We start from the raw sequence: 72,089 nt of genomic DNA on the forward strand, positions 1-72,089 counted from the left end.
AAATTTGCTTGTATTTTAGCATTTAGTAACCCTGTATTTAGGTGGGTTTGTTGTAAGGGTAGTGAGTGAGATAGAGTGAAGTTTGCTCAAGAGTGTGCAAGAAAACAGAGACTCGCGGTTTGGCCTCACGGGTGACTTGCGGCTGCAAGCCGCTAGACGCAGCACACGTGCCAAGCATGCCGGAAGGTGAACAGTCATGCTAGTTAGAGCACTACAAGACAAAACAGGACAACTGGCCATACGGTTATCTCGCGACTGGATCTCGCGGCTTAGTCAAGTCGCGAGGTCAAGCCACGAGCCACCCCTGTTTTGTAAATCCTAACGTTTCACATTCCTCTCCCACTCCAGTATAAATATCCCTTTTACCCACAAATGTAAGAGAGCTTCCAGAGAGAATTTTGAGAGAGAAACCCTAACGAAAAACAAGATTGATTCACCAACAATCTATACATTAGAGTCTCTTCAAATTCCTCAACTCTCTTCCTCTCCATTGTCAAATCCTTGAGAGGCTTTTTACCAAACCTTGTTCTCACCATATTCATCACTGTGAAAGGGCTGTTTGGATTTTTGGGAAGCAATTAGGAAGGAACTAATCTTCATTGGTTGATGCTACAGTCTAGTAGCAGAATCCGGGAAGCTAGAAAAGAAAAAGGTTCGGCGCAACCTCGTTGGAGCAAGAAGCTTGGAGGGCTTAGGTGCACTAGGTAGATTAGGCTTGGAGGGTCTATTGCTGTCCATGTATCCCAACTATATTTTCTAGTGAATTGTTTACTGCTTGGAGGGCGGCGGAGAGGTTTTACGCCGAGGGTTTCGGTTTCCTCTTCGATAACACATCGCGTGTTGTCTTTGTGTTTGCATCTTCCTTCCCTTTTATCTTTGCCTTTTATTATCTGCTGTGGGTTGTGATTCTAATTTGGCTGAGATAGTTTATCCAATTCTATATTGTAGCTTATGTTCATTTTCCGCACACTAGTTGTTTGACATAATGCTTGAATTGATTAGGTTGTAATTTGGGGGTCTAAACGTTCAAGGGTGTTTATATACATATTTGAACTTTCATATAGTTTCAAAATGGTTTAAATTATTTTCATTTCAAATATTTTTTCTTTTTTCATAATATTTTTTCTTAGTGAATTATTTCTACCTTTATTTGTGTTGCCGTTTTGACATATGTCCAATTTTTCTTATATAATTGTATTTTTTTTTTATCATTTCCTTTTTGTTTAGAAACTTTGAATTATTTCCTCAATAACTTAAACTCAATATTCTTTTTAGGAAGAATTACACCCCCCCCCCCCTCCCCTCCCTTGAGATTTGAAAAAATTAACACTACCTTATTTTCTTTATATTAGTAATAAAATATTCTAAACTTCTATAAGAATCTCTTTACAAAAGTTTTATTATAGTTAATAAAAAAATAACTAATAAATTTAAAATAAAAATGTAAAATTTATCAAGCACTAGAACACTTGCAATAGTAAATCTCCCCATAACCCGTTGAAAAAAGAAAAATAATGGTAACCAAAATTCATACTTAATATTTTTAAATACACTTTAGTTAAAATTTTAGAACAATGAAGAATTTCAATTCTAAAATGGAGGTTTAAAACAAACAGCAATTTAGCACACAACATTTTTAATAGTATTACCTTAACAAAATTTCATCAATTGGACGTCAAGGGAAAAAGTGTTTTTTCCCTTCAAGTTTGGGGTGGAGTATCATTTTTCTAAATTTCAAAAGAGAGGAGTGTAATTACCCTTTTTTTATCATCATGTACACTTTGAAAATTGACTCAAGGATTTGATCATTGAAAATTTTTGTAAAAAAATATTGTTGAACTCTCTTTGTTTACCTTACACAAAGAGTAGTCAAAAACTAATATTGTGTTAAGTTAATCATTATAATATTGTGAATATTTTACATTTTTTAATTTTTAAAAAATTATCAATTTTTAATATTTTTTATAGATTTTTTTTTTTTTTTTTTTTATAAATCATCAATAATTGTTATTTAAATCTTAATAGACCATACTCTTTTTTTTTTTTTTTTATGAACTCTTAATAGACTATACTATTCAACCTATGACCCATTGATTAAGACAATTAGCCAAACGAGCCAAACCCTGATCAAGTTGATAATTGTATCTTTTAATTTGTTTGGGTTTATTTTCATAATGAAGACAATATTTGGGTCCGTTTGGATTGAACTTATTGTTGCTAGAATTGAAAACTGAAAATGCTATAACAAAATAATTTTTAAATGTGTAAATAGTATCATGGGACCTATTTTTAATATTTTTAAATGCATGAACAGTGTATGCACAGTGCATAAACCGTGCATGCACTATTCAAAAATAGTGAATTTTATCTCTGAAAGTCAATAACTACGGCTTAAAAAAAAAGAGAAAACGCACATTTGTAAACACAAACGCCCAATCCAAACCCCACCAATGCATGCAACGATCATCTGGAAAATAATTGTCCCGTGCAATTATGATGGGTAAGTTTCTTTGCAAGTTGCAACTATAGTTAATCCTTTGTAAGGAATTAGACTTTTGCTTTGATCACTTCAAAGCAGGGAACTTATCATCACTATCACTAAACTAGAACTCCACAGTCCAGCTCCATTTTTTTTATTTTTCATATCTCATACTCTCTTGCCTTCTTCTTTTTTCGTCTATAAGTTGTATGTGGAGGTTGCCTTGGACCTGGCCAATGCACCAGTCAAGAATTATGACAACCTGATTGAGAAAGGAGGAAAATAAAAACTTTTTCTATTTTTATGGACCATAGAATAAGAGTAACTTTGTCTCTTTAAGATTTTTTGCATTATTTATTTTTAATACCTTTCAAAATTAGGAAGGATTAGGATTTTTATGGACTGATCTCAAAATCCCAAATTTTTATTAGGTAATTCAATTATTGACTAGAGGTTTATGTGTAGATTACCGTGTAGAAGTTTATAAAGTGACAGTTGGATATAGGGAGAACAGAGAGAGATTGCAGAGAAATGGTGAATTAGTTGTGCTTTTGATTTGATTGATTGTATTGAACTTTGCCTGTTTATGTATTTGATTCAATCCGTGGACCTAAATTTCAGTTTGGATTGCATATTTGTAATATATATACGTGTATGTGATTATAGTTGTCAATGAGAGCATGAGCTCACACTTCTCTGAATCAAAATAACAGAACAAGCCCAAAGAGCACAGCATTAAGGACTTTCTTCTACACCCTAAGACGACGATGACTGCAGCTATAGGAAATTGAGCTGAACTTTAGGAAACGAAAATAACAATCTTGAATCAAATGGTCAGTAGCTGCTTTGATATCTAGAGTGTATATTCATAGCATTACACCTGTTATATTCATAGCATTATTACACCAACTTTCTATACTTTTGTACCCTTGCTTTTGAGAACTAATAATAACATTCTATCTTTTATAAATAATAATAAATTAATGTAATGGTTCAATCGATAATTTATAAAAACTGTTCAATTTTTTATTTAAAATATTAATTTTCTTAATCTCTATAATTAGTATATTATTGGCATCATTTTTATCTTATTCTAATCATATTAAGCTGATGAATTTTGTAAAATTTTAATCCAATTCTTTTTTTATATATAGAAGGTTTAATCAAGTTAATCTAACTAAACATCTTTATAGAAAAATCTGCCTAACATTAATAGTCAAATTAAGTTCAAACAGAATAAGAATTGAAACTCTTATGAAGTCCCACCTAAACTCATAGTCCAAACAGAATAAGGATTGAAACTCTTATCTTTCCGAGAAAAAGGATTGAAAACTAGTGGAAATATCAGCAGCTGTATCTCGACCGCACCTCACGTCCTTTATCTTCTATTTTCCAATAAATTCAAATTGGAGACCTAGACGACTTAGAAGAGCAATGCCAAATAACAACTACAGAAATATCGTAAACACTATAAAAGCAGGCCTACGTCTATGCCGAACAAATTTGCATTAAATTATCTTCTGAAAGTCGATTAAAGGTTTGAGCCTTCTCCTCCTGTTTGTCTTTCCTCGTGTGTGTATATATATATATATATATATATTACTGCTTGCAAATACTGACTTCTATTTACTAATCTAGATTAATCTCAGCCTTTTCTAAATCATATTGTCTATATGTTTCTGTTATTTTACATGATATGATCATATGAGGAAGTCTGCCATCTGTTGTTTTCAATAAAGCTGGGTAATATTTTTTTAACCGAAAATATGCTTTCTGGCTTACAGCAGCTTGCGCGCTTTGACTCTTTGATGAGTAATTTATATGAAAATCATATTCTAAGAGAAAAAGTATTTAAGATTCAAAGGTTATATTCAATGCCGGCTAAACAGTGCAGTGGAGAAACAGAGGCGGTCGCCTAAGGCTCAAGTAAAAAAAATGCCCCCAAATTTTAATCAATAAGGTTATTTATAATTAATAAATAAAATAATATTTTTTTACCAGATGAAAAATAAATAAAAAATAGAGAAAAATGTAATATCCACAATATTTTTTACAACACTTTTACAATTATGCTAAGTAGCAGGTTGTTACAACCTGTTATTGATAGCAAAAAAAATAATTATAGTGATATTTTCAAAGAGAGAGAGAGAGGAAAAAAAAAAACAACTTAAAACCTAGGATTTGTTGTAAAAAAAATATTGTGAATGTTGTACTTCTAAAAAAAATAAGAATAATAATAAGAGTTTAATTAGCAAACTTTTACTAGTTTTCGTCTAAATCCACTACTAACACCACTCTTTTACTTACTATTATCAATCTATCATATCAATAAGTATGAAAAAATTTGTCAAATTTTTTCTGTTTATAAAATTTCTAAAAATAAAATTAAAAAAAATTCTACATAGTTTATGTTAATTAATAGTAATTTTGCATCTAAAATAAGATAATCAATTTTCGCCTTAGGTCCCCAAATATATCAAGCCGGCCCTAGTTATATTTAGAAGTTTAACTTTTTGGAAAGACTTATGAGTATGTTGAACCTAGCTACAATTTTGATTTTCTACAAAGAAAAATACAAAATAATTCAAATACAGTCATTTTGTGTCTTTTCTTTTGTTTGTTTATGCATATGGAGGACCTGGTTTCACTTAAGGCTCGATCTGAGTCTGTTTGACATGTTCAATGATTTCTGCAATTTTACTATTTTGTACCATCCTTTTTTTTTTTTTTTCCTATTTATATATATTTATATATTTTTCCAGAGTCGGAGAGAAAGAAAGGACCTGCTGTAATTGCCATGGACCCCAAGTTGATTGATGAAAGTCATGAAACAGCTGCCTCCAAAATTCCAGAGGAGGCCTTCGAAACTATTAGCTCCTTAAATGGAGTGACAATTCAAGGTACTAGCTACCATTGTTGATAAGAACTTGTAGTTAATCCCCTCCTTCGTTTTTGCCTTCTTTTTTTTTTTGTTTTTTTTGGCACAAAGGGAGCTAAAACAGTTTCAACATGCCGAGAGGACAAGGGTTAGGCAGGTAAAGGAGTCATTTGGTAACGTTATTCTAGTAATGTTGTTTGTATTTTTTTGAGATATGTGTGAGTGTAAAAGTGTGTGAAAATATGTATAATGTTGTTTAAAAACTGAAAACATGTTGTTAAACCACTCTACCAAACGGGGCCAAAACAATTTCAACAGGCCCAGAAGACAAGGGTTAGGCAATTGCGGAAACAACAGCTATGTACTGAGGTAACATGCCCAAACCCATTGCATCCCTTTTAGTCCCGTCAATTATGCATATACAAATACTCTTTCTTTTTTTTCTTTTAAACCTCGAGAACAAGGCAACACCTGTTGCTGGAGTTGTAGACCCTACCTCATTAGAAGTAGGTCTAGGTTTTAAAGGATTGACTACAGCTAATTTTAAAGCTTTTATGGAGTGCCATGACTTCATGGAGAACTTTGCATCTGGATTGTGTATGGGTAACTTTGCATTGAGCGTGCTATGCAAGGTATTAAGGGATATGATTTATTCTAAACTTGATTTCATTAGTGAGATTAAGAGTCCGTTTGGATACAGCTGAAAACTGAAACTAAAAACTGAAAAACACTGTAGCAAAATAATTTTTAAATGTGTGAATAGTACCGTGGGATCTATTTTTAATAAAAAGTTGCTGAAAAGTGAGGTTTGTGGGTCCCGTGAACAGTGCACGGAACCCATTGATGTGGCTGAAAATTGTTTGACAAGTCAAATATTGCAGCTACTAAAATTTGTCCCTAAAACGCGTGAAAAAAAAAAAAAAAAAAAAAAATTCAACGCCAGACGCAGACGCTTTTAGCCAAATCCAAACGTACACTAAGCTTCTGGAGTGGGAAACTGTGAAAGATTTGATGAAATCAGGCTTAGGCCTAGGCTTCCTTCTCGATCGTTTACGGAAGTTGGTAAACCATTGAGAAGGAAGCCTAAGTCTAAGCTCAATTTTATCAAATCTTTCACCACATTTCCCCACCCCAGATTCATAGTCTCACTAATGAAATCAAGTTCAAAATATTTCATATCCATTAATACCTTGCACAACACGCTCAACACAAAGTTACCCATACACAATCCAAATGTGAAGTTCTCCATGAAATCATGGCATTCTATTTCCTTCTCTAAAAAAGAAACACCGGCATTGAGAACACTAAACCCGCAGAAATCAACTAGGGGTCATCTGGCACCCAAAACTTAGGAAAAGGTTCAGCATCATACTTCCATGCTCGAACATTTCTGTAAAAGCTTCAAAATCAGCTGTGGTCAGTTCTTTAAAGCCTAGACCTCCTTTTGATGAGGTACGTTCTAAGGCAATCTCCTTGATTATGACACTACCAGTAGGTGTTGTTTTGTTTTCGAGTTTTAAAATGAAAAAAAAAAAAATCAGTATATGCAAATTATCAAGGGGGGGTTAAAAGGGATGCAATAGGTCCGAATGACTACACATGTTATTGTAGTCTTTGGCCGAATGAAATGCCAGATTTTCTTACAAGGTCTTCAAATTTTATCATTAATTCCTTTAAAAAAATTATAAATAAATTAAAATTAAAATTTAAAAAAAAAATAAAAAAAAAATAAAAAAAATAAAATAAAATAAAAAACCTTTTATGGCTCTTCTTGTCACCGGAGACCTTCGTCCTCAGGACTCAGGAGCGGAATCACATTGAAGCTTGGAGTGGGGGGTATGGCCCACATAAGCTTCTCAAATATTAATTTTTTACCTCCAAATTTACTTAAAATTTTCAAATAATATATGGCTGGCCCCCTAACTTCTTAATAATATTAGATTTTTACTCCTAAATTTACTTAAAGTTTTCAAAAAAAGATATGAAGTTAGCCAAATCTTCTTATTTCTTGTATGACACTTCTAAATTAGTTCAATTTTTATATTTACTACTATTTTGTCCCTCAATCTCAAAATTCTAGTTCCACTCCTAATGCCACTATGTTAGTTTAGAGGTTAGGACTTGGGAGGAAAAGGAGGAATAGATGAACTCCTATGTTTTTGGACAAAAGGAACAAGAAAAGAAGATGAGGAGGGCCAGGCAAAAACTCCACCAAATTGAATATGTCAAAAGGTGAGCCAATTAATTTAGAATCATCTACTTCTGTATCTTATGAGATAATCTTATGGAACTTGCCTATCATAACATGTGAGTGACATCCCATACATATGGGTTCCACATGTTGTGTAGATTAATAATAGAGAGTTGGGATTTATTATTTATAATAAAATAAAATAAAATAAAAGCTCTCTCCATTTTTCTACTCTATAAAATGAGAAAATATCAATTTATTATCTAATGCTCTCCACATTTTTCTATCCTCGCTCAATACGCACACCAAAATCATGATTTGGGTCTCTTATAATAATCTTATATTTACGAATTTTGAAAGTCAATTAGTCAAATAGATTTAGATCCCACTTCTAATTGTAAAATTAATAGATTCTTAAATTCTTTTTTTTTATGATTTTACTGATCTCAAAATTCTTAGATTTGAAGTGTTTTTCATTTGAGTCTATATTTATAGAGGATTTGCAATTCTCAAAAATTATTATTTTTGAATTTTTTTTCATATGAATATAATATTTTATTTTATTTTATAGAGAATTTGAAGTTACAAAGACTATTAAATGTTCTAGAATTTTCTCAACAAAAAAAAAAAAAAAATGTTCCCGACTTTAATGTGCACCCAAAATTAGTGGGAAGAGACTTGGTGGCTATATTCGCTGATATTGGTGGTAATTAAGTGTAGTTTAGACAACTCTAACTTAAGCTGCATTTCCAGAATTCATAACTAAATAATATAAAACTAACCAGTCTTAGCATTTCATAGACTTCTGACATTAAAATTTTAATCTTTCTCTATCTGTTAGATAATATACTAGCTGTGGTTATTAAAATCTTATGATCCACAACTTTATCCTACGATTTGACTTCGGAACTCAGTACATAGCCCTGAAAGCATAATTTAAGTTTCTACATGCCACAACATAGGTTATCAAGAATAAAACTAACAAACATATAAAAGATCCGATCTAACATAGTCCGTCTGGCAAATCAAGTCAAAGTCAAGCTTCATAATTTCTCTTTGGAATATTTTCCAAGCAAGCTGGATTGGTCAGCTTGAATTGTTTTCTCCCATTGCTTTATTTTGATTTGATACCCTTTTTTTTTTCCAACTTTTTGAAAATGGACCTTTACAATATTGTCTAAAAGAAAAAGTATGGGTACTTTTAAAAAGTGTGGTTTTAAAATATTTTCTTAAATAGGCACTCTGAAGGTCGTTAGAGCACTCAAAGTTAGTGCTCTAAAACCAATTGAATGCTAAAACAGAGAATGCTTTAAAACCCATTAAAAGCTAAAATCATAATTATTAAACCTGAACTGACCCGTTGGAAACCCGGTGACCCAGTTCTTAAACTGGCCCGAATGATTAGTTTACAAAATGATGCAAAGTTTTCTCATACTGGGACCCCAACGTAAATTTCCCTGATTCACGCCCTATAAAATTAAGCAAATTCTTAGTGATTGCTCGCCAATTGCTCATCTTTGAGTTGAGAAACCGAAATAACGAACTTAACGTCCAAAATTCCAAATGACCATAACAACTATCTTCCTCTCCTTCCTTCTCCTCCTTTTTGCGAACTCTGAATCTCAACTAAATGACAAAGAGCAAGCAGTCCTCCTGAAACTAAAGCAACATTGGCAAAACCCACTACCTCTAAGCCACTGGCAAAATCCACCATCTCTAAGCCACTTAAACTCCTCCCACCATTGTAACTGGCCAGAGATCACCTGCACCAACGGCTCAGTCACCCAACTACTTCTTCAAAACATGAACATCACCCAAACAGTCCCACCCTTCATCTGTGACCTCAAGAACCTCACAGTCATTGACCTTTCATGGAACTTCATTTCTCAAGAGTTTCCTAAAGCGCTCTACAACTGTTCCAAGCTTGAAGAGCTCGACCTCTCGCAGAATTACTTCAACGGCACAATCCCAGATGACATTCAACGCTTGTCTGGCCTGCACCACCTCAACCTTGGAGCCAACAACTTCTATGGTAACATTCCAGCATCTGTTGGACAGTTAACGGAGCTAAGGACGCTTCAGCTTTTCCAGTGTGCGTTTAACGGTTCTTTCCCGCCAGATATAGGCAACTTGTTTAAACTTGAGTCACTGCAGTTGGACTATAATGTAAACATGACAGCAGCAGAGTTGCCTTCGCGTTTCACGGAGTTGAAGAAGCTTAAGGTTTTATGGATTACTGCGTCTAATTTGAATGGGAAAATCCCAAACACGATTGGAGAAATGGAGGCTTTGGTGCATTTGGATTTGTCAATAAACAATCTGACGGGGAAAATTCCGAGCAGTTTGTTTATGCCAAAGAATTTAAGTATTGTGTATCTTTACAGAAACCAATTGTCTGGGGAGATTCCTCGGGTGGTTGAAGCATTAAACATTGATGTTATTGACCTCTCGGATAATAAATTGACAGGAAGCATACCTGATGATTTTGGCAGACTCAAAAACATGACAGGTCTGAGTTTGTTTTTGAATCAGTTATCTGGAAAAATCCCGGACAGTATTGGCCGTCTTCCAAGTCTGATGTTCCTTAAAGTGTTTAGCAACAATATATCAGGGACTCTGCCTCCGGACTTTGGGCGGTATTCTATGCTTGTAGAGTTAAAGGTTGCAAACAATAAGCTTGAAGGCAAGTTACCAGAACACTTGTGTGATAATGAAAGGTTGGTGGGTGTGGTAGCTTATAACAACAACCTTACTGGAGAATTGCCTAAGTCGCTTGGCAATTGCAACGGTTTGAAAATTGTGACTGTTTACAATAATAGGCTTTCTGGGGATATTCCTAGTGGCCTATGGACATTGTTGAATTTGAGCGTCTTGATTTTAAGCCACAATTTGTTTACAGGCAAGCTTCCTCAAAGAGTGGCAAGGAATCTCTCAAGATTGGAAATAAATAACAACATTTTTTCTGGTACGATTCCAGCTGGAGTGTCTTCCTGGAGGAATTTGGTGGTATTTGTGGCTAGTAATAACCTCTTTACTGGCATAATTCCTCAAGAATTAACATCTCTTCCTTATTTAACAACTCTTTTTCTTGATCAAAATCGACTCTCGGGTCCCCTTCCACAAGATATTATATCATGGAAAATGTTAAATGCTCTAAACCTTCGTCGAAATAAAATCTATGGACTTATTCCTCAGGAATTAGGCAATTTGGCCGGTCTTACTGAGTTGGACTTGTCAGAAAACCAATTTTCTGGCCCAATCCCACCACAACTTGGCCTCCTGAGACTCACTTTGCTCAATCTCTCTTCCAATTTTTTGTCTGGGAGGATCCCGATACAATTCGAAAATGATGCATATGCCAGCAGCTTCTTCAACAATTTAGCACTTTGTGCGAGTAAGCCAACTCTGAATATTAGAAAATGTGACTCAGAGGTAGAGCCCCAAAAATCGAGCAAACATCCATCCCAGTGTCTTGTTTTAATAATATGTATGGTGGCAGCTGCTCTATTGGGTTTGTTAGTTTCATTATTCGTGGTCAGATTTCATTGTAAGAGAAAGCATGGATTAGATTCCACATCCACATAGAAGCTTACCTCATTCCAAGGCTTTATTTCACACAAAAATGAGACATCTTCTTAGGATTGATAGAAAATAACATAATTGCTAGTTGTGGATCAGGGAAGGCACATGGTGTTGTTGTTAATCATTCACATGATGTTACTGTGACGAGGATTTAGAATAACCAAAAGCTGGAGGAGTAGCTTCAAAAATAATTTCTTGCATAAGTTAAAATACCGAGTTCAATTCAACATTCCAACATATCTAGTGAAGTTACTCTGTTTTATTTCCTTTAATAATTCAAAACTTCTTGTGTATGAGTACTCAAAAACCATAGACTGGATTGGCGGTTGCATAGGAACAATAGAGCGTCAAACGTCTCAGTGCTCACCTCCTGTTAAAACTATAGATGGCAGTGCAGAGCATCATAGCAGAGTTGGTGAGCAAAGGTGCGCAAGCCAAGCAACAAGGATAGCATCAGAACCTACCTGGGCTAGCACAGATCTTCTAGAAGTAATTGATGAAGTTCCTTATCATGAGCTATTCATCCATAACTTTGAGGAGTTAGTTCCACGAAGTTAGGCAGTTAGAGAGTTCGTTATTTCTGGATGCCACATGTAAAGTTTAGATGGTTCTAGTAACAATTTTTAGCGCCAGATTAGGAAGTTAGTTATTTTGCTTGGTTCAAACTGTATATAAGTAGGATTAGACTATGTATTTCAATTCAATTGATTGTAAAACTCTTTTCTTCATCAATGAAATTCTCTGAGTGTTATCTAGATGATTTCTCTAAGAATTTTACTCCTTCAATCATTCATGGAGTCATGCAGATGTGAAACCAAGCAACATCCTTTTAGATAATAAGTTTTTTTTTGTATAGATTAGAGATATCCTGGGAGTTATCATTTGGCATTTGCTACGTGAATATTTATTAATTTGTCCAATGAACTCTTCAAACTATGTGATGCCAATTATGGTCCAACTAGAAAATGGATCAGACTTATCAGAAAATTAATGATTAAAATAAATATGGATCATTTTACTTCGATTTTTTCTTTTTTTTTTTTTTTCGATGAAGATGAGAAACAGAAAATTAATATGTCCCAAAGTCTTCCTTGAGATCTTAAAAATGGCCGACGTGTCGCCACAGAATCTCCACGTGGGAACTGTCTACGTGCTTCTTCATTATTGGATGCTTCCGTCATATTCTTCGTGCGCTAGAGATTCACACCCACCTAATTATACTACCTACTATTAGCTATTAAGAATCATACATACCCACATATTTCATCTCTCTTTTTAAATGAAACAAATAGGGGGGATTGTCTCTCAAAAAAAAAAAAAAAAAATAGGGAGCATTGCAAGTGAGAAATAATATCAAGATGGTTTTTCTCCTCTGTGTTTTTGAGGTCAAATCTTCTGTCCTACTTTTCCTACTCTATTCTATGCTCCACCAATAAAAACTTGTCACATATTCACCTAACTAATTAAATACTACAATTATTGACTTATTAATACTTATTGTCACCTAACTAATTAGTTATTCACCTAACTAATTAAATACTACCATCAGCAAAACCGAGAATGAGTAGCCTTTGACAGACCTGAAGTAGCCCTTTGTCGACCACTTTCTTCTTCTTTTGTTTTCACTCGGCTTTTTCCTCTTGTAATTTTATTTTCCAAATGGATTTTCATAGACTGAATAATCTTCACTTCATGATTTTTGCTTCACTTTATGACTTTTGCTAGAGTCTTCAATAGTCATCATATTATAATGTTGAGAAAGATTGTCACCATGTTCACACCTAAACGTGGACAATTATCCCCTATATTCTTTTTCGTACGAGACTTTTGAAATAATTGTGATTGGGTCATGGCTTTTTTGATGAAGGTTTGGTATTGAATTATTGATCACTTGGACTAAACAATTGATTTTGAATCTGCATTATTAGATCAGCGAATCTGAGGCAATGTTTGGTATCTCCAACAAAAATAACTTTTGTAGCTCTCACCTATTTCATCTCTCTTTTTAAATGAAATTTAGAAATAATATCTCTACATAGTTTTCACATCAAATCTTAAACGGTAAGTTGTTATTGGTTCTAATTTAAATACACAATTAATTTATTTTTTTACACACCTGTAATAACCAATAACAACCTTCTACTTTAGACATTTTTGTGAAAGTGTTGTAGACATAATATTTCCTATATTTATTGTTCGAGCAAATTATACTTTTGTACTCTAATCTTTGACCATGATTACACTTAATCTTCAAATTATCATAATATCAAATTGGCCTCCAAAATTGTAAGGTGGTTTCAAATGTTGTTTATTTTGGTTTCTGTTAAGTATGACAAAATTTAACATTGAAAGATCTTATGGCAAGATGGGTAAATTAGTATTTTTAATGTTAAATTCTATTAGATTTAACACTAACACAAACAGTAAGAGTACATTATATAAATATTTTAAAATTGAGGATCAATTATGCGTTTCAATAGTTTAAGGATTAAGTGTAGTTAAGGTGAATGGTTACTATGGAAAATTTATTTTGTATTGTTTTTCTTCACCTAAATTAAAGAGTTTGGGTTTTCCTCCCATAAAAAAAGAAAAAATAATGCTACATCTATAACATTTTATCTATACTATTTATAAGAGGATTTCCCTCTTTAGATTGGACTTTTATATAGTTCAAAAATACCTCTCAATCTTACCTTAACAGGAAAAAAATTTGAGGACAAACCAGTAAAAATATATATTTAACTCCACTTAAAATGTCTTCAAAACAAACTTATCCAAAATTTTATTTTTGACAAAAAAATTATGCCAATAAACCCAAAAAAATAATGATTATTTCCGATAACAATTCCTCGTGTAAAATTTATTGCGCAAGTAGATCATTATTCTAGAAAGGCAATGGTGTTCCATCCAAAAAATAGAAATGGGCGAGCAAAGGCAACATCCACGTCAGCATACACGTGTCGAATAAATGAGGAGCTGTATAGTATACGTATTAGGTAGAGTGTATATACGGAATGGTGGTTGTTAAGGTGGGGCGTGGAGAATCGCGCTGGCCATTTATTATATTCCAATGCCACCTTGTTCGTGCGCGTGTTCATTATATTTAAACTTCTGGCATAGATACAATCCAATACTCACTCATCTCATGAAGTAGGATCCATACCAATTGAAGGACTATCAGCAAAATACTCTTGGTGCTTCACATTAACGCCATGCTGCTTATTAACAACAACTAAGGGATTACTTACACACAAAAAAGGGTAACTAATGGATCAGATTCTGATTATGATGATGACTAAGATGCTGATAATAATAGCAAAATCAGTATGTACTTCAAAATCAAGGGAAAGAATTATAGAACATCTAAATCAGCGACAATGACATCTAGAACACTTCTAAACTACAAGTCCAACAAAGCGACATAACTGGCATTCATTTATTTCTAGTATCACCTTTAAATAAATGGATCCAAAGCTATTGAACAATTATATTCCATATGCTCTAAAAAAAATTGGAAATAAAAAATGCTTCTATTCATATAAGAGTGTATAACATCATGATCTTACATCTGTGTATCTAATGTGGGTTATGCTTCCATGCATGGGTGTTTACCCACAACACTGCCCCAATAAAATGTGTCCATTGTCATATAAAATCTGTTAGCTGTCAGTATTATAGGTTCTAATTAAGAAAAATAAAACATTTTACTGAATGCATTGGATTACTGAGAAATGACAACTGGTCACAGAACAGTTCCATGGGATATAGTTTACAAAAGAATAGATGGACCATGTCAGACTTTGCTGTGATGGCAAATATTCTCTTACCCACCAAACGAAGAGTCACAAGTTTGAGTTCAAAAATCAACCTCTCCAAAGTTGAGAGTCAATCCACTTACCAATCACCTTTCTCAAAACCCAAAATCAGGAACCTTGTATAAGATGGCCTATTAGGACTCATTTGGTATATGTGTTTAAATATATATTTTCAGTTTTTAAAAAATATTGCATGTATTTTCACAAACTTTTTCACCCACACGTATTTACAAAAAATACAAAAAACCTTATTAGAACAACATTACCAAATGGGCCCTTAATTTCCAAAAGTTTGGAATAACTATGCTTTCTAACACGTCATATATATATATTGCCTTTTTTATTTATTTATTATTTATTTCTCACTATAAGTTTTTGTTCCATCGTAAAACTATCCTTTCGATGGTGGATTAGGTCCCCCACAACAATCAAATAGTAATTTTTAAGTATGTTTTTGCTGCAATCTTTGTTCATTCATTGTAATGAAAGCATTTTAAAAGAATGATTTGGGTTTGGTTTTTGGTCTTTTATATATATATATATATATATATATATATAAGTTTTATTGATAAGTACAAATTTTTCTGTTGATAAAATTTATAGATAGATTTAAGTTTGGAAATGATTATATATAAGATATTATTTCAAATTCATAATGCAAGTGTTTGTTGAGAATGTGTACCTGTGTTTGTTTCTCTAAAATAAAGGGTAATTGTCTTACATTATTTTAAAAAGTGTATTATGTATAGTATAACTTAGCATACGTTTCCTTAAAAATTACTATAACTTTTTAATAAAGTTTGTAATGTTCCTTTATTTTAAAAAATGTTTGTTGAGAAAAAAAAAAATCTTCAAATTTCAATTCTTTTATTATTAAAATTCATATAATACAGTTTGTGCTGCTAATAACTAATAAGTCTTCTTCAAATTCCTTTATTACTATTTTGGTTCATCACAAAGTGAGATTTCTTTGTGACAAAATGGGCCGGTCCAAATTGCCAAGATTTTCTAGGCAATGGCACTACTTTGACATAAGTGCTTCCACAAAATGTATATATATTATGTCCCATCGTTTGAAGGAAGAAAAGAAAAGTAATCAATCAACAAAGAAAATTAGCCCTTGGTGCAACTTTTTTATATTTTTCCCAGATTTTTTTTTTTTTAATTGTTGAGATTTTGATTAGAATAGGGGGAAAAAATCTTTACAAGAAAGGAAAATTGCATGAGAAGATTGGACAATGATAGGCTATTACATAAAACATTACTAAGTTTAAGTCCATTCCACTCCAAACATTCAAAATGATTTGAAAATATAGGAGCCATGTGTCTCGACTAAGAAAAAACATTTTAATCAATTAAAAAAATTTTGCTTGCGTGATCTTTAGTCCTTGCTGCTACTTCCAGCATTTTATGTCACGACTTTATTTTCTTCCAAAATTTTCAATTATAAGAAAAGAGAAAGCCTATATCTTTTCGGTGAAAGGAGAAGTCGCATGAAAAAAAAATAGGATAATGATATCAATATGACCACATCATTTTACTCACTCTTTATCACAAGTCTTTTATGTGACTAACTATGAGTAGTAAAGAAAAAATAGTAAGCCCAGGACCAGCTCCACATTGAAGCTAGAGTGGTCACAGCCCACAAGACCATCCTGACTATTTAGCCTTAATTTTTTAATTGTGTAGTCAAACAGACCCATTTTCAAAATATGTAGCAAAATACCACTTAGCAATGTCAAGTTTTATGTGTATTTTACCACTTATTTTTTTTTTTTTTTGTAAATTTTGGTGAAGAACTAGACATTAGGAATGCGTATTTTACCTCAAGCATAACTTAACATTAGCAATATCAAATATCAAAACAATGACATTATGCTACATAGTTTAAAAATGAGCTGTTTGACTACATAGTTCAAAAATTAAGGCAAAAATAACCAATTTAACCTTTTAACTTTTAAGCAATTATATTTTTTTCCTTTGATAAGAAAATCTATAAAATTTTAGTTTGCAAATTTTGCGGTATTTTTTTTTTTTTATAAAGATATTTTTTTTGAAAAAAAAAAAAATTCCAATACCAACGCTCAATCTAATTTCTTTATTAGTAATTTATTTTGATAGAGTTACAGAGAAGTATGAGTTCTTGCTTTTTCTTTAACACAACAACCAGCGAAATGACGAAAATGTTTACGGTGGCGATCATCATCGGCGGGGACGAGCCCGTAGTTCACCGTCTGAACCCACTTTTTGGGTAAAACTTAATTATATTTACATGGGTGCCCAGCCTCTGGAAAGGTCCAATTCGCGAAGGTCGAATTAAGATCACGATGTTGGATTGGATTGGTGGTCTACGCTCACAAGGCTAAACTCGATGTGAGTTTGTTTCTGTTGAATGAATCTGTAGCGGCTACTTCGTCTCAAACTGGGACATATTTCTTTTCTTCTTTTTTTGGTTTTTTATTTTTGGTTCTTTTCTTCGTCTCAAACTATGAGGTTCCTAAGTTCTTAGGATTGAATTGGAATTAAGAGGAGTAAGCATCAAAGACATTAGGACATGTAGGACAACCAATAAGAAAAAAACTCTGGTGCTTTACTTATGTGGATATGGTTCTGTCTTCTTGACGAGTGGTCTGTACACTGTAGGGCAAGTTGTTGACATTTAATATCAAGCTGGATGCAGAATTAGTTTATGGAAGCCAAAATAATTTCTATAGGTATATGTGACTGAAAGCTAGTGAGTGTATAAATAACTTGCTAAGTTGAAAGAGCCTTTTAGCTTGATTCCATGATCTTTGCATGGGGACAACATAAGAAGGTTACTTGCTGAAAGGGATAATTATCTTGGTCTTGGCTCCCCTACCTTTTGGTTATGTTCTCTAGCCACGAGCAAGCAGAAACCTTATGTGATACAGTGAAAGTTGTACCATAGCAACCTATGGGGAAAGAAGAAGCAGATACAGCAATTTGCATAATTCTTGTACATTGTATTGAAGAAGAAATATCATCACTTGCACCATATGCCTAGTGATTACATGTTCCCCACACCACTCATAGGTGAATTTTTAGATATGATTCATGAATGCTGCATTCTTCCCTATATTTGTTCTGCTACGTTGTAAATGTCACGTTCAGGATGTATTGTAACTATTCCCAAATTCTAAAATTCAAGGTGTAAGGTATATCAAAAGAATATATCGGTTGGTTAAGGTCCTACTTGCCTTGAGAAGCTAAATTAGCATACACTAACCATCCTTGTTTAATCAAACCAAGCAAGGCATATATTGATATGGGCTTTAAAGTGATTTTCTGCAACCTTTGAGTGGTAAGCTAGGAAGTCGAGCATATGTAATGGTCCTATCTCTTGCTATGTTTGGGACAATAAACATATTACTTTGTGGTAATTGCCATCATAGGTGAATCCCTTATTAAATACTTGGTTTCATTTTGCTTTGATTGCAACCTAGCATGTAACTAGGATATCAAAACAAAAAGAAGAGTCCTTTTACACATCTCCCTTGAGGAATTTGAGAAGTTCAACGATCATAACAGATGTTTGATTTACTTCTCCCTATGATTCTCCCAACAATAATCATATGGTTTCTGATTCACTATCTAAGAAGCTTGTTCTTTAACTAATGAAGGTTGACCAAGTGTTGCTACTTACATCCATTAAGATATGTTCAAGTGATATAGGATCTTTAGTAGTTCAATGCTAAATTAGACTTTTTTATCAGATCTTGAAAGGTTCTTGAATAAGTGTTGATGCTTAAGGGTTTAGGTAGGTTCAGGTAATAAAAAGATTGGATTTTAAATATGTTTGATGGCTGTTTGGTGTTAAGAAATAAAGAAAGATAAACACAAGGCAATCACACCTTGGTTTTCCCAAGCAATACACTTGGGTAGGAGAAGACAATCACATGCAAGGCCTTTTCCCTTAATTATTACAGGGGGCATGTTTAGCCCTATATAAAGGGCTTTTGCCTTTTCTAATCCCCTCTCCCCCCCAACCTCCTCCTCCCAAATAAGGTAAAACAGAACCTCTAAGGTAACACAACAGGTTTGAGTTAAATTCAAGAATTCTATGTGCATTTAATACCCTTTGTATTTTATTAAGTAAGTTGATGAATTTTATTAAAATCAATCTCACTATAAATGTTATTGAGTTCAATTAAGCCTTTATATAGGTTATTGCCAAATACTTACAAAAGAATATATATATATATATATATATATAGAGGTTATTGCCAAATTCTTTCCTAGAAGGACTAGGACTCTAAATAAGTTATTTCTAAAAAAATTAAGACTACTAATAACAAAGAAAAAAGTACTTGAGAACTACTTAATCAAATAGAAAAATGATCCAAAACAAAATCTCATGGGCCTTTTGTACATCCAAGGACAAAAGATTTTGAATTTACAGGATTGCCTTAATTCAGTAAAACTTAATTAAAACTGAACTAAGAACTTTCTAACCTAAAGGAATTTAATACTAATAAGAGTCAATAATAACTAAAGTAGCCTATGAAAGGTTCCAAGAAGGCCTCATATTGAAATTAAACCACAATTCTTCAATCTTCTGGTATTTGATTTTGTTTTTCCTTGAACTCTTTACTGCATGTGCCATCAGGGCTTCATGTTTGCTGGAGCAGGTCTAGATCAGGAGGGGATAGGACTGGGAGATAGAATTGAATATAAGGAAGAAAATTGAACAAAAAATAAAGGATAGACCCTTATGATTCAGCACGAAGCAAAAAACTTAGAAACAGCACTTAAGTTGCTAAGAATCAGTACCCAGCAACTGGAAAAATTCCAATATGAAATTTCAATACTCAATATTCTGTCTTCTATGTTTACTAGATCCTTTTTAAATGGGCTTTCAAGGAGTACATCAATAAGGAAAATAATTAATAAAAAAATTCCCTCATGATTCTCAACAATGGTAAAGTCAAATTTAAAAAGAAGTTTGGTTCAAAATTCAAAAATAAAACCCGGAAGAAAATAGATGATTTTACTTGGGCTCCTTGCATTAATATGCCAGAAGGAAATGACAAAGCAAAGCAGATTGTCTTCATTATCTTGTTTGCTATAGGAAAAAAGGAAATAAAATAAAAGCACAAATGCCTTTTAATGTAACCATAGTTCAGAAGATTCCTTTATCTGTAGCAGAATATTATAAGGAGTTTATTTATTTATTATTTTATTTTATATAAGTTTATAATTCTATCAAACAAGGGGAAAGAGATTGTCCTCTTATTAGAACGCTTCTATTATGTGTTCCTCTTTTCTCTTCTTTTTCTTTTTTAAGTTTATCATCCTTTGGTCTACTTTTGCTGGTGCCTTGGATGTTTAAACTCATAAATTGCATGCAAATTTTGTTCATGAGGTTCTCCCCCCCTTCTTTATTTTTATTTGTGGTCTTAATTCCTATGTGAACTTTAGGAGGTTAGATTTTTGTTTCTTCCAATATTAGTTTCTCATTCTTTTATTTTCTTTTTGGCTAAGTTTTTTAATTTTTTCATTCAGAAACATTTCTAATCATTTTTCAATTCTCTACAGATCCGTGTGACCCAGATGTGGAACTTAATGTGATTTTACTAAAGTTTATAGATCCCACAACCTAATCACCCCCCCCCCCCCAAACAGTGTGAAATAAAATGGTTGAGTCTTGAATCTTGGATTTTGAGAATGGATCGAAATAGGATTCTTATGCAGTTCCTTCACTTAGCTCAATAGAATGAAGGGGAATTCATATAATTTCAAATCATGTTCTTAGTGAAGAGAATGAACCAAAAAAAAAAAAAAAAAACTGCCCTGAATCTTGGCTCAGGTGGGACTTTAGTTTGATGTGAATGTGCAGACTGTCATATTCATAATTTATTCAAGACTTGACGTAGGAAATGCATCTGGAGTTTGATATGCCTGTATCTGCTTCACAATCTGTAACCATTTAATGCCATCCTTAATTTTTTTTTCCCTCCTCTCTTGGCATGGTGAGGGTGGAGAAGGAAATGCAGTCTGCCATCTTGTGGCTGTGAGAAACACAACCCATCCTCATTGATAGTGGGGTATGAAGATATGAGACTATACTAATAGTTGTTCTGTGAATTTGTGTACTAGATGCAAGTTGGCGCTGGACGCATCACACTTGCAGAGATGGATGCATGTTTGGTGCATTTGCCAACTGGATATAAGCCAATCCCTCTAATGTTCAACTAAAGGAGATTTTTGCTGGGTTTTTTCATCTCACCTGAAGCATAATTTAAGGTACTACCTGGCATGAGATGGGTTATTGAGGATGAAGGTAACAAAAAGATGCAATCGAACTTTACACAAGATCTAGTCAAGTTAGTGACACAAGGTCAGGTCAAGTCAAAGTCATCATAATTTCATGTCTAACATCATTATCAAATGTCTGCCTCCATTTTCAGGTATGCACATTTCTCTGAATTTTTTTAATGCTGTTTTTGTGTATTGCTTCTGTTTGGTTAAGAACAACCTGATACTATTTAGATTAGGTGCTTATAACTTAGATTAAGTTGATTCTTTGGTCTTCTAATGATCTGAGACATATTATCACAATTTCCTTGGGCAGTTCTTTCACTGAGTCCAATAGAATGAAAGTGAATTTGTATGATTTCATATCCCACTTTCTTATTGAAAGTAGGAACAAAAATACAATGGTCTGGGTAGGGATTTCAGTTTGAAGTGAATGTAACTCCTGTAATCAGCTTCTTGTCATATTCATAATCAATTCAGGACTTGATACAATAACCACGAAACCTTAATCCTAAAAATGTTGGGTTAGCTATGGATCCTCAATAGACTTATCAGAGCTAGTATTCTTTTATGTCATTATTCTATCCTATTTGAAGTCATACTCCTTGTTACTTGCTAAATTGACATGTCATTTTATTTTTACAACTTTTACTAATGTTGTTTTAGGTGTTTCTCTATATTTTTTCATTCCTTTGACTTGAATCAACTAACTCTTCCTCACTAGTGCATTAATCACTCTCATCCAAAAGAGATAGCCTTTGTATGAGGATTCTCAAAGCAAAATATAAGGTAAAAGATGATTGGCTTAGGACAGAAGCAGCTAGATACGCATCCCCCATTAGGAAAGCTATAGAGAAAGCAAGGGAAGTGGTTCGGAAGGGAGCATGTTTCATTATTGGAGATGGTGAATCGGTTGATGTATGGTTGGACCCTTGGGTACCATGGATTAAAGCTTTCATCCCCTCCTCAAAAGATGAGTCAGATACTCAATCGGATATGTAGGTATCTCAACTTATTGACCATGAGCTACACACTTGGAGAACATCCATGGTCCTGGATATTTTCAACCCTATGTCGACTCAAGCTATCCTCTCCATTCCCATCCTAGCTAGGCCGAGCCCAGACAAGCTTTTGTGGATTCCAGACTCAAAAGGTTTATTCTCAGTAAAATCGGCTTATAAAGAGCTTCTGCCGAACACCCCTTCCCAGGCTGCCACTGAAGTAAATTAGTCAAAACTCTGGAAGATCAGAGGTCCCGAAAGAGTCAAAATGTTCCTCTGGAGAATTGCCGCCAATGCACTCCCCACAAGAGAAAATTTGATGAGCCGAATGGACATTCCTGAGCCATGGTGTGTTCTCTGTAACCAGGAGGTGGAATCTGCCTCTCATCTTTTCCTTAAATGCCTTGTTGCCAAGGCACTATGGTTCGCAGCATGCTAGGGATTCAAGTCAGATGAAGATCACTTAGCCCATCCCTGTGAAATCATTAAGTTAATCTTGGAACCACCATCAACCTTCTGTCAAGTGCAGGATCTTTGGCTTGTATCACTTAAAATGGCACTCACTATGGAGGAAATATGGTGTATTTCGTAATGTTGTTATCCACCTAAAAGGTTCTGTTGACCTTTAGGCATCCATTGGTAGAATCATGGCAAAGTTTAAAGAATGTGCTATAGTGTTTTCTAAACCTCAAAGTAGGAATGGCAACGAGTCGGGTTCGGACCGAGTTTCTTCATGCCCGAACCTGACCAACGGGTCTGTCCCGAAAACCTGAACCCGCCCCGTTTAATAAACGGGTTTTTTCTACGCCCCAAACCCGCCCCGTCGAGCCCCATGGGCCCCGCCCAACCTATGCCACTTCAAGGCCCAATCAAAAAAAAAAAAATTTGTTTGAAGCCCTAAACCTCCACAAACCTAGATCAAAAATCCCAAAAAAAAAAACCCCAAGTTCATCAATCTAGATCAGAAACCCAAAAAAAAACCCCAAGACACCAAGATCATGGTCATTAACCTAGATCAGACTCAAGTTTGAAGTTGCTATGGCCATGTCTAGTGCGACTCCTGCTGTTACGGCTTCTGCTTCCTTTGAAAAGAGCAATAATGCGTCGGTGTCTTCGGTTGTGGTATCTCCATCACAGAATAACCAGCAACCTGTGTCTTCTGAGGATTCTGAGGGTGTGTTGTCGCATACATCTCCAGCTTCTGTCCTCAAATTGGAGACCTCTGCGTCCAACACCAAAGGGAATGCAATTGACTTGATCGCTGATGAGTGTGTTGAGGCCACTAATGCTGAGATTAGCTTGGCGGAGCTTCAGATACCTGACAATTTAGGTCTAATGGCAGAGCTTCGATGGTTATAGCGACTTGAGGAGTTGAGGGCTGGAGATTTGGGAAAGGGAGGGTGGCAGCTTAGAGATATAGAGATGAGAGAGGCGGGCTGTATGGGCTGAAATGAAATGAGGATAAGGAATAGAAATTTTATGGTTTACAACAATATATATATGAGGGTATTTCAGGAATTATAAATTATATATAACCGGGTCGGGTTCGGGTTCGGGTTCAGGCCGGGTTTTTGACCTGGACCCAGTTTGGGTTTTTTTTAAAAAAATCCAAACACGACCCTATTCCTTATCGGACCGGATAAAGCCCGGTCCATTAGGGTTGGGCCGGGTTGGGTAGAAATTGTCATCCCTACCTCAAAGCCCCTATTATGGTACAACCAGTGATCCGATGGTCCCCACCTCCTTTGGCATTTATCAAGCTCAATGTGGATGCGGCTATCACTCAAAATAACTCAGCTTTAGCTATTGTTGCCAGAAATTAACATGGAACTATACTGAAGGCATAGTCCAAGATTCTGCCAAAGAGATCACCAATTGCAACTAAAACTGAAGCTATTTTATGGCTCTGCACCTAGCCAGAGGTGAAAACTGGAGGGTTATCATTGTGGAAAGTGACTCAAAAATCAGTATTGATGCTATCTTGGACTGCACAGGTTGCCCCCAATGGGCTATCTCCTCTCTGGTGTCTGACCATTTGTTTTTGGCAAAATCTTTTGATTCATGTTTGTTTTTTTGGGTAAAAAGAAGTGGAAATGTTGCTGCTCATGAAGCAGCAAAGTACGCACTAGAGTCCTTTATTTCCTTTTGTTTGTGTTCAGACAATCTTCCCGCCAGAATGGCTTCATCTTGTAAGGAAGTTGCCCAAGCTTTGTTACTTTCAGTTTGACTTTGAAATATATTGAAGTTTATCCAAAAAAAAAAAAACATTTTGCACTTGAGAAAACCATCTTGAGTGACTCCTTCATTTTTTCATCAATATGGACCATCCTTTTTTTAAGTGAACATTCTCTTTTTGAAGGCTATCTTTCCTTGTTTTTCCACTTAACCATATTAATATTCTCAATACAATTACACTCATTTCATAAACATGGTGCCTCTTAACAGCTTAACATTTAGTACCATAATGTATAATTGTCACATAGCAGGCTTATAAATTTTTTTGTTTAACTTAATATGTAGTCTACTGTGCACTTCTCCATTTCATCAACCCCACTCGTATCCTATAATTCACATCTTCTTCAATCTCTCAATCTTTGTGAATTATTGATCCAAGATATTAAAAGCTCTAACTTTTTGGTACATCTTAAACCATAAAATCTTACAAATCCTTCATCTTTGTTTTAGTCCTTAGACTCTAAAGTATATTTAATATTTTTTTAGGTCCTACTTAACCTAGAGTGTTTAGACTCTAAAGCATCTTTTCAAATTTCTAACTTGATATTAACTACTTGTCTAGTTTCATTCACTAAAACTATATCATTTGCAAAAGGCATACACAAAGGACTTGATCTTGAATAGTTCTAGTCAACTTTTCCATCACTAGTACAAAGATATATTGTCTTAGTACTAATACTTGATGTAAATCTATAGTGATATTTGATAAGAAACTCACATTTGATGCCTCTATTTGTTTTCACACTAGTTACAACTTAAATTTGGTTGTTGTTGAAATGTATGGATGAAATGATTGAATTTGTAATGATGTTTGATAAACGGCGGGTGGATTAATGGTTATTCTTTCGTATTATTCACTGCATAAATTTTGATACCAAATATATGATAAAACAAGTTCATACTCGATTTTTGAATCTGGAATAGGTTGTGAGCATCCACAATGGTGGATGTTATCCTAGTTTATTTTACCATCTCAAAAAGCTATCTTATCAATTATATCATACCATTTTACAATATTCACAACATCTTAACTTTTATTTTACAATACAATACATTAAAATAATATATTTACGCAAAAAAATAATATATTTCAAAACATAAATAAAAGCCAGCACGAAGAGAGAGACAAAGATTGAGACGTGAGAGAAAGTGGGAGGAGAGAGAGGATTGAATAAAAAAAATATTACTTCTTTTTACAATTGTGCTACAGTACCATCACAAATTTGTGATGGTACTGTAGCACAATTCTACTTTTTTTTTTAGGATACAAGACATATACAAAACTTGATGTTGGCTTGTTTTTTGCTTTGAATTGTAAATTCCTCAACATATACCATTTTTAGTAGTAGGCAGTTCTATTCTTAATTCTGGAGATGTTGGAAAGCAGATGTCATCACACCAAGTTCTAACCTTTATACGGAAGATATAGTATTACTATAGAATGATCTAAACTAAACTCAAAACACATGCGAATGTCATAATCGACTTGACATTGTTTTCAAATACGTTATCCTGCATCACACGGGTGACTACATCCCTGTGGATCACACAGATTAGTGTCACATTATATGTGGGGTGTAGAGACTGGAGATATTGACAAAGACGAAGATGAAGACAAGGAGTTGGTCTCCTTAGTCTTTTGATCCAACCAATTTCACTAAACTTGAGCTGGTTGAATTATAAGTAGAGAAGTGCACGAAATTCACTTCTGACAGAAGTACAAAATTAGACCCCCAAATACAAAATTACCAACACAAGCTTATATTCAAGCAATATATGTGCAAAATGATAAATATAAGTTATACCCAAATAAACAAACTACTCTAAGCCATAATTTAATCACAACACAACAGTAATTAAATGCAAAGAGTAAGGGATAGAGAGAAGCAAACGCAAGATAACACCGACACATGTTATTGAAGAGGAAACCGAAGAACTTGGCAAAAAACCTCTCCGCCGCCCTCCAATCGGTAAAATGGTCCACTAGAAAATCAGTTGGGATACATGAATAGCAATAGACCTTCTAAGCCTAATCTACCCAATGCACCTAAGCCTTCCAAGCTTCTTGCTCCAACAAGGTTACGCCTAACCTTGTCTACTCTATCTTGCCAGATCCCACAATAAGCCCATTGAATTAACCAAAATGAATTGGTTCTCTCTTGAACTGCTTCCTGAACACCAAGAACCTTCTCACTGCTATGAATATGGTGAGGTAAGGATTTGGCTTAAGATCCTCTCAAGGGTATAACAATGGAAATGATGAGAGTAGAGGAATTTGGAAAATCAAATGTATAAGATTGTGGATGAATCAATCTTGTTGTTCTCTAGGGTTTATCTCTCAAAATTCTCTCTGAAAGCTCTCTACATTTCGTGGGTATAAGGGTATTTATAGTAGTGTATGAGAAGGAATGTAAAAAGTCATTTTCCTGCGAAACAGGGTGCACTGGCGAGTAACTCATGACTGGGATAAATTGTGAGTTTCAGTCACCAGATAACAAAATGGTCAGACTGTATTCTTTGTCCTGTAGTGATCCAGCTGTCCTAACCCTTCAACTTCCTCTATGCTTCACACGTGTACTGGATTCTGGCGTGTCACCACTCGCGAGTCAGTCACAAGGTCTAGTTGCAAGAAGCCTTTTGATGCACACACTTGATCAATTCTTCACACTCTCTAACGCACAACCCTTATATTATTCCCACCTAAATACAGGGTTTTTAAATGCTGAATTACAAGCAAATTTGACACGAAATAAAGCCAACACATAGTTGAATAAATTTAACTTTACAAAGTTCATACTCGATTTTTGAATCTGGAATAGTAGGTAGTTCTTTCTTAATTCTGGAAGGTTGGAAACCAGATGTCATCCCCCCAAGTTCTAACCTTTATACAGAAGATATGGTATTACTATAGAATGATCTAAACTAAGCTCAAAACACATGTTATAATCGACTTTACATTGTTTTCAAATACGTTATCGTGCATCACACGGGTGAGTACATCCCCAATTCCCCACGGATCACACGGATTAGTGTCACATTATATGTGGGGTGTAGAGAAGTGGCAACGCCACGTTCAAGCTAGGGTGTTCCCAAGAACACCCTGACCTGAAAAAAAAATTATATATAATAATTAAAAAAAATTATTTGTTCCTTTAAAAAAAATTAGGAACACCCTCAACCAATGTTATTGATTCCGTGCCATTCTGGCTGAGATGTGGATTTCGGCCGGTACTGGTTTTGTATTTGACACAGAAGAGAAAAGAAAAAAAAGAAAGAAAAGTGAAGAAGTGGTTGTGACGAGAACGTAGAGGGTAAGATAAAGAAAAAGTAGAAAGAAGATGAGAATATAAGAGACTCACAGTAAAGATCTGGGACATTCAAACGAAGAAGACGAAGACCATAAGAAGAGAAGACAAACCAATAGAATAGACTCCTTAGAAGAGATGAATCTTAAAAAAATAAAATAAAAAAATCATAAGATCAGCAAACGTGTTACTAAGCCTAAATAGTTTCAAGTTTCAATGTATTGGTTTCTAGTTGTATCTAGAGTAGAATGCTAAAGGCTGTTTTTTTATTATTTTTTTAAAAAAATAGTGAGTGGTTGATAAGGTGTTGGTAACTTAACAATACTTATCCAAGAGTAATATTTCTACTTATTCAAGTTTCAATGTATTGGTTTCTAGCTGTATCTAGAGTAGAATGCTAAAGGCTGTTTTTTTATTATTTTAAAAAAAAATAGTGAGTGGTTGATAAGGTGTTGGTAAATTAACAATACTTATCCAAGAGTAATATTTCTACTGTTTCTAGAATTATATATATATATATATATATATATATATATATATATATATATATATATATTTATATTTATTTATATATGTGGGGGGTTTTTTCCCGCGCATATTCAGCTCATTGTCCGCTTTAGGGAGCCAAGTCCGCATGAATTTGTCCTCGTCCCCGAGTGTGGGAACCTTGGGTGGACGGATCTTTGGGCCAAGGGCTTGCCTTGTAGCCTTTTACACCGCACCCTTGGAGTCCCACATCGGTTAGAGAAGCGCCCCACGCATGCCTTATAAGCCCTTGGAGCAAGGCATGGTGTACCACTCACAAATGTGTGAGTGCCTTATAAGCCCTTGGAGCAAGGCATGGTGTACCACTCACACATGTGTGAATGGTACACCATGCCTTGCTCTAAGGGCTTATAAGGCATGTGTGGGGCGCTTCTCTAACCGATTTGGGACTCCAAGGGTGCGGTGTAAAAGGCTACAAGGCAAGCCCTTGGTCCGAAGATCCGTCCACCCAAGGTTCCCACACTCGGGGACGAGGACAAATCCGTGCGGACTTGACTTCCCAAAGCGGACAATGAGCTGAGTGTGCACTGGAAAAAACCCCCACAATATATATATATATATATATATATATATATATATATATATATATATGAAGTAAAGGATCCTTTTTGTACATACAAGAGGTGCTTTAACTTTCATATTTATTGTACATTTGTACTGTTTACAACTATCCAAAATGTGAATTTTATTTATAAAAAAATTATAAATAAATATTTTAATCCAATTTTATTTAAATATTAAATTTAATTTATTATTTTATATAATAGTAATAATATATATATATATATATATATTATTTTAAGGAACTTCAAAATACTCTGAAACGGTACATCGAAATAGGCTGGTACCAAAATGACCCACTCAACTTTTAATTACATTATACATATTAATTATACACATAACAAATTATACAAGACAATTAATAAACAAATTAAACAACTAAATTATGTTAGGCTAAATAATAATGAAACAATACATTATAAAAGACAAACAAATTAAATTATGTTAGACTAAAAAATAATTAATAATTTTATAATTAATGAAACAAAAATATAACAAATTATAGTTTATAAAAGACAAACAAATTAATGAAACAACTAAACAACAATAATTAATATTTGATAGTTTATTGTTTATTGTTTTGCTAGAATTATGGACAAATATTCGATAAGAAAACCACGTAGAAAGCAATTATAAACTTTATGTATTTGTGTGTTTTTTTTTTTGTTGTTGTTGTCAATATATAAATTTTTTTTTATTATATTAAATAATTTATACTTATTAAAAAACACCTTGAAAAAAATTCCAGAAATCACCACTGATACAGTGACCAGAGATACTGACAAGGACGAAGACGAAGACTTGGAGTTGCTCTCCTTAGACTTTTGATCCAGTCAATTTCACTAAACCTGAGCTGGTTGAATAATAAGTGCAGTGATAGAGAAATGCGCGTAATTCACGTCTGACAGAAGTACATAGCCCTGCATTATTCATTTGATTGGCTCATCTCTCCTGACTCCTGAAAGCATAATTTAAGTTTCTACATGCCACGACATAAGTTATAGAGAATAAAACTAACATTGTCCGTCTGGCAAATCAAGTTAAATCAAAGTCAAGCATCATAATTTCTCTTTGGAATATTTTCCAAGGAAAGTTGGAATGTTCAGTTTGAACTGTTTTCTCCCATTGCTTTATTTTAATTTGATACCTTTTTTTTTTTTTTTCCAACTTTTTGAAAATGGACCTTCACAAATATTGTCTAAAGGAAAAAGTATAAAGGTTTAAAAGTATGACTACTTTTAAAAAGTGAGGTTTTAAAATATTTTCTTAAATAGACACTCTGAAGGTCGTTAGAGCACTCAAATTCAGTGCTCTAAAACCAATTGAATGCTAAAATAGAGAATGCTTTAAAACCCATTAAAAGCTAAAATCATAATTATTAAAACTGGACGGATTTGGTTGGAAATCCAGTGACCCAGTTCTTGAACAGTTTCTGCATAAGACCTGGTCAAATTTAGTTAACCCCATCAAATTTGTGACGACCTGAGTAACTTGAATGAGTTTATATAACTCAGTTCGGTTTTTGGAATTTGTAAAATTACATCTATAGATCCACTTTATTGACTTATTTATTATTTAATATGTTATAATATAGTAACTTAAAGAGGAGAAAACCTAAAGAACTAAAACAAAAAATGCACTTATATGTTATCTACCTACTTCCAAGACTTCTATCCTATCAAAAGACTACTTTATTATTGTGAAATATTGATTTTGAATTATAATTGCCTGTTTAATTTTGGCATATGCCGATTTTTTTAATTTACATATTTATGTTATGATTTCTCAAACTTATTTTTATATATTTTTATTTTTTAAAATTTTTTATTTGACTTGTAACCCACTAGTTGAACCAGTGACCTAATGACCCGATGGTGGATTCCACAAACACCTAGTGACCCACCCTACTTATTGTTAATTTGCCCACAACTATTACAAAAATTGAATAATATTATCCAAGTATTTAACAAGACAATTTCACAACAAAAACAAAATTCTCATAATACAAAATCAATAATTCAATAATATATAAATTTTATGATAAAGACAAAAGAAAACATTAAAATTAGTATCTTATTTCCAAACTTGCTAAAGAGAAGAAAGAGACAGAGAGTTACGTTAGGTAGAATAAAATAAACTGATGATATGTTTGTTTAAATAGTAGGGTTTTAGGGTAAGAAAATTTTACAATTTAACCCTTATCAACGTGGGGCGGGACGAGATAGGTTTAAAAAATTTAAACCCATCCCCGCCCCACCCTATCCAGTGGTGCTGGGCTAAAATCTTACCCCGTTCCCGCCCCACCAAAGTGATGGGGCGGGGAAAACCTGCACAAGGCAAAGTGGGGAGGAGCAGGTCAAGTGGGGTGAGCCAAAATTGCCATCCCGACTGACACCCGTAACAACATAAAATTCCACAAAAACTTTCAAAATGACAAGTGATTAATGGTAAGTTAAAATGTAATTTTAATTGTGAGACTAGATAGGAATCAATAAAAGCTTGACAACTCAATTGTTGTGAAAATTATTGTGTGTGTAACATTACTTCTCTCTCACGATGGTGGATTCAACAAACATAAAAACTGTGAATTCCACAAATGTAAGACTCATCCTTATTCAAGAAAGGAGTTATATATGCCCATTACATCATAGCTTCTCTCGTAATAGAAAAATTATTTTCTGAGAGAGTTTCATAAAACATTTTAATTTTATAATGTGTGGTTTTATATATTGTGAGAAAGAGATTTCATAAAACTGTATCATTATGTGGCACCCATGAGTAAGACGACCAACTGTGTGAGATGGGGGGAGGACAACTAAGAAGACTTAATAATTGAGTCTAGTGGGGACTGCATGTTGCATAAGTGAGATTTGACTTGATATTCCAGCCACACACTGCACATTGACTAGAAATACGTTAAACGATAAAGCATACCAACCGTTTCTAGTGCCTCAATGTGTTCCACTACGTTTCGATTCATTCCGTGTTGGAAGGGCCATTTTGTTGTCTTTCGTTGGTAGTGGTAGTGGAGGAAGAAAAAGTGGGAGATAGACATGCAGAAGAATTGCAAAATGAAGATTCATTGATAGGGATTAGGGAACATTGGAAAAAAAAAAGTAGTAAGAGTAGAAAAGCGAGCCAAAAGAGGATATGCTTTTTGTTTTTTTAGTTGTAGGCATTCGGTAGAAATTCTAGAGAATATGAAAGTTGGAAAATACTAAACAAAAATAGGGTTAATAAAAAAATAAAAAATAAAAACTCTAAACTATGAGGAACTTTTGCTTCGCACCTCAAAGTTCAAACTATGAAAACTCGCAATCACTATCTCGGTTGTAACAAGCTTTGCAAATTTCACTTCATTGCCGGATTGACTGTTAAAATTAACTGTCACATGACTATACAAATTTGAATTCTTCGTTTGGCCTTTACTTTTAGTTATTTTACTAAAATTTTATAATCATGTGACAAGTATATGCTTGTTAATATTGACGGTCAATCAGGCTATATGGGGTGAAATTTGTAAAGTTTGCTACAATTAGGACGATGAATGTAAGACTTATTGTTTTGGATGCACAGTACAAGTTCCCGTATACTTTAGGTTGATTTTCTACATTTATGTCATGAAAATATCTTTCTCGAAAAAAAAATCATAAAAATATATATTTTCAATTTTTTTTGAGAGTTTATTTTCATTTTTGGTAAAGAAGAAGGATGGAGGAGAAAGTCGTTTAATAGAATAAATATATTTTTTGCTATCCTCAATACAGTTACACTAATTTCATGAACATGGTGCCTCTTAACTGCTTAACATTCAGTACCATAATGTATAATTGTCTCAAAGCAGGCTTATAAATTTTTTTGTTTAACTTAATATGTAGTCTACTGTGCACTTATCCATTTCATCAGCCCCACTCTTATCCTGTAATTCACATTTTCTTCAATCTCTCAATCTTTGTGAATTATTGATCCAAGATATTAAAAGCTCTCACTTTTTGGTACATCTTAACAATAAAATCTTACAAACCCTTCATCTTTGTTTTAGTCCTTTGATTCTAGAGTATATTTGTTTAGGTCCTATTTAACCTAGAGCCTTTAGATTCTAAAGTATCTTTTCAAATTTCTAACTTGATATTAACTGCTGGTCTAGTTTCATTCACTAAAACTATATCATTTGCAAAAGGCATACACAAAGGACTTGATCTTGAATAGTTCTAGTCAACTTTTCCATCACTAGTACAAAGATATATTGTCTTAGTACTAATACTTGATGTAAATCTATAGTGATATTTGACAAGAAACTCACCTTTGATGCCTCTATTTGTTTTCACACTAGTTACAACTTAAATTTGGTTGTTGTTGAAATGTATGGATGAAATGATTGAATTTGTAATGATGTTTGATAAATGGCGGGTGGATTAATGGTTATTCTTTCGTATTATTCACAGCATAAATTTTGATATCAAATATATGATAAAACAAGTTCATACTCGATTTTTGAATCTAGAATAGGTTGTTAGTAGTAGGCAGTTCTATTCTTAATTCTAGAAAGGTTGGAAAGCAGATGTCATCACACCAAGTTCTAACCTTTATACGGAAGATATGGCATTACTATAGAATGATCTAAACTAAACTCAAAACACATGCGAATGTTATAATCGACTTTACATTTGTGATGTCCCAATTTGATTGATTGTGTGATGTGTATGGGTGTGTGAAGAGTTCCACATTGGGTATTTACTGGAACGATCTAGACTTTATTAACAACTACAAGGAACCTCAATTGTGACTAATCCTTTTGACATATAGTGCAGATGTGGCTAGCGCTTTTTCTTGAGTCGTTACATATGATATCAGAGTCAGCCCGAAAATCCCGTGTGGGATCAGAGACACTACCCCACAAAGTGAGCCCTAATAAGGACGTAAGGGATTTAAGTGAGGGAGATTATGATGTCTCAATTTGATTGATTGTATGATGTGTGTGGATATGTGAAGAATCCCACTTTTCCTTGAGTCGTTACAACATTATTCTCAAATACTCTCAAATACGTTATCGTGCATCACACGGGTGAGTACATCCCCGTGGATCACACGAATTAGAGGCACAATATATGTGGGGTGTAGGGACTGGAGATATTGACAAAGACGAGGAGTTGCACTCCTTAGTCTTTTTTATCCAACCAATTTCACTAAACCTGAGCTGGTTGAATTTTGATCCAGCCAATTTCACTAAACCTGAGCTGGTTGAATAATAAGTGCAATGATAGAGAAGTGCGCGTAATTCACGTTTGACAGAAGTAGGCCTGTCCACGAGTCGGTTCGGGTCGGGTTTGTACCCAACCCGGAACCGACCCGATCACTTCGAGTCTCCTAAACCTGGACCCGCTGCCGACCCACCGAAGGTAGCGGATCGGGTGGTCGGATGTCATCGGTTTCTGGTCAGGTATCGGTCGGTTTCGAACTGTTGAATCATCGCCGGATTTTGTAGAAATTGTCGCCGGATTTTGCCAAAATCTCTGGTTTTTGCTGGATCTGACCGGATCTCAAAGAGATCTTGGCGGATCTCAACGAGATTAGGCCAGATCTCAACGAGATCAGGCCAAATCTCGAAGAGATCCTGCGAGATCTCAACGAGATCAGGCCGATTCTCAGTGTAAGTCGAAGAGATCGGGTGAGATCTCGGCGGATCTCGACTAGATCAGGCCAGATCTCGACAAGATCTCACCGAATCTCGACAGATCGAACAAAATAAGGCCGGCTACCCACTCCAATCGGCAGAGAACTGAAATTCCGATGTGTTTTCCGGTCAGGTCGGTTGAAAATCGGTTTTTCATGTTCAAACCCGTCAACCGACCCGCCAGTCTCGGGTTTTCTGGGCGGAGACCCGCTGCCGACCGTTGCCGGCGTCGGGTCGGACGGTTTTCAGGCCGGGTCGGGCGGGTTAGTCGGGTTCCGGGTCTGGCTGGACACCCCTAGACAGAAGCACATAGCCCTGCATTATTCATTTGATTGGCTCATCTCTTCTGACTCCCGAAAGCATAATTTAAGTTTCTACATACCACGACATAGGTGTTGGGTGCACTACGCCATGGTCCAACCCACTTGTAATAGACATGCTCATTTAATGAGTTTGTCTCCAAAGTTTTCATGCCAACCATGTCTCTTAATGAGACTTGACATTAAGAATGTGGGACACACAGGAGGAAGAAGAAAAATTGGCTAAAGAAAACACAAGGACATTCAGCCAAATGAAGAGTGGATTTGAATTAATCCTTTTTGTCTAATATCATGTACAAAAGTCAAGGTTTGTGTGCTTGCATTTATTGTGACTTGATGTGAAGCATGTAAAAGGAAGAAAAGAAGGAAAAGATAAAGAAATAAAAAGAGGCTATTCGATTAATTATGACATCGTAATGATTCGACTTCAGTTAAACCTTTAAAACTTTGAACATTTTCTTTTATCGGTTCTTTGAACAGTTTAGGTCTAAAAATCATAATGTTGTTATAAATTTTAACATTTAACAACTCAAAAAACTATTTTATCTATTTTAACACCTCACTTTACAATACACCTAACATCAATGGCTATATTTTTTTTGCAACTTCATTTAAATATTTTTTCTTTATTATTTTTTATTTTAATCTTTAGCCTTCCTCAACGTGTCTTCCTCTTTCTTCCTCTCTATTCCTCAACATCAATGGTTTTTTTATGTTTTTATTATGTTTTTTATGTGTTTTAATGGTGAAAGTACAGAGGTTGGTTACGGCAACCTAATGGAGCTAAACTCAAATTACTAAAGTTTTAAATTTTAAATCACAAGAAAACAACTTAAATTTTGGCCAAACACATGTGCGTAATCCCAAAACAATGCATCAATGCATACTAGTACCAAAATATTTCGGTAGCCAATTCTAAATGGTCTACAAAATGGAATTCAAAACCTTGATTGAAATCCACCAATTACATTTATTATTATATTAATCTATAAAACTTGGGGTACTTTTAGCATTTTTCTTTTAAATTTGTAAGTTCAAATCTTTTCTATTATATGTTACCAACTTACCATGTGTATTTTAATGCTTTTACGTTGTTTACTCCCCAGGCCCCGAAGACTGACCCCAAAAGGTCAAGGTCAAGCGCTCCCTTGCTCGGAAATGCAGTGGCAGTGTCAAAATCAGCTCTTGGAATTTTCCTGCCAAGGACTTAGAAAACTGATCTTTATTTCTAGCCGCCATATTCCGTTCACACTGGGGGGACTGGAATTAAGAAATATTTTGGAAAATTCGGTTAAGCCCCCTTAAAGACCCCCAAAAAAAAAAAAAAAAAAAAAATCATATTAGACTAAAAAACAAAACCAAAAAAATCCCTTTATTAAAAAAAAATCTCTGCCTAGAGAAAAATTTTAAATGAATTATATATTATGACTATATGTTTTGTTTGACATTTTGGTGGTTGGATTATTCAAAATTAAAATTTTAATATTTCAGTGCTATCATATTGTTCAACTCTACCAACAGAGAAATTTTTTAAAAATTTTATTTTTTATATTTTTCGTCATTAACAAGATGACTTTATAATTTAGTATCATTATTGATTAGAATTTTTTTTTTTTTTTTTATGTTGCTATAAATGTCAATTACAATAAATCATTGCTACTTATTCTTAGCTTAGCTCAAGATTTGATTTCCTCTCAAAAAAAAAAAAGAGCACAAGGTTTGATTGAGAGACTATAAACCTTTTTAGATCTGAAGATATTTGTTTATTAGTAAGTAAGTTAGGTTTTATTTTAAAGAATTTACAAATTAAAAAAAAAAAAAAAAACTACTGATAATGAAATTTCACTATTATTGTTGTTGTTGTTGTTGTTGTTGTTGTTTGATAGTTACTGTGGTGGGTAAAGTCTGTCAGTTGATGTTGGGCCGTAACTCATGTATCAAGCCCAGCCGCGATAAAGAAGAAAAGGCATGGGCGTAGGATATCCCGTCCCAATCATGATGGGCCGGGCCTGCTAAGGGGCGTCCGAGGAGGAACACCTCCTCGGACTCACCAAGTAAGCATCCAATTTGCACCCCATACTTAGCGAAAGGTCGCCCAATACGAAGAAACAATGCGTGACACTCAGGAAGGAGGAGGGGACAATCACAACTGCCGCATTAAATGCCAAGGAACTACTTTTCCAGCCGCATTAATGTGGAAGGGACAGGAACGCAGAATGACCTTGGCCAGTGCAACTCACAGAAAGGAGGGAGGATGACCTATGGGACAGGCACTCGAGTGGAGGATCGGATGACTGACAAGTGTAGGGACATGATCTCAGGAAGGGTGCTATATAAGGGAAGGAGATCCCCATGGAAAAGGGATCGCAAGCAGAAAGAAGAAAGGATAAAGAAGGAGAAAAGAGAGAAGTAGCAGGAACAGCCTCAGGGACCGTTACTCCAAAAGCTCGAAGGAATATCCTTACATCCAACTGGTTGCATGGCTTGGTCGTAACTTCGTTTCTCCTGTCAAAGACCTAGTTCTATAACCTGCACTCTACAAATTCATTGTTGAGAGACTTTTGGGCCAGCATCTCCCACCTGTTGGGCCTGAGCCCCAAATTCGTCACCCTACAGTTACAATTCACAATAATGAGGGGAGTGAGGATTTAAACTCTAAAAATACAATGGTGTGTCAGTTAGATACAAGACTCGTGACAAATTTCACCATTACTGGCATAATATGGTTTTGATATCTCAATTTTTTTTTATAAAAAATATATTAAATATTTTTGAATTGTGTCAATGACTAATAAGAACTAGAAAATCAATTGATTTGTTTATAGAGTAGTTATACTTGTACTTCTTCTAATAATTTCTATTGCAACAATGACACTAGAATGTTTAATCATGAATATTATTAAAACAAGGTTCACAACAAAATATAAGATGATATCATAACTAATTCTTTGATTTTTTATATCAAAATGAAAATTATTACGAATTATCTTAGAATTAATCACCAATTATTTTTAGAATGGGTAATGATTAGTTTACAAAATGGTCCAAAGTTTTCTCATACTTGGACCCCACCGTAAATTTCCCTAGTTCACGCCTTATAAAATTAAGCAAATTCTTAGTGATTGCTCACCAATTGGTCATCTTTGAGTTGAGAAACCGAAATAACGAACTAAGCGTCTAAAATTCCAAATGACCATAACAACTTTCTTCCTCTCCTTCCTTCTCCTCCTTTTCGAACATGCGAACTCTGAGTCTCAGCTAAATGACAAAGAACAAACAGTCCTCCTGAAACTAAAGCAACATTGGCAAAACCCACCATCTCTAAGCCACTGGAAAAATCCACTATCTCTAAGCCACTTAAACTCCTCCCACCATTGTAACTGGCCAGAGATCACCTGCACCAACGGCTCAGTCACCCAACTACTTCTTCAAAACAAGAACATCAACCAAACAGTCCCACCTTTCATCTGTGACCTCAAGAACCTCACAGTCATTGACCTTTCATACAACTTCATTTCTCAAGAGTTTCCTAAAGCGCTCTATAATTGTTCCAAGCTTGAAGACCTTGACCTCTCACAGAATTACTTCAACAGCACAATCCCAGTTGACATTCACCGCTTGTCTGGCCTGCACCACCTCAACCTTGGAGCCAACAACTTCTATGGTAACATTCCAGCATCTGTTGGACAGTTAACGGAGCTAAGGACGCTTCAGCTTTTCCAGTGTGCGTTTAACGGTTCTTTCCCGCCAGATATAGGCAACTTGTTTAAACTTGAGTCACTGCAGTTGGACTATAATGTAAACATGACAGCAGCAGAGTTGCCTTCGCGTTTCACGGAGTTGAAGAAGCTTAAGGTTTTATGGATTACTGCGTCTAATTTGAATGGGGAAATCCCAGACACGATTGGAGAAATGGAGGCTTTGGTGCATTTGGATTTGTCAATAAACAATCTGACTGGGAAAATTCCGAGCAGTTTGTTTATGCCAAAGAATTTAAGTATTGTGTATCTTTATAGAAACCAATTGTCTGGGGAGATTCCTCGGGTGGTTGAAGCATTAAACATTGATGTTATTGACCTCTCGGATAATAAATTGACAGGAAGCATACCTGATGATTTTGGCAAACTCAGAAACATGACAGGTTTGAGTTTGTTTTTGAATCAGTTATCTGGAAAAATCCCAGACAGTATTGGCCGTCTTCCAAGTCTGATGTTCCTTAAAGTGTTTAGCAACAATATATCAGGGACTCTGCCTCCGGACTTTGGGCGGTATTCTATGCTTGTAGAGTTAAAGGTTGCAGACAATAAGCTTGAAGGCAAGTTACCAAAACACTTGTGTGATAATGAAAGGTTGGTGGGTGTGGTAGCTTATAACAACAACCTTACTGGAGAATTGCCTAAGTCACTTGGCAATTGCAACAGTTTGAAAATTGTGACTGTTTACAATAATAGGCTTTCTGGGGATATTCCTAGTGGCCTATGGACATTGTTGAATTTGAGCGTCTTGATTTTAAGCCACAATTTGTTTACAGGCGAGCTTCCTCAAAGAGTGGCAAGGAATCTCTCAAGATTGGAAATAAATAACAACATCTTTTCTGGTACGATTCCAGCTGGAGTGTCTTCTTGGAGGAATTTGGTGGTTTTTGTGGCGAGTAATAATCTCTTTACTGGCATAATTCCTCAAGAATTAACATCTCTTCCTTATTTAACAACTCTTTTTCTTGATCAAAATCGACTCTCGGGTCCCCTTCCACAAGATATTATATCATGGAAAATGTTAAATGCTCTAAACCTTCGTCGAAATAAAATCTATGGACTTATTCCTCGGGAATTAGGCAATTTGGCCGGTCTTACTGAGTTGGACTTGTCAGAAAACCAAATTTCTGGCCCAATCCCACCACAACTTGGCTTCCTGAAGCTCACTTTGCTCAATCTCTCTTCCAATCTTTTGATTGGGAGGATCCCGATACAATTCGAAAATGATGCATATGCCAGCAGCTTCTTCAACAATTTCGCACTTTGTGCGAGTAAGCCAACTCTAAACATTAGAAAATGTGACTCACAGGTAGTGCCCCTAAAATCGAGCAAACATCCATCCCAGTGTCCTGTTTTAATAATATGTATGGTGGCAGCAGCTCTATTGGGTCTGTTAGCTTCACTATTCGTGGTCAGATTTCATCGTAAGAGAAAGCATGTATTAGATTCCACATCCACATAGAAGCTTACCTCATTCCAAGGCTTTATTTCACAAAATGAGACATCTTATTACGATTGATAGAAAATATTCATGGAGTCATGCAGATGTGAAACCAAGCAACATCCTTTTAGATAATAAGTTTTTTTTGTATAGATTAGAGATATCCTGGGAGTTATCATTTGGCATTTGCTACGTGAATATTTATTAATTTGTCCAATGAACTCTTCAAACTATGTGATGCCAATTACGGTCCAACTAGAAAATGGATCAGACTTATCAGAAAATTAATGATTAAAATAAATATGGATCATTTTACTTCGATTTTTTTTTTTTTTTTTTTTGGATGAAGATGAGAAACAGAAAATTAATATGTCCCAAAGTCTTCCTTGAGATCTTAAAAATGGCCCACGTGTCGCCACAGAATCTCCACGTGGGAACTGTCTACGTGCTTCTTCATTATTGGATGCTTCCGTCATATTCTTCGTGCGCTAGAGATTCACACCCACCTAATTATACTACCTACTATTAGCTATTAAGAATCATACATACCCACATATTTCATCTCTCTTTTTAAATGAAACAAATAGGGAGGATTGCAAATGAGAAATAATATCAAGATTGTTTTTTTCCACTGTGTTTTTGAATTCAAATCTTTTGTCCCACTTTTCCTACTCCACTTTATGCTCTACCAATAAAAACTTGCTACATATTTACCTAACTAATTAAATACTACCATTATTGACTTATTAATACTTATTGTCACCTAACTAATTAAATACTACCATCAGCAAAATAGAGAATGAGTAGCCTTTGACAGACCTGAAGTAGCCCCTTTTGTCGACCACTTTCTTCTTCTTTTGTTTTCACTTGGCTTTTTCCTCTTGTAATTTTATTTCTCAAATGGATTTTCATGGACTGAAGAATCTTCCCTTCATGATTTTTGCTTCACTTTATGACTTTTGCTAGAGTCTTCAATAGTCATCATATTATAATGTTGAGAAAGATTGTCACCATGTTCACACTTAAACGTGGACAATTATCCCCTATATTCTTTTTCGTACGAGACTTTTGAAATAATTGGGATTGGGTCTTGGCTTTTTCGATGAAGGTTTGGTATAGAATTATTGATCACTTGGACTGAACAATTGATTTTGAATCTGCATTATTAGATCAGCGAATCTGAGGCAATGTTTGGTATCTCCAACAAAAATAACTTTTGTAGCTTTCACCTATTTTATCTCTCTTTTTAAATGAAATTTAGAAATAATATCTCTGCATAGTTTTCACGTCAAATCTTAAGCGGTAATCAAATCTTAAACGGTAAGTTGTTATTGGTTCTAATTTAAATACACAATTAATTTATTTTTTTACACACCTGTAATAACCAATAACAACCTTCTACTTAGACATTTTTGTGAAAGTGTCGTGGACATAATATTTCCTAGATTTATTGTTCGAGCAAATTATACTTTTGTACTATAATCTTTGACCATGATTACACTTAATCTTCAAATTATCAAAATATCAAATTGACCTCCAAAATTGTAAGGTGGTTTCAAATGTTGTTTATTTTGGTTTCTGTTAAGTATGACAAAATTTAACATTAAAAGATCTTATGGCAAGATGGATAAATTAGTATTTTTAATGTTAAATTCTATTAGATTTAACACTAACACAAACAGTAAGTGTACATTATATAAATATTTTTAAATTGAGGATCAATTATGCGTTTCAATAGTTTAAGGATTAAGTGTAGTGAAGGTGAATGGTTACTATGGAAAATTTATTTTGTATTGTTTTTCTTCAACTAAATTAAAGAGCTTGGGTTTTCCTCCCATATAAAAAGAAAAAATAATGCTACATCTATAACATTTTATCTATACTATTTATAAGAGGATTTCCCTCTTTGGATTGAACTTTTATATAGTTCAAAAATACCTCTCAATCTTACCTTAACAAGAAAAAAATTTGAGAACAAACCAATAAAAATATATATTTAACTCCACTTAAAATGTCTTCAAAACAAACTTATTCAAAATTTTATTTTTGAAAAAAATTATGCTAGTAAACCCAAAAAAAATAACGATTATTTCCAATAACAATTTCTCGCATAAAATTTATTGCGCAAGTAGATCATTATTCTAGAAAGGCAATGGTGTTCCATCCAAAAAATAGAAATGGGCGAGCAAAGGCAACATCCACGTCAGCATACACGTGTCGAATAAATGAGGAGCTGTATCGTATACGTATTAGGTAGAGTGTACATACGGAATGGAAGTTGTTGAGGTGGGGTGTGGAGAATCGCGCTGGCCATTTATTGTAAAAACTTGCAAGGATTTGTTGTAAAAATGTTGTAAACATATCATTTCTTTTTATTATACTCCAATGCCACTTCGTCTGTGCGCGTGTTCATTATATTTAAACTTCTGGCATAGATCCAATCCAATACTCACTCATCTCTTGAAGTAGGATCCATACCAATTGAAGGGCTATCAGCAAACTCTTGGTGCTTCACATTCACGCCATGCTGCTTATTAACAACAACTAAGGGATTACTTTCACACAAAAAAGGGTAACTAATGGATCAAATTCTGATTATGATGATGATTAAGATGCTGATAATAATAGCAAAATCAGAATGTACTTCAAAATCAAGGGAAAGAATTATAGAACATCTAAATCAGTGACAATGACATCTAGAACCCTTCTAAACTACAAGTCCAACAAAGTGACATAACTGGCATTCATTTATTTCTAGTATCACCTTTAAATAAATGGATCCAAAGCTATTGAACAATTATATTCCATATGCTCTAAAAAAAATTGGAAATAAAAAATGCTTCGATTCATATCAGAGTATATAACATCATGATCTTACATCTGTGTATCTAATGTGGGTTATGCTTCCATGGGTGTTTACCGACAACACTGCCCAATAAAATGTGTCCATTGTCATATAAAATCTGTTAGCTGTCAGTAGTATAGGTTCTAATTAAGAAAAATAAAACGTTTTACTAAATGCATTGGATTACTGAGAAATGACAACTGGTCACAGAACAGTTCCATGGGATATATTTTACAAAAGAATAGATGGACCCATGTCAGACCTTGCTGTGATGGCAAATATTCTCTTACCCAAACGAAGAGTCACAGGTTTGAGTCCAAAAATCAACCTCTCCAAAGTTGAGAGTCAGTTCACTTACCAATCACCTTTCTCAAAAACCCAAAATCAGGAACCTTGTATAAGATGGCCTATTAGGGCCCATTTGATACATGTGTTTAAACATATGTTTTCAGTTTTTAAACAATATTAAATGTATTTTCACAAACTTTTTCATCCACACGTATTACAAAAAATACAAACAATGTTATTAGAACAATATTACCAAACGGACCCTTAATTTTCAAAAGTTTGGAATAGCTATGCTTTCCAACACGTCATATATATTGCCTTTTTTATCTATTTATTATTTATTTCTTACTATAAGTTTTTGTTCCATCGTAAAACTATCCTTTCAATGGTGGATCAAGTCCCCCACAACAGTCAAATAGTAATTTTTAAGTATGTTTTTGCTGCAATCTTTGTTCATTCATTGTAATGAAAGCATTTTAAAAGAAAGATTTGGGTTTGGTTTTTGGTCTTTTTTTTTTTTTCTTTTTTATATGAGTTTTATTGATAAGTACAAATTTTTTTTGTTGATAAAATTTATAGATAGATTTAAGTTTGGAAATGATTATATATAAGATATTATTTCAAATTCATAATGCAAGTGTTTGTTGAGAATGTGTGCGTGTGTTTGTTTCTCTAAAATAAAGGGTAATTGTCTCGCATTATTTAAGCAAGTGTATTATGTATATTATAACTTAGCATACGGTTCCTTAAAAATTACTATAACCTTTTAATAAAGTTTGTAATGTACCTTTATTTTAAAAAATGTTTGTTGAGAAGAAAAAAAATCTTCAAATTTCAATTCTTTTATTATTAAAATTCATATAATACAGTTTGTGCTGCTAATAACTAATAAGTCTTCTTCAAATTCCTTTATTACTATTTTGGTTCATCACAAAGTGAGATTTCTTTGTGACAAAATGGGCTGGTCCAAATTGCCAAGATTTTCTAGGCAATGACACTACTTTGACATAAGTGCTTCCACAAAATGTATATATATTATGTCCCATCGTTTGAAGGAAGAAAAGAAAAGTAATCAATCAACAAAGAAAATTAGCCCTTGGTGCTACTTTTTTATATTTTTCCCAGATTTTTTTTTTTAATTGTAGAGATTTTGATTAGAATAGGGGAAAAAAAATCTTTACAAGAAAGGAAAATTGCATGAGATCGAAGATTGGACAATGATAGGCTATTACATAAAACATTACTAAGTTTAAGTCCATTCCACTCCAAACATTCAAAATGATTTGAAAATATTGGAGCCATGTGTCTCGACTAAGAAAAAACATTTTAATCAATTAAAAAAAAAATTGCTTGCGTGATCTTCACTTCTTTAGTCCTTGCTGCTACTTCCAGCATTTTATGTCACGACTTTATTTTCTTCCAAAAATTTCAATTAGAAGAAAAGAGAAAGCCTATATCTTTTCGGTGAAAGGAGAAGTCGCATGAAAAAAAGATAGGATAATGATATCAATATGACCACATCATTTTACTCACTCTTTACCACAAGTCTCTTAAGTGACTAACTATGAGTAGTAGATAAAAAATAGTGAGCCTAGGGCCAGCTCCACATTAAAGTTAGGGTGGCCATAGGATCACCCTGACCTAAAAAAAGTATTTATTATATATCAAATATAAAATTTTTATGATCTTTTTACCCTTAAAAAAATTTGTTATCATCCTAAATTTTTTAAGGCCCAATATAATTAAATTTTGAACAAAATTTGATAACAAACTTAGTTGTAGTAGTCTAAGACTACAACTCTACTTAATATTTTTTTATTAGTTATGAATTTTGACAAATTCACCATTAGATTACATTTTCTTCTTATATCTTCTATACTTGCAAACTTTCAATAAGATCAAAAATCAATAGTTATGTCATTAATCAAATGTTTAAATTTCGAATTTTTATTGTCTAAAATTATACATGAAAAATAAGTTTATGAATCGAATAATAAAGAGCACTCAATTGGCATAAAATTTGACATGTTTTTAAAAGCATAAAAGACATGCAATTAATGGTTAGATTTTCAAAAATATATTCATGTTAATAATTTGTTTAGTGAGAGTTGTAACCTAAGACTACTAACTTTATAGTCAAATTTTGTCCTTAAACTTTGGTCCTCTTAACAATATATTAGGCCCTTACAAATAAAAAGGAAAAACCCAAGAAAAAAGTTTATTGAACTGAAATTTTGAAAGAGATGTAGACTATTATGTGATGATTTCAAAATAAGAAAACTTACATAAGGAAATTGTAACATTTTATGTATTTGCGTGTTTTTTTTTTTTTTTTGTCAATATATGAAGTTTTTTTTTTTAATTAGATTTTGTATAATTTAAGTTTTCATAATGATCATAGTAAACAAAATTCCTGGAGCCAACACTGAATGAGTTCATATAAAAGTAATAAGTAAATAGTCACAATCTACTACATAGAATAGCTAGGGGAAAGAGTGTAATAAATGTTGTAGTCCTAGAATAGCTTAATATGATATCTAAGGGTTGCAACATAAAACTCTCATAAGTTTGCAGTCTATTATATAAAATAGTTGTCGAAAAAAGTGTGATAAAAGTTATGATCTTAGAATAACTAGATATGATATATAAGGATTGCAACATAAAACTCTCATAAGTTCATCCTACTCAATACATTCATGACAAAAATAATGTTTCATTCTTTAAATATAGTTTATACTCTAGTTATTTCCTTAAAAATCAAAACATTCTATTTTCATTTTAAAAAAATTAGATGTCCCTCATTTCATTCTTCCATGTGCTTTCGTTAAACTTTTCTTTATTGGCTTGTCTAATATTTTAGGGGTGAAAATAGAACCTAAACTATATTTAAGGGATAAAAAAAAAATATAGTTTAAGTTTTATTTTCGCCTTTAAAATATCATTTATCTTCTATTTTATCAATTCATCAACTACATCCTAATAAAAACATATGATAGGAGTGGACAAAAGGGGAAAATGTACAACACTTTAAATCTTCAGAATATTAAAATATTAATTAATTTTAGGAACAAAAATAGAACCTAAATTATATTTAATGGTAAAAAGAATATTTTAGTGAAACGTTCAATATGATTTGAAAGGAAAAGAATTAAAAAAGAAAATGAATAAAAGGATGATGTTTGTGCTTGCATAACCATTTCTTTATTAATATTAAACCATTTTTCAAGGTAGAATATAACACTGAAATAGTGAAATTGTTGATTCCCCTCATTTTCACATGCAACTTTTACTTTCACGTAAAAAGTTTGGTTTCATTATCAGATCAACCTAGTCCTTACAAAACAGGAAGAGACAAAGTGGAGGAATCTAGTATCTAAGAGATGTATTGCCTTCTCCTTTCTTAGAAATTTGGTTTTTCACAATTAACCTTAAGTCCTTACAAAGAAACGAAGAGTCGAGTTGTAGGAAACTAGTTACTAAGAGCCGGATTCCTCTCTATCTCTATCTATTCTCAACGTTAATTTGAACATAAAAATCTACCCCCAATGATAGCCTTGAGGCGCTATATATATACACTCACATTGTCAATTCTGATGATATATACTACTGCCTAGTACCTATTATCCAGTTGTATTCAATTTGTCCCACTCAAACAAATACATATGTTACCTACTTTTCCAGTTTTGATAGACTTTAACTGAAACTAAACATTTAAATTATATAATTAATGTCCAAGTAATAATTTTTTTCCTTCCAAATAATGATATAATCCCCAAGTCTCCCATAGTCCAACCTACAATATTTCAAATACCAGTGATGGTAATTGCCTTCCACCAAAAGCTTTAGGTTAGGAACTTGAGTTCGGAAATCAGGCTCTTCCAAAAAAATTAGAGTTAAGGTTATTTATCATGACTACTCCTAGACCTCATTAAAGTGGGAGATTTGTATAACGAGTACGACCTTCTTTTTTTATGGGTAGTGTTTAATTTTTTTAAATTGAAATCATGACTTCAAATTAAAAAGATTTTACACACAACTATATGTGTTAACAGAGTATGCATAAGCGTACTTATCCCTTTTTTTTATTAATATTTCAAACACCAAACCAAGAGGCAAAATAATAAGAAAATCTATGAACCAAAGGACCAATATCTTGCACAACATTGAAGATATGATACATCTGAACTCAACTAACATAAATATCCAAAAAAAAAAGAGGGAAAGGAAAGACAGTCTATCTTGTCATGTAGTGGTTGTTGATCCATTATATTTATACGGTCTCATACCCATGTGTTGTACGAAAATTTTGTGCTTATTCAGTCGGCCTAAACACAAAGTATCGCTGCTGAATTGTGAGCAGTAAGGGTCGTCTTGTTACAGCTAGCTCTCACCATGGATTGAATTAGTTTTAAGTTGAATTGAATGCTGAAGTTGTTGTAGATTTCATTAACAATATCAACACTCGACTAATGGAATTTTTGAGACCAACTGCTGGTGGTTGAAGAATCAATTCAGCCAATGTGAGTTTCACAGTTCTTATCAGGAAGCTAACTATTATGAAGATGCGTTAGCTGAGTTATGTTCTCATCAAGAGTGACTTTTTGTTATTCATGGGAGGTCTCCGTGCACTTTTATTACTCGGCATTTTCTTTTTCTTTTTTCTTTTTTTTTTCTATTTGATAATTGCTTTCTTTGATAGTTGAACTATATAAACTTCTCATTTTCTTTCTATTTAATCTATTATGTCAGATCTACCAAAAATAATTACAATTATTTGCTAAATCAATTAACCTCTACCGAGTCATGGAACGCAGAATGGGGCATAAAATGTGGCCCAAGCAAATTTAAGTAGTCTATGCTTAAGTTCAAATATGAGTGTTTAGGTCAGAGATCGACTTGTAATTAGATTCAAAGCCAGAAAAAATTAATAAACATACAAACGAAGGTGAAACAATAAATGAGAAAGAATAAAATAGAGAGAGAGAGAGAAAAAAAAATTTTGGGTTTTGATCTAAACGAATATGTGTGTGTGTGAAATGTGCATATGAATGATGTAATTGAGCTTAAGTAATAAGAGTAAGTGTCTATTTGGTTTTACTTTTTGCCCAAAAAAAACACGATGGCGTTTTGTAAATATATATATTTTGACATTTGGTAAGATTTCAAAATTGCACGTAATGGCTCCAATATCATTATTTTTTGCTTTTTTGTGTTGCACCTTTCGAATTGCAATTGAAAAATGCACTTTATATATATATATATATATATAGAGAGAGAGAGAGAGAGAGAGAGAGAGAGAGAGAGAGAGAGAGGTTTTCAAAACACCCAAGACCAAAAGCTAAACCAAACAAGCCCTAACACCAATTTTTTTTATAAACACCCTAACACCAATCTTGAGGGATTAACATGGCTCAATTTTATTTCAAAGTCCAAAATAATGAAAGTTGGGCAATGAGAACCCTTTTGTAGGATTTTGATTAAACATTACGTTGTGAAAATCTGTTAAGGGTTGTAAATTAGGTTACTCAAAACCCATCCTACCATGAATGCTTGATGTATTTGACTTTGAAATGAAGTAGATTGTATTTGGTTCTTGTTGCCAATGAGATGATACTTTGTACTTGCCGAGTTCACAGGGGTGTTTGAGTCCTCATAAGAAGCAATGACCTCTACTTCCGATTGCAATATTGGATTTTCTTTTGCTTGAGCAATTCTTCAGCGATGATTTGCACTAGTGTGTAAAGACAATTCCTAGGTGTTTTGCCCCATTTTTTTGTTCATTTAACCATTTTAGCAATTAAATCATACAGAATCAACCCATGCATTAATAAGGAAACATCTTATTCTTAATATGTCAAATCTAATTTATTATGAAAAAGTTAAAAGAAAAAATTATGACTTTACTTAATTATTATTCTCTAACCTAATCAGAGTCATACATGATAACCAAACATTAAAAGTATTAAAGAAATCAAATCAAACAATCAAAGCATGGATTCGACCTTTTCTAGGTCAAGCTGCATATGCATAGAGAATGCTTTGTATGCTAGTTTTACAGAGACACAATTTCAAAATTCCTTTACATTCATTCCAATTCACATTTCATGTTTAACTTATTCGTTTGATGCATTATTCAAAACAAAGTAAGACACAACATATCAAAATTAAATAAATCAAATCCAATATTCCTAATTAATTAGCAAACAAATAAAAAAAAAAAATCAGCTCATGCATTAGTAAGAAAACATCCTATTCTAAATATGTTAAATCTAATTTATTATGTAAAAGTCAAAGAGAAAACTATGGCAATTAATTATTATTTTCTAACTTAATCAGAGTCAAACATGAAAAGTATCAAAGAAATCAAATCAAAAAAATTAAAAACATAGATTTTGCTTTTCCTGAGTCAAGCTGTGCACGCGTGGGCATGGAGAAAGTTGCGTACACAGGTTTTTGGGTATGCATACATACCTTTAAGGCTTTAACCATGCGCGCACATTTGGGGACAGACACAATTTCAAAATTCCTATACATTCATTCCAATTCACATATCCTTTAACCTATTCTTTTGACTCTTTATGCTATCGTTGGATTGTCACCCTCTTGATATCGATCATTTCTTGAAGGTTCGGGCTGTTGTTGTTTGTCAATTCTTTAGCAAGTCACTTTGATGTTGTTAAGAGCTTCCATACAGCCTTCTTTTGTAGTCTTGAGCTTGTCCCATGTGTATGAGTCATGCATAAGGTTCGGGCTGTTGTTTTTTAATTCTTTAGCAAGTCACTTTGATGTTGGTATGAGCTGGGGAATAGCCTTCATTTGTAGTCTTGAGCTTGTCCCAGATGGATAATGGGCCAACCCTTTTTTTTAAACGAGGCTTGGAACCCAACGGTTGGTATGACATGCACTATAGGTTGGGTGAGCAATCATTAGATCCTTGGTGATTATCATCCATAAGGTTTTGGCCCTTCATCCTTAAATAATACTTTTCATTAAAATTAAAAAGTGAAACAAAATTACAAAGAAAGGAAACATTAAGGCTTATTAGCCAATAGTGTTTAAATAATATTACATATTTTTAAAAAATACAAACTACGTTACTAAAAACCTTTTACCAAAGAGAGCCTTGACTATCTTGCTCCCAACTCCCCAAACAAAAATCGAGGATGGCAGAGATGGGGGATGTTCCCCTCACGGTTACACAAAAGAACCCACTTAATGACTTTACAATATTGTGGGCAACAAAACTAGCTTCCTTATAGAGGGTTGGTTGGGGTTAGGGTTTGGGAGAGGAAGAGAGAGGTCCACTTTTTGTTAATTAATAATATATATTTTATTTAAAACATAACTAAAATAATTTAGTACACAAGGGATGTTATTACTATATCAGCAATTTGATATACGACATTAATTCTGTTAACTTGAATTTGGACAGGGATCAATTTGCCCAAAAAAAAAAAAAAATTTGTGAAGGACTGTATTGCAGAATTCAAGTAATTATAGAACCAAAAGACTTTGTCCCAATAGAATAAATGAAAGACGGAAAAAAAATATACAGACAAAGGGAAGGATTTCTAGTTAACATAACTATAAAATTAACACACTTTTTCACAATATAATGCATGAATGAAAAATAGCAGGTACTGGATATTAGACATATCTCCATTGGCTAACATAATGATAAAGATACAGTGAACCTCAGCTTCTCGCAGTATTTTTGAAACCCCTAAATAGGGTATAGTATATTTAAACTTCTGGCATAGATCCAATCCAATACTCACTCATCTCTTGAAGCAGGATCCATACCAATTGAAGGGCTGTCAGCAAAATACTCTTGGTGCTTCACATTCACGCCATGCTGCTTATTAACAACAACTAAGGGATTAATTACGAAAAAAAAGGTAACCATTGGATCGGTTTCTGATTATGATGATGACTAAGATGCTGAAAATAATAGCAAAACCAGTATGCACTTTACAATCAAGGGAAAGAACTATAGAACATCTAAATCAGTGACAATGGCATCTAGAACAATTCTAAACACCAACAAAGTGACATAACTGGCATTCAATTATTTCTAGTGTCACCTTTAAATAAATGGATCCAAAGCTATTGAAAAATTATATTCCATTTGCCCTAAAATAATTGGAAAAAAAAAAATGCTTCTATTCATATCGGAGTATATAACATAATGATCTTACGTCTGTGTATCTAATGTGGGTTATGCTTCCATGGGTGTTTACCCACAACACTGCCCCAATAAAATGTGTCCATTGTCATATAAAATCTGTCAGCTGTCATTAGTATAGGTTCTAAGAAAAATAAAACATTTTACTGAATGCATGGTTACTGAGAAATGACAGGATATGATAGTGAATCAACAAGGTGAAGCATTATACTGGTCACAGAACAGTTCCACAGGATATAGTTTACAAAAGAATAGATGGACCCATGTCAGACCTTGCTGTGATGGCAAATATTCTCTTTACCCAAACGAAGAGTCACTGGTTTGAGTCCGAAAATCAACCTCTCCAAAGTTGAGAGTCAGTCTACTTACCAATCGCCTCTCTCAAAACCCCAAAATCAGAAACCTTGTTCAATACTTCCTTTTTATAGATGGATGCATGTAATGTCTCATCAAAGTCTATATCAAATGGTTACTTTAATTTACTGTGTATACGCAGTTTTACGAGAAAAACTCTACTTTGCCCGAAACATATCCAAAAAAAATACCTATCCTCCCCACCAAAAAACTATGGCGAGCTGCTAAGAGCCTTTTTCCCTTCAATTGTTCTTACCTCCAAACTACCTCTCATCCATGAGTGAGTTTGATGTGGGAAGCACAAAAACAGTTTTATTTAAGAAGTCAATTGTAATTTTTTTTCTATTGGTCTGTTTGAATTTATTTAGGTCTTATTAGTTAATAACATTAATAGTATTTTTATTTAATTTTCTAGTGTCAATTGTATTTTTTGTAATTCAATAATTGAGATTTCCTAAGTAAATTAGAATTAGGGTAAATTATAGTAGTATATAATTTGCTAGATTAATAAAATTTCCGCTGAAGTTTTTTCAATGGTTTGATATTGATTCCTATCAACTCTAGGTTTTGATTCCTAAGTTTGTTTCCTCACTTGGTGTTGATTCCAAGCTGATTCCAAGCGAACTTAGGTATTGATTTCTTGGATATTTTATTTTTATGTTCTTCGATTTTGATGTGGCATTAATTTTGATTTGTGCCATGTCAAATTTTGGTATCATGACCAAAATCAATCCATCAACCACGCCTCTCCGAAACCAATAGCTCCATTAGATGTTTGTGACTGACGATCAACCCAAGAATGGTAGATGAATTGATGGACATCAACAGTGATGGAGGTTTTAGGGACGTTGCAACGAACTTGTGGGTTTCTATCGCAATTTGGCAATGATGTATTGGGATTTGCAAAAATTGAGCCCAACTGATAGGGAACACAAGCTGATTTGAGGAACGAGGGCAGAACTTGAAGAAGTTTAGAGTTCCTAGACCTAACACGAGGGCAGAACTTGAAGAAGTTTAGAGTTCCTAGACCTAAGTGCCAGACAGCACTTAGGCCTAGGATTGGCAATCCTTGCTCAGTTCTCTCTGTTTTCAAGTGGTTGTTCTCTATCACTTCCATGCACATGATTAATTTTGGGATGACTTTTTTTTTTTTTTTTTTTTTGATCGGTCGGCTTGGGATGACAATTAAGATCTCAGATTGTAGAGATTCTAGGAGTACACATGATTAGCTTGAGTTGGTTAGTTGTTAGTAGGATAAGATAGAGTAGGTAGTTACAATTCCTAGCATGCTAATCACATTTATCACATGTTAATAATTTTTGACATGCTGGAATTATTAGTTGCACATAGGGAATAATAGAACCAATAAGATGAGGTAATGTGGGCCAATAGGATTAGCTCTATGGTTCTATAAATGATCAAATTGCAATCACACTTCCAATTCATTGAATGAAATTACCAATTTGTTGCTCAAACTTAATTGCCTTGATTGGAGGAAGAGACTCCCTTAGAGGTCTCAATAGGAGAAAGTGGCTCTATCAAAGAAGTCACAACACATTCTATGTCTCAACTCATACATTCTTTTTTTTTGATAAGTATCTCAACTCATACATTCATTCAAACCAAGTCAACCATCAATCTTCTGCTTTCTATTCCAAAATGCTATTGCATTACCATCAATCCCTAAGTCATTTTCCTTCAAGAACCCATCCCAAATCACATCCATACTTTCTTCCCTAGCCTTGGCTGACCCTCCCATGTTCTAAATCCCTCATCCAAGTCCTCCAAACTATCAACTACTCACATCCACACTTCCGCATTCAACCATAAACCAAACCCAAGATCCAAGAAACTCTAATCCCTCATTGTTCCTATTCAAGATTCTACTAGGATTTCCGAAAGAACACTCAAACCACTATTGTGTTCCTAACACCATTAGTGTGAGGAAGACCCAAAATTGATGGTGGTTGCTAGCGGTTGACAACTCAGCAATTGGGTGCTGTTTGGCTTGACAGCCACTTTAACTTTAGATTTATCACCTACGTAAGCCTTAAAGGATCTTAGTTCACTCCATAATTGCCTCCTAATATCCCATTATTTGAACATTTCACAAAGGAAGCATAAAAAGAATCACTATTAATTTCCACTACACAATGCATCACCTATTCAGGCTTCTGCAGCAAAGAAATATTTAGATATCTTTATCCCAGCATATTCAAATTCTTCCCAAATAAATATTCTCATAATTATTTAGAAGACCCCATCCAGATACCATATGTTCCTTTATTTTCTTGACCCTCAAAGCATTCTCCATTACTGCATCTTAACCTGAGTCTCCACAAGGCACACCAATGCTATCTCATAGCCTTAACCTCCTTTTACTTCAAGGAGTCATTTAAACACTTATGTTCTAAATGATAAAATTCATACTTATAAATAAATTGATAAAATTCATGCCAAAATAATGGGAGGTCATTTAAAACCAATCCCTCCACTTGAGGTCACACTCAAGCTAGTGACCAATTGATTACCTGTCTTGCTTCACATTCTATTTTTTTTTTTTTCTTTCTCAATCCTTTGGCCAATGCATTTGTTATAAGCTATTGCAATGTATCAGTACCTATGAAACTATTCATTTGGGCCATATCTATGGTTTTTTTCCACGTCATCAAATACCTTACTTTTACTTTTGATAAGTAACTGAAAATTTATATTCAAAAGAAAAAAAAGAGAAACATCTGAACCTATGTAGTCTGGACGTGTACAGGGATTGCTAAAAATATTATTAAAAGTACAAAAATGACAAATCCAAAAAAACTTTTGATAGTGATAAGTAACAAATCCAAAACTTTCATACATACCATGTAATAACAAAAATTTTAACTCCAATGGGGATCACTCTGTCCCTTCGAACATGCAATTGTTGTGTCCTCTCCAAATAGTACACATATTGCATAAAGGAATACAATGGCGACAACAACAACAAAGTCTTAGTCCCAAATTTTTTAGGGTTCGCTATGGATCCTCAACAAATTAATTAGGGTCATCCACATGAATTCTTTTCCTCCATTCTATTCTATCTGAAGTTATGCTCTCTATTACTTCCCTAATTGACATGTCCTTTTTCATTCCTTCTAATAAGGTAATTTTCGGCCTTCCTCTTCCTCTTTCTCTATCTTTTTTCATTCCCACAACTTAGATCAACTCACTCTTTCTTACTAGTTCATTAATCGCGCTCCTCTAAACGTGACCAAACCATCTCAAGAGACTCCCTCATCTTTTCATCAATAGGGACTACATCCCTATCTTTAAGCGAATTTCCTCATTTTGAATCTTATCTTTCTGTGTATTTCCACTTATTCATCTTAACATTCTAATTTCAGCTATACTAATTTTATAGATATGTTGCGTCTTAACAGCCCAACATTCGGTACCATAGAGCATAGTTGGCCATATAGCAATCTTATAAAATTAACCATTTAAATTAATAGGTATTTTATAGTCACACATTACTTGTGATGTGCTTCTTCACTTTATCCACCCTACCCATTTAAGCTACACTCATTTTATGGATACATTACGTCTTAACAGCCCAACATTTGGTACCATAGAGCATAGTTGGCCATATAGCAATCTTATAAAATTTACCATTTAACTTAATAGGTATTTTACAATCACACATTACTTGTGATGTGTTTCTTCACTTCATCCACCCTGCTCCTATCCTCTTAATATTGGAAGAATTTAGGAGATCAAAAGGAGTGAAGGATTTCAACTCCCAATCATGAAAGGATCAAATAAACATAATAGTCCAATGAACAGCCCCATCATGGCAGAAGATGTAATCCGCTAGAAAGGCTTACATCATGTGATTTATTAAGCACCCGTCAAAGGCTCTAGGCATATTCAGATACAAATTTTTTAAAACACATATGATGATATGAACATGCCTTATACTTTAGTGGCCATTTGGCTGGTCTAATCTTAATGGGCTTCCACAAGATGCCCAACAAAAAGGGACTCCCAAGAAAAAAGGCCAAAAGTATGAATTTGTTCTTTCCTTAAAAGTACTCCTAGATTTCAGCTAATCTTTTACCCAAAATTCCTATTCAAGATTTCACACGATCCTATGACTTGGAAAGCAATCCTACAACAGTCCCACCAGAAAGTGAATTTTTATCCCATCCAAATTGTTTATTCTTTCAGATCGTAAGATCATACAATCCTACACTCAACTTCAAGTTTTTTTCCTTCTACTACTTTTTTTTTTTTTTTTTGATAGGTAATCAGAAATTTATTAATAAAGAGAAAAAAGAAAAGAAAAGTACAAGTTGTTCATGATGATGAACAACAAGAAAAAAAACAAACAACACAGCAAAACAAGAAATCAGGAAACTAAGCTAAGTGAAGACATAAAGTCAGAGAGAGAAGAACATTCAGTAAAACCCCAACTACTTTACATCTATTTATTTGAAATCCTGTTCTCCATGGTCCGCTCTGTTCAAGTGTCTTATTTTCTTTTATAGTGTTATATCAAAAAAAAAATACCAAATATGGATATTGCATTTTTTCACCTATGGTTGGTCTACCAAATATATGCTGCTCAATTAACATATTTAAGCCAATATTTATCCCAGTAGTTGTATATATAAAATAATCATATAGCTGCATATTTGTGTATCTTTTCACAAATATCCAAAGTTCGTGTTAAATTCAACTTGAAATTTAAAAAGTTAGCATCCAAAGTTACAATTAAGCTACATCAATCCAAAACACTTGTTATAAAAACACTTTAACACTTACCTCATGCAGTGCCCTTGAGAGGTCCTCCATCGTCAATACAAGGCGCTTATCCTGTTCCCAGAAAAGCCTTAGACTAGCCAGAAATAATCATGATATAAAAACAAATGTACAGAAAGAGTGAATGTGGAGCACCTTTTGCTGCTTATCCCTTTTGTCCCTAACTACAGTAGCCTGTCTTGCCTTGCATTGCCTATATTACATATCATGTGAAGTAAACAATTAATAACTAAGTAGAAAAGCAACTACTAAGGGGTGCAATTTTGAGTTGATAGTATAGAGGATGACCCATAAATACTCCATGAAAAAATCTTAGAATCAATTGACAACAGGGTTGGATCCAAACTAACCCAAAAAATACACAGATTCAAAACCCAGGTACAATTTCTCTATGCCTAGGGCCCTAGACAAACGCATAAAAGGTCTAAGTTTGCACTTTGAAGTAGCTTGATTGAGGTATAAGAAGCCAAACGCACAGAAAATAATTGCTGAAAGCATCTAATGTAGCCCCACATCCCTACATGTCCAAAATAACTGGTTTTATATATATATACATATATATGTCAAGTACAAAGACTTCACCAACTTCTACTCCCACCGCTACACCTCTCCTTCAAAACCTAAACATGCATTGCAGTTTAAATTCCTAGATCATAGAAAAGAATTGTATTTTATGTTTGCATGTGTATATTGATGTATTTGCATGTATACATGTGTGTGATGAAATAGCATTAGTGTTAAGTAGCATACTGAAGAGCATCACTTGCAACCTCAGCTATAAATTTTTGCGTAGCAACGGCTACCAGCCTAGTTCTGCAAAAATGAAGCCAATAAAATTTAATTAGACAGGATTTAACAGGAAAAGTAAAATTCCAAGGGCATATAACATCAAATATTTTATTTTTATTTTTTGGACCCACATCCTCCCCATCTATCCACTATTCTAGAAAGAGGAAGTGTCATTTGAGATAGAGATCATGAGATATAGAATATATGATATCTTTTCTTTTCTTTTCTTTTTCCTCTTTTAAGAAGATTTAAACTTTTTTTTATCAATAATTTACTCTTGCACAGTGTGGGTCTCAATCCACAACCTCACCCTCCACCTCACTCTTACAAAGGGAGAATATGCCATTTGAGCTAGAGCCCATTCATGAAAGAAGACTTGAACTAAAGGCCTAGCTGAATCCAAACCCATCCAAGTTCTCAACCTAAGCTATGGCTCAAGGGCTTAAACATCCAATTTCATAAATAAATAAATAAAAACAAAACTTGATTATTATCTCTTAAAATATCCAGCTCAAAGGGAAATGTTTTAAACTCGGAATACATTGACAATAAACAATGAAAATAGTCAACCACATCACAAACATAAGCTTTTAACTATCAATTGATTGATGGTTGTGAATAATAATAGACAAAATCATCAAGATATCCTAATTATTCTACAGAAATTTGAACCACTAACTTCAATCAAACACTTGTAGCTATATGATAGTGAGAAATAGGAGAAAAACAACTCAAAAGACTAGCACAAAAGGAAAAGTGCACGGGCATAAAGAGATTGTCCCTTCTGCGTAACATAATTTGCACACCTTCATAAATTTCCCTTTGCTAAATTACATCCACTACAACTGTAAAAGAGAATCTGGCTTTCCCTGTGCTAACTAGACTACTTAGATTTTATGATCACGCAGACTCTCGGTGATCATATTAACCTTTGGCAGGACATCCCTACCACAAAAATAACTATGTGAACAAGAAGTTGACTGACACCTACATGATCTTCCTTTTTCTTATTATATCTACCTCCCAACGACGACATAAACTGGTTTTTTTAAGACAACAATGTGAAAGTCAACTAATACTCTACTATGCTTTCATTTGACTACAATCTTTTCTAAAGAAATAATAATAATCTGTTAGCAAAACATATGCATTTCCAAACAATGAACATAGTTTCTAAAGAGAATCTCCAAAGGATAGCCTTTGCCACAAATAAGTTCCATAAAATTAAAAATAAAAAAAATTAAAAATAAGCCCATCAAATTTAGAAGGGCAAAATACCATTTTATAAATTCAAAGAAAATTACCGACCACATATTATCAAATCCTACAAAACAGAAAGAACAAAATAAAATAAATTTCTAAAAATTTATTTTTATTTTCAGTTCATCGACACTATTTGAAAATGTAACATTAAAAGAAGATGAATAGAAAGTACCTACAGTCGAAGATCGGGAGATTGAAAGCCGGTCTTAGCTAAGAAATGCTCCACCAACTCATCTGGTATCTGAAAGTGAAATTCCATTCGGTACAAAACAGTTCAATTAATATCAATATGAAGCTGAAAACGGTTTAGATTGGGATTTTTTTTCCCAGGAGAAAAGAGAAAGGGCAGTATTATTTTTTAAAATAAAAGGAGAGTTACAGTGGGAGTGTAATCCATTAAGGATGCGAGGAAATCTGAGAGCGCAGCGTCATCGTCGTGCCCACCATCGCTTGATTGTTGCTTATTATGGTTCATCCTCTCCCTTTCCCTCGCTGGAGCTGTGTTTGTGATTTGCGAATCGTTGAGTGGAATTATATATTCCTGATTTTGCCCTCCGTGGACTTTGTATTATACAAAGACTAAACGAGTGCCACAATTTTTTAAGCAACTTCTCTTAAAATAAAATAAATTTTTGTTCTATCAAAAATAAATAAATAAATACTGTAAATTTTTGTCCCATAAAAAAATAAATAAATTTTTGCCGCAACTTTGCCAAAACTTTTGTCCACAACTAAATGGCAAGTGTGTAAGTTAGGGAGTTGTGGATCTATATACACTCATAATTTTTACTTCACCACTTACAACATGAGTAATTTGTAATTTTGTATCAAATATTATGGTCCTAGCATTTTTGTTGTATAAATTACATTCGCTTTAACCTTTGAGGGACCCACCTTGGGTGGTTTTATTTATTTTATTTTTCACAGAATTGATATTTGATTTTCAAGTACAATTTCGTTAAAAAACATCATTTCAAACTATTAAATCATGTATTGTCATTTGAAACTTGATTTTTACAAACTCAAATTTTATGAAGAAAAAACCTAATTCAAGATGATTTTAAGTTTCTAGGTGTTTTTTTTAAGGAACTTGAGTTTAAAATATTTGAGTTCCAAATGAATTTAGATACCTAAATAGTTTTGAATAATGCTCTCTAGCGAAATTCTTCTTGAAAATCAAATAAATAGGAAAAAAAAAAAAGGTCTAACTATAAGAGAAGTACTATACACCACCGCACCTTTTAGACAAGTTGGCACCTCCAATTCACAAAGTGTGCTTGGGGGTAAGAGTTTGAGTAGATGGTTATAGCTAAGTCGATAGGAGGCACTTGACCACGTAGCAACTAATAAATAATCTTCAAATTAATATAAGCAACTGACAATATTGTGTAAGTTGTAAGTAAATCCCAAACTAGTGGCATATGTCATAGGGATTAGGATCCGATACAATAGTCGTAGCTATTGCACTATGCAATTCCTCTCACATCATTTTCACTTTTTCAAAATTATTAACTTTTTTTTTTAACTCTCAACTTTTTTACTTTTTTAACTTCCTTGATCTAATGGTTAATATCAAAAATTAACTTTTTTACTTTTAATTTGAACTGTTGAGAAGGTATTGTATGGTGCAATAATCCTAGCTATTACGCCAAGCCTTAATCCTATGTCATAGACGTGTGTCCCTGGTTTAAGAAGTCATTTAGCAATAGAATGGCCGCGTGATGTTTCATTCTTAATTTTCTATGAAACTTGTCATTAAGTCCTAGACACTACCTTGTGATTTTAAATCTCTATAACTATAGGATATTCATGCCACAATTATATGTTTGAATTATGATACTATCACCTCATCTTAGAGATAGGTTCTACACTTGTGAGGCTATCCCTTTATGTGAGAGGATGTTGCGTACAATTATTATACAAAGTAATAAATCCCCATCTTATGTTTTAAGTATGTCATGTTGAGTTTTATTCCCTCTGTCATGCCTTCTCTCCGATGACGCACTTGTATTTACATGGTAACCCTACTTGAAAATTACATATATTAATAACCCCAATCAAATTAGTTCTTCAAGCTTTGCCTTTTTATGTTTTTCATGCTTTTAAGGGGACAAAATCTATATATAGACGCTTTGACTATATCATCTAGATTTGGAGGGGGAGACTGGAGAGCGACAGAATGGTAGAAAATTGCACCTAGTTAGATGAAAAATCTTATAGCTTCCAAAAATTAGAGAACCTTAGTTTAAGAAAAACAATGTGGCTAAACAAAGTCTTGTTATTCTCTCAAAAAAAAAAAAAACCATACTTGTTAAGCAATGTCCTTTATTTTTATTTTTTAATAATTCAATAATTACAACAATGAAATAGAGGAATTTAACCCTTATTTTTTCTAATGAATGAAAACAAGTTGTGATACTGAACTACATAACTCTTAGCCTTGTTAACCAACTTCTAAGATTTGCTTAATTCACCTAATTTTCTAATTTTTTGAGTACTTAGAGAAAAATACCATCTAAACATAACTTCTAGATTTTTACCACTCTCCCACACGTGAGGTAGAGAATTAAAATATGGGTTAACATTCAACATTTTTTTAATTGTTACAATTTTGTGGACACTATGGAAACCAATATATTCTTAAATTTAAATAAAATGTGATGACGTACAAACATGAGAATTTACAGAAATCCTTTTAGAATTCAAATCCAAATAATATAAGATTGTGTTTATTATTATTATTTTTTAAATTAGCTTATAACCTCATGCATATGCATAGATATACTTAAACGATATACATTAATATACATAGTATAATTCTTATATATATAACTTAAATATTATTAATAGTCATTCTTATATATATTTTTTAACTTTTTAAAAAGCCATGTAAAAATATTATTAGGTAGAAAATGTAAATTGTCAATTTAAAAAAAATTATGTTAATTAATTCTAAATTCAATAGTTTTTATATACAATAATTCACTTCAATGAAGTAAAACTCTCTTTAAAAATAAATAATTTAAAACACAACACAAAATTAGACTTCAATTATAGGACCTAATTGAATTTTCTTTTTAAGTTTTAGCTATTAATATAAGATGCATAGATGGTGATGATTTATTTGGGGTCCTAAGCCCAGCTACATGGCAAAACCTAGTCGGCCCAAAACACCATAGACAGAGTTTTCCGCTACAAAGCCTACAATAGTTTCTCTAGGCTTACGTTGAGCCACATGTGCTACCTTACCTGTCAGCAGTACCACCCGCCATGTGTCTCTCTGAACCAAACTGTTCTTCATCTTCGTGAACCCACTTGCCTCAGTCTCCATTCACTACTTGTGCCTCACGGCAATCTTTGATTCCCACTTCTGCTTCAGTGAAGAAAAAACCAAACAGAGAGAGAGAGAGAGAGAGAGAGAGAATTTCATAGCTAATATCAACTTTAGAAAGAAAAAAAAGGGGCAATATCAAATGAGGTCAGTTATTTCTCGGTTGATCTTTTCAAAACAATCGATTCCCAGACTCAAGTAAGTCTCTCTTTTCTGTAACAATTTTACATTTTGACCCAAATACTACTTGGGTTTTTAATACTAATTATGGGGTTTTTATGGCAACATTTTTCTGTATTGTATGAGTTTATGTATGTGCTGTAATTTTTTTTGTCTGATAGATGACATGGGTTCGACTGCATTGATGAATTTGGATATAAAAGTAACTGGGTCTGTGAAATTTCTGGGTTTCATTTGCTTCTAATTTTTTAGTAATTAAAGTTTGTAGGATATTGCTGTGAAACTAAAGTTTTTGAAAAATATGTGAAACTGGGTTGTCTAGAAACTGTTACATGTAGTACGTGTTTAACTCACTTTTTTTGTTTTTTTGTATACGTTATTGAATTTCATTTGATTATTTTAATTGTGGTTTTTTTTTTAATATATAAATATATATATATATATATATAAGTTTTTGTTTTGTTAATGATTCTTATTAATGAGTGTACACTCAACGCTGGAATGACTGAATCTATAATTTGGTGATTTTTTTTTAATTTTTTATAATTCGATAGTTGGGGGATTTGAACCTTAGATGTTTACGTTGTAAACACCAAAAGATGTCAGTTGAACTATAAGGCTATTGGCAATGATTCGGAGATAAATTGATTTTGCAGCCTAACAATGCCAATGTGATCAAGATATTTGGAGGGAAGAGGAAGGGGAGCAACGGGGGCTTTTATTTATTTTTAGCTTTTGTGACTTTACTTGTCAAAATACAGCCATAGCTGGACACCTATTGGTTTGGGTCTGTTTAATGTTAATGACATTTAAAGTTTATGATATAAATAGGCTTACAGGTGAAAAAAAGTAGAAGAAGTGATTGGTATGGTTCATTCAAAATATTTGTTGACAGATCCTTTTATTTTCTGGTGGAATCAAGGGTTTTGCCTAGGTAGAACAATATCCAACCTTTTCTTATTTTTGTGCTGCATCATAGTGCTACTGATCCTTATAATATCCAAACTATACTTGCCAATATGGGAAACTCAAATTGTGCAAATGTCTGTTAATTATAGGTGAGCCCATTTTGAATGTGGATGTCATTGTTAGCTCTGTAGTTGTTATTTTTATTTTTTATTCCACTTGGTGTTTGTATTATCAGCTGCTTCACCTTTTCATAACCCTGTTAATGAAGCTTAGCTTATGCCACTGGTCATGTCAAATATTTTAGGTCTTGCATTTTATGTAGCTTTCAGGTACTACTTTTGAAATGTTAGTGTTATTATAACAAACGTTTTGTAAAGCTATGTTTCTTCAATAAATATTGCTCATGTTGTAATGAGTTGCACTTTTTTTAATCTCTTTTGACATCATTGGCTGGGCTATTAGGTCAAGTGACTTTAGTTGCTTTTGTTCTATAACATAATAGTGGATTTGTATCTTATGTTCAATTGAGATAGCAGGTTGACTATATGGTTCACTCATGCTTACTATGATGTTAATTTTTTTTTTATATTCTCATTCCAATTAATATAGTACAATGGCTGTATCCGGAAATGGGAGATATATGACAACAGATTCTACCAAGGTTGATGAACCATTCAAGGTTGACAAAGCGTCCAAAGTTGAGGAAGCAGAGACGGTAGATGTTCCCCCACCTCCAACACAGAAGGTATTACACTGTGAGGATGCAGATTACTATGAATTTTGTAATCCATTAATCATGTTGTATGGATTCTTGTGCTCTCTTGACTTTGCCTTGAATGAAATTTGATTCAGTTACTTGTGTTGGGTGGAAGTGGATTTGTTGGATCACATGTTTGTAGAGAAGCTTTAGATCGGGGATTGACTGTTGCTAGCCTCAGCAGGTACAGAACTCTTAATATTTTCATAAATATTTTTTGTCTCTGTTGCCAGTGGTTCTTATCTAGGTGGATGCAACTTAATGTGCCTGCTTATGCTAAAGACATTTTGGATATGACTGGCCTGTTGGTATATTAACTTGAATGGCATTTTAATGCATAAAATGCAGTATAATCTATTTTCATCGTATATGAACTTGGATTAGTAGAAGTCCAAGGATGGTCTGATGGCGAGAAAGTTATGCATAATTTTATTTGGAAAATCAAAGTATTGATATTTGTATACATTGCTGCAAGTACCAGAAATGATATAATTTTGTGCATCTTGCATTTTGTCCTCTTGGTTCTTCTACCTATCACTGCTTGCTTGTGCTACCAGATGCTGCATTTCCCTGATATATGTGCAACTGACTTGATTTACTTGGACCTTTGTTAATGATTTTCAATTTCTTAGAATCAAATGTGTTTGTGTCCGTCAGTCTTCTTAAGCTGACTTATTATCATGAAGCAAATGACTTTTATTTCTTTTTGGATAAGTATAGAGCAAATCAGTTGAGATAGGCATTTATAATGTCTTGTAAACCTGCACATATGATTAAAAAAATGGAAATTTAATTTCAGCAATTTCAGTGAAAATTTTAATAATGCTGTAGAAGCCGTTGTGGGAACTTTCTGGTTCTTTAAAGATTCACCATCTTTTCCTTAATTTTTTCTTCTTCCTTTTAGGTCTGGTAGATCATCTATACGTGATTCTTGGGCTAACCACATTACCTGGCATCAAGGTATGCCTTCTCGAATTGGCCTATTTCTTGATGACTTTATTTTTGGGATTTTGTTTAATGCCTCCAAAAAATTCTTCCCATTTCCAGGAAACCTTCTTTTACCTGATACATTGAAGGAAGCTCTTAGTGGGGCGACTGCTGTTGTAAGTTGTTTTGTATCTTTTGATGGAAACTAATTATGGTGACAATGTATTTTTAATTTGGATGGGGGAAATACTTTGACTTGTGTCTCATAAATTTCTTTTTCAGTTCCTTCTCTTTTCTTTCTGTTTTCTTCCTGTTGTGGCTATAGGTGGAGGTGGGGGAGGGAAAGAGAGGGTGGGGTGGGGGGGTGAGCTTTTAGTTTTCTTCTTCCTAGTGCTTTGCCACTATTGATTGACAACAGCACTGGTGATTATCAAATCTGTTGACTTGTTGCAATACCAACATAGGTATCATGTGGCAACTTCTGAATATGCTTTAACATTTGGATGTTAAACATAACCCGAATAAAAATGTTCTGTTTTTCTGCTGAAAGTGTCCATGCTGTTTAGAGTAGTATACACTAAAGGAGGTCTTCTTAAGTTATGGCAAGATGTGGACTGGTCTGTTTAAGTTCATTTTATAGAATGGGTGAAAAACCACATTAATAGGTTTAGTATATTTCTGGGAACCTCATTTGTGGAGCTTGGACTCTTCATGAAAATTGAGAAAAATATGAGGAGCAATGTAGCAAAAGCAGAAACAGGGAATCAGGGTCCAAAAGGAGTCAGCAAAGGGATAAAGGGAATTGATCCATCAATTATGGAAAGAGAGGGGAGTGTGGGATTTCTGCATCAAGAAATGGTACAGGTCTCATTTTGCCATAATGTAGCTCAAGTTAATATCTCCTCTGAGATTGGAGGGCAGATATTGTGAGCATTCAGGAGACAAAGAGGGAAATAATAACTCAGGAAATTGTGAGGAGCATTTGGGGAAGCCAATTTGTAAATTAACCCTTTTCAAGTTCATTGGGGGCTTCATGTGTCATTTTGGTATTATAAGACAAAGGGGTTGTAGAAAAACTGGAAGAGGTGGGGGGTGATTTTCTGTTTTTTGTAAATTTAGATGCCTCTGATGGTATTGTGTGGTCTTTCTCAGGAATGTATGGCCCAATGTAGCTGGGTAAAGACGAAAACTATGTAAAGAACTTGCAGGTGTATACAGCTGGTTCAGAATTCCATGGTGCATAGCATGTGACCATAACACCACTCGCTTCTCTAGTGAACTGGTGGGAGTAGAAAGGGTTTTACATAGCTATGTAAAATTTTCAAGGAAAAATATCCTAAGCTTCTCATGATTGCAAATATAGAGATGCTTGAGTTGCAAATTGTATGGGTTGATCAAATTGAGTCATTCAGTGTTAATTCATCAAATAATTTCAGGATTGGGAAATGGAATCTATGGAGCATGTTTTGGATAATCTCTATTCTACTGAAATTAGATTAGAGGGAGAGGACAAAATGTTTTTGTATCCCTCAAAGACATACGGTTTCCAGGTTTAAAGTTATTAGAAGATGTTGCAATCAGAGGGTAACTGGTTCTTTCCATGGAAAAGATTATGTAAAGCAAGAGCTTTGCCGGGTTTGCTTTCTTCACTTGTACCAAAAGCCCTGGGGAGGATTTTGACAATGTACAAATTGAGTTATGTATTAGTGCTATGCATGCAAAGCTAATGGTGAATCTATAGATCATTTATTTCTACATTGTCCAATGGCTCATGAGTTATGGACAATGGTTTTATATCTATTTGCACTAGTAAACATGCTAGTGGAGATATTTGGAAAGAGAATTCAGTTGCTTTATGTGGAACATTTGGAGTGAGAAGATTAGACATGCTTTTTACAGAAAAGAGCATTTTGTTGTACGGCGGAAATTTTTGTTCCACATGTCCCTCTATGAGGGGACATCAAATAATTCCGCTTTCACTGTCTCGACTCTTCTATTTCCTAGCTGATATGAACTTTAGCTTGTACTGTTTATTTTTTCTTTATTTTCTCTAGTTGGCTATTCCTTTGTACATTTCACATGAACTAGGGTTGCACCCCCCTTTTGCACTTTTTCAGTGAATTTACTTATGGAAAAAATCCTAGATATTTTGTGTTGGTGACTCATGTGTGATTTTAATGGGACTGTGGAAATCAATGCAAATAGATGTTTACGAATGGGATAGTGAGAAGAAATCTAGGTTTATACTATAAGTGGATCTAAGCCTCCTCACCTGACCTGAAAAGCCTGAATCTGAGTCTGGATTTTAGTTCAAAACCAAAGTTTTGTATATATTCTAGTCTTCATGATGGTGGATTTGAAGGTTTTTTATTTTTATTTTTTTTCTTTCTTCTTTGAAATTGTTTCTGCATTTATATATATTGTGTGTGAAGAAGGGAATGATTGTAAACTCCCCCCTTCTTAAGCTTTCTACCCTTAGCTTTATAGGTTCCACTTTACTGCTAGATTTTGTCGATTCATTTCTGTCTTACAGGGATGTTTGTCTACTTCACTAATTAAAGTTTATGTCCTAGATCTCCTGTGTCGGTGGTTTTGGCTCCAACTCTCACATGTATAAAATTAATGGGACTGCAAACATCAATGCAATAAGAGCTGCTGCAGAACAAGGTATTGATCTTTTTGTTACTATTTGGACTGCTCAAATGGATTTTCTTAGTAGTTGTTGCCTATAGTATGTGTTAAATCATAGAACCCAATGTCTCCTCTTAATCAATTTAGTGACTATATTTTTCTAATGCATCCATATCACAAGGTTAAAACAGTTTTTAGATTGGGTTTATTTAACAAATTATGTCAATTTTGTATTGAAGAACAAAACTATAATTTTTGCTACCTTGTGAATTAAGGGTTTTTGGTAGTTTAGTTGAGTTTAGAATTTTTTAGGAGATACCAACAACTAAAAAAATAGTAAAAGTTAGTTTTTATTGGTTATTAGTATTACCTACTTATGTTTTTAGTTTACTAGTCAATCTAGGAGTTCGAAAACTATTAGTACAAGAAAAAGTCCTTTTATATATATATATATATATATATGGGGTTAGGTTTAAATTACACCTGATGTAACTCTTAGCAATATTACACCATCCAATAACTTATTATTGAATTACATGTTCTATATGTTCTTAATATGCATGCTGATTTTCATGACGATCAGATATAATTTACTTTTTGATCCATAAACTCAACTTTTATGCATTATTTTAAACTACAAAAACTTGAATTTAAACAATTGATTGATGACATGGCTATTGATCTTTGATCACATCGAAATTTTGTAAGTATGGAGAATATACAATGATAATGTAATCTAACAATGGATTTGTCAAAATTTGCATCCAATTAAAAAATATTGAGTGGTCTACTATTGCTTAAAGTTACACCAGGTGTAATTTGAATCCAATCATACATATATATATGGGTTGAGTTCAAATTACATCCAATGTAACTCTAAGCAATATTAATATTACACCACTTAATAATTTGTTATAGAATTCATATTTTGAAAATCCTACCGTTAAATTACATTTTCTATATATTCTTAACAATCATGCCAATTTTCATATCAATTGGATGTTATTTACTATTTGATCTATAAACTCATCTTTTATGCATTATTTTAAACTACAAAAACTTGAATTTAAAAATTTGATTGATGACATGGCTATTAATTTTTGATCACCTTAAAATTTTGCAAGCATGGAGGATATATAAAGATAATGTAATCTAACAGTAGATTTGTCAAAATTTGCATTCAATTAAAAAATATTGAGTGGTGTAACATTGCTTAGAATTACACCAAGTATAACTTGAATCCAAGCGTGTATATATATATATATATATATTGTGCTAAATGTACTCAAAGAATAGATGGAGTTGAATGATAAAATCTGGAATGTTTTGAGCAATAAGGCATGTTGGGCTTCATGTACTTTTATCTCCCTTTCTCCTTTCTTTTCTTATTCTCTTTCTTTTGGTTCATGGGTACTGTCATACAGGCCTTAAACACCACAAAATTATCTATTTTACTTCTTCCTTACAACCCCAAATCAAGCCCTTTCTTTTTTACCTATCAAAACCCTATGTACTTTATCTACCAAATAACTATCTGATAACTCATCAAACCACCCTTTAATCACTAACACAACCTGTAACCCTTCCTTCCACAACTCCAAACACTAGATCCACAAATTCTCCTAACCTTAAACCGTTCCTTAGGCTTGCATCAGGTAAGCTTATGGAAGATTATTAGAGGAAGGTGGGATTCTTTCTCTAGACATCTTAAATTCACCATTGGGGATGGAACTTGGGTTAGACTTTGGTTAGACTTATGGTGTGGAGATCACTACCCCAAGCATCATTCCCCTAGTTTATTTAATTTGGCAGTGGATATGAATGTTTCAATTGCCTTGTATTTAGGAAATTCAAATGATAGAGGAAAGTAGTACTGTATTTCTCAATTTAGCAGGCCTTTTCAAGATTGGGAACGGGGATTTGTGGATAACCTTTTTGATTTTTTGTATTCTAATTCCTTACCAATTGAGGCACTGATCGTGTATCTTGCAAGGCAACAAAAAGGCTTGCAAGTAACTCGATTTTGAGACTAATAATAACATTATATATGCCATGCAATTGATTTATTTTATCTATTTTTCTGGTGAAATTTAATGAATCTGAAATAATTTACTTTTTTAATACTTTCAATCAAAAATTTAATTACAAGCTGTTAATTGCCCAAGCTTGAGCTCATACACCTATATAAGCTAAGCCAAGCCCAGCCCAAGCTTTACTAAATGGTTGGCAAACCCAGCCTGAGCTCTGAGTAATTAAAGCTCAACATGAGCGTGTATCACTTAGATATTTCTTTTAACCAAGCTTGAACATTCAAAGCTTGGCTTGTTTCAATTCATTTGGATTCTTACTTTTTTTTTTTTTGCTGGGTGATTGGCTCTTGATCCTGCAGGTGTGAAAAGATTTGTGTATGTCTCTGCTACTGATTTTGGCTTGGCAAATTACTTACTGCAAGGATATTATGCGGGAAAGGTATTGCAATGATCATATCTGAAAATTAACTCTGGATAGTTTTTTTAATTGTTAAATGGGGGAGGGGGGATTTGAACCTTGGACATCTTCGTTGAAAACACTAGGAGATGTTGGTTGAGCTACAAGGCTCTTGGTAAAATTAATCCAGAATTGCAAGCATTGGAACAATGCCTTATAAAACATTTCTCTCTTTGAAGGCTGTTTTAAATGCCATATTGAAGTTGTACTTGGGTCATCAATTGCACCCTATGATGTGTATGGTTTAGGTTTAATATTGTGTATGATTTAATATTTTTGTTTTTTGTTTTAAAAATTTTTGGGTTTTGATGATTTAAATGTGTGTGGTCATTATTTTCCATTTTATTCTAAAGTGCATTGGATATTGCCTATTTAAGTAATAGTAGGAAAAGAAATCAGATCATTTACTTCAATGCTCTAAGTTGAGAAGTACCAGAAATAATAATGTCAGTAATTAAGGACATCAATTTTTACATTGAAACAAATTATTTAGTCAATTTTTGTTAACTGCTCTGGCAGACCATAACAATTGGAAATTAACATACAAATTAGGACACGCTAATTATTATTACAACAAATTAGCAAGAGCTCATTGGTTATTTCTGTCCTATTATATGCCTTTCTATTTACATAAGGCTCAGAAGCATTAGCGTAATCTACCAATAAAATGGTGTACTAATGATCAAAGCTACTTTTTTTTGGTCATTCTCTCTATCTCTCTGAAAAAGTATTAGTCCTTTCTTTTCTGTAAAATTTTCAAGTGTAGCTAGTTAGAACCTTAAACATATAAGGGAATACTGCTTCGAATTCTTTGTTTCCTTGGAAGGGTGTTTGGAAACCAAAGATTCCTAGGCGAGTGGTGTTCATTTTGTGGACAACTACTCATGGTCGGATCCTCACTTTGGACAATCATTAGCTTAGGGGTCGCCCGTTGGCTACTTGGTGTTGTATGTATTGTTGTGATGGGGAGTCGGTAGCCCATCTTCTTCTTCATTGCCCTCTTACTCATTCCCTTTGGACCGTTATGCTTCAGGCCTTTGGTATTCATTGGGTTATGCCAGGATCAGTGGCGTGTTTGTTATCTTGTTGGCATCAGTGGCTTGGGAAACATAATTCAGACATTTGGAATTTGGTTCCAAGGTGTTTAATGTGGATTGTGTGGTTGGAACGAAATCGTCGTTCCTTTGAGGATAATGAGAAGACATTGGACGAGTTAAAAGTTTTATGCCAACGTAGTCTTTGGGAATGGTCTCGGTGTTGGGGTTTTTCTGATTGTTCTTCTCTCTTTGAGTTTATGTCTTCCCTTAGCTTAGTTTCCTGATTTCTTGTTTTGCTGTGTTGTTTGTTCTTTTTTTCTTGTTGTTCATCATCATGAACAACTTGTACTTTTCTTTTCTTTTTCTCTTTATTAATAAATTTCTGATTACCTATCAAAAAAAAGATATATTTTTTGATAATCAAGAGAAACTTTTATTGAAACAAGCTGCAAAAACAGCATCGCAGAGAGCAGAAAATCGAAAACTAGCATCATAGAATACAACAAGCTGAGCTAAGTAAAGTTTGTTTAATTTTCAATTTCATCTTATGGAAAATCCTTTGTTGCATCTTTTTTTTAATGTAGAGAGCTGCTGAGACGGAGCTGCTAACCAAATTCCCTTATAGTGGTGAGCTTTCTCATTCTTTCATGGTGACGGGTGTTATATTTTACACCTAATATATATATATATATATATATATGTGTTTGTGTGTGTGTGTGTTTTAATTGGAATTCCTTTGAGACCTACTTGAACTTTTGAACTGTCATTGGTCACTTATATTTGCCAGTTATAATGTAATATTTCAGTTCTACATCCTGAAGTATTTTCTTGAAATATGAAATTATCATCTTGCTGTAGCTGACCAGTGGAGTCTAAGTACTAGTTTAAGATCTCAGTACAATGGGAACTTCTATTTGCATGACAAAGCATGTTATCTGCCCTTTTTCAGGAGTGATTCTGAGGCCTGGGTTTATTTATGGGACTCGCAGTGTTGGGAGCATGAAGATACCTTTAGGTGTAATCGGTTCTCCTTTGGAGATGGTAAACTCACTGTGCATCATATATAATATATTCTTTGTTTTTTCTTATGTTCCCCATCTATGCTGGAACCAAGATGAAAACATGCCTGATTCATATGAGTACCTGGTTCAGCTAGATTTAGCCAAAGAGGGCACCTTTCTTCTGCAATCACATTGTTTTCCACCCGAAATTCCATAATTACTGTTCATTACTCAATCAGTACATGT

At 33.7% G+C, this 72,089-nt stretch overlaps 3 protein-coding genes across 3 annotated transcripts in view; 2 read left to right on the forward strand and 1 right to left on the reverse strand.

Annotated features, from left to right (window-relative positions):
• The first annotated feature begins 9,091 nt into the window (after nucleotides 1-9,091).
• On the forward strand, nucleotides 9,092-40,380 carry LOC126712764 (receptor-like protein 52). Its single transcript, XM_050412223.1, has 2 exons — nucleotides 9,092-10,209; nucleotides 39,157-40,380. The coding sequence occupies exons 1-2, from the start codon at nucleotides 9,112-9,114 to the stop codon at nucleotides 40,078-40,080; spliced, it is 2,022 nt and encodes a 673-aa protein (XP_050268180.1). The 5' UTR covers nucleotides 9,092-9,111; the 3' UTR covers nucleotides 40,081-40,380.
• A 10,306-nt stretch (nucleotides 40,381-50,686) lies between these two features.
• LOC126712766 (transcription initiation factor TFIID subunit 10-like) lies at nucleotides 50,687-59,147 on the reverse strand. The gene is made up of 6 exons (XM_050412225.1): nucleotides 58,963-59,147; nucleotides 58,760-58,824; nucleotides 57,282-57,344; nucleotides 56,667-56,724; nucleotides 56,535-56,585; nucleotides 50,687-51,047 (listed from the first exon to the last, which is right to left on the reverse strand). The coding sequence occupies exons 1-6, from the start codon at nucleotides 59,056-59,058 to the stop codon at nucleotides 50,967-50,969; spliced, it is 414 nt and encodes a 137-aa protein (XP_050268182.1). The 5' UTR covers nucleotides 59,059-59,147; the 3' UTR covers nucleotides 50,687-50,966.
• A 2,642-nt stretch (nucleotides 59,148-61,789) lies between these two features.
• Nucleotides 61,790-72,089, forward strand: part of LOC126712765 (uncharacterized protein At1g32220, chloroplastic) — a 12,091-nt gene continuing 1,791 nt past the window's right edge. Inside the window, exons 1-9 of the mRNA XM_050412224.1 lie at nucleotides 61,790-62,112; nucleotides 63,613-63,748; nucleotides 63,856-63,944; nucleotides 64,665-64,720; nucleotides 64,808-64,863; nucleotides 67,261-67,354; nucleotides 69,708-69,787; nucleotides 71,427-71,469; nucleotides 71,792-71,883. Coding sequence (XP_050268181.1) covers nucleotides 62,057-62,112; nucleotides 63,613-63,748; nucleotides 63,856-63,944; nucleotides 64,665-64,720; nucleotides 64,808-64,863; nucleotides 67,261-67,354; nucleotides 69,708-69,787; nucleotides 71,427-71,469; nucleotides 71,792-71,883 — 702 coding nt within the window. The 5' untranslated portion in view covers nucleotides 61,790-62,056. The remainder of the gene's footprint in view (nucleotides 62,113-63,612; nucleotides 63,749-63,855; nucleotides 63,945-64,664; nucleotides 64,721-64,807; nucleotides 64,864-67,260; nucleotides 67,355-69,707; nucleotides 69,788-71,426; nucleotides 71,470-71,791; nucleotides 71,884-72,089) is intronic.

Source organism: Quercus robur, chromosome 2, assembly GCF_932294415.1.
Source record: "Quercus robur chromosome 2, dhQueRobu3.1, whole genome shotgun sequence".
Lineage (NCBI taxonomy): Eukaryota > Viridiplantae > Streptophyta > Magnoliopsida > Fagales > Fagaceae > Quercus > Quercus robur.

Coding starts and splice junctions, on each gene's coding strand:
- LOC126712764 (XM_050412223.1), top strand. CDS start 9,112: ATGACCATAACAACTATCTTCCTCTCCTTCCTTCTCCTCCTTTTTGCG. Junction 10,210..39,156: donor CTATGCTTGTAGAGTTAAAG/GTTGCAAACAAT, acceptor GTAGAGTTAAAG/GTTGCAGACAATAAGCTTGA.
- LOC126712766 (XM_050412225.1), bottom strand. CDS start 59,058: ATGAACCATAATAAGCAACAATCAAGCGATGGTGGGCACGACGATGAC. Junction 58,825..58,962: donor TAATGGATTACACTCCCACT/GTAACTCTCCTT, acceptor TTTCACTTTCAG/ATACCAGATGAGTTGGTGGA. Junction 56,586..56,666: donor AAAGGGATAAGCAGCAAAAG/GTGCTCCACATT, acceptor TTCTGGGAACAG/GATAAGCGCCTTGTATTGAC.